Below are 72,089 nucleotides of genomic sequence, written 5' to 3' on the forward strand. Positions count from 1 at the left end.
TCAGATAGGCGCACCAGTTGAAATTTCTTATCTCATCAACATCGTCAATGTAATGCAATATCTTTGGCTTAAGCATACCATCACTTGGAGTCTCAATTAGTGCATTCTCGAGCAAAAACATAAATAGTTTCTTGAACTCAGGTCCTCCATCGACATCTTGCACCATCAAACTCCCTATCTCCCCGGCCGTTAACAAATATCGACTTTTGCCCAAGCGTCTAGCGACGTCATCATTGTACACGAAGTTTGACTGGAGTTTGGTTGTGCGTTCAATGAATGTTTCATCTTTTGGGAATCCAAAAGTCAAATGGACGTTGTCATCGGTTAGGTGCAGCCCCTTATCCTTATCATCAGAGAACGCAATAGTGCAGTGAGGTCTGTCGAACACGGAGAGCACCCAGTGGGCCAACTTACCAGGAATTTGCGGTATGTTGTAGTTGAGGATTGCTCCAAAGCCTAACTCGTTCACGGCTTCAATCTGTCGCGGATTAAGCCATCTGTATATTGTTAACAAACTCATTTGGACATCTCCTAAAATAAAGATTGTCATCCTTCTTGTTTCTAGCTTTTTGGGACACAGTAACAGTCTCAGCCTCTGCCCCGGTAACCTGTGCCATTATCAGCCCTGACGAGTCTGGAATGCCGTCCACAACGTCCTCATCCCGAAGATTTCTTGAATTTTTTTGTACCTATTCACAAACGTTGTCTTTTTCAATGGAAAAAATAATTGATAAATAATGTATACAAACAACCCCTCTATGTAGCTTTTCAATCATATAAATGCACATAAACTACGTTCACTACTCACTGATTTATACAGAGTCATGTATATTTAGCAAACAATAATGTCGTAACCTATGATGTACCAAATTACACAGATAATGTATCAAACCAACACCCATATCAGCAGACGCTATTCATGTAGAAATCTGTATGCTAAATGTATTATAAATGCATTAGCAATGTACCATAACTCTAACAGCAATGTGCCATAACTCTAACAGCAATGTACCATCAATGTACTCATATCAAAGAATGATGTTTTAACAGAGGATGTACCAATTTCTCCAACATGGTGGATCACAACATTCATTACAGTAGAAGCCTATAATGTACAGTAGAAGCCTATAATGTATCAACAATGTACAGTATTGATGTGTAAAATCTGTCTTTTTACAATGCACCACCAGATCATAATAATGTGTTAAATAACTGATGAACAAAACTATAGCAATGATGTAGCATAGAATTTGCAACAATGTACACAAAGTTGTTAACAATGTTCAGGCTTCACAAAAAAAAAAAAAATAAAGCCATTTACTTGTCGCTTGGCTAGCAGGCCTCCTCGAGGTAGTGCGTCTGTTCACCATTTTGTATGACATTCTTCCGGTGTCGTATGTCATCAAAAATTCGTTCATGATTAATCAACTTTACCGAACTCAATATACAAGCAAGCATTGATTCCCAAAAAATCGAGCAAGCATTGATGTATTGACAAAAAGCTTGATTCCAAAAAAAACGAGCATGAAATGTGTCATGAGTGGACAAATACAAGTTAAAATAGTACCCCCTCCGTCCCGGCTAAGATGACACATTGCTTAGCTGGCACGGGGTTTTAGGAGTTATTGGTTAAAGTGTTTAATTGGAGAGAGAGAAAGTGGGTGTAAGTAGTAAAGTATAAAGATAAAGAAAGATGAATATTTTAATAGGAGTGAGAAAAAGTGGTTGAGTGTATTAATTGGAGAGAGAAAGTTACCAAAAAGGAAATGTATCATCTTAGTTGGGACAAACTAAAAAGGAAAACGTGTCATCTTGAGCTGGACGAAGGGAGTACTAAACTGATATTAAATCATATCTTAAAATATGTAAACAAGGAATTACATAGAAAACGTACTCCATAATATGAATAATAGTCATGTGTATTTGTATTCAATTAAAATCACATTTAAACATAAATAATATAATTACCGAAAATCCCCACCTACAATCGGCGATTGAAGGATTTGGAAGAAATTCTCCAATCGCCAGCAAAACCAACAGATCGGCGAGGAAATCAACAGTTCGGTGGTCTCAAAGCCGGAGACGTACTAAAACATTTCCCAATCAACTAAAATACAACTACTGAAGACCACAAATTTGGGGAAAAAATCGATCGATTATATACGGAAGGTAAAATCCAGATTACAAATTTGATGATTCATTTGTTATTTAATGTTTATAAATTGAACTTTTCTCTACAGCTTTTATGAATAGAATTCCTACAAATTTGCATGTCTAAAATCTGGCCGAGATACATAACAAAAATTGAAACTAGTTCACCATTTCTGCCTGTTATGGATCGACAAATTTCCTACAAAATTTGTATATCTATCGTATGACCTGAACTCGTAACAAATTTGGGGAACTAATTCGCAATTTCTGCCTTTCTTATAGGAGTTTTTTGTTAATCTTGAATTCATCAAAACAAAGCAATGAATATGTTTTTAAATGGACATTGTTTTGTACGTGTCCTCTGTTTTACAGATAAAATAGAAGAAAGAGCAGTCCCCCAAAAGCAATCAAAGCTTAAAATGACAGCAAATAGAGATTATAAGGTTTACTTTAACTCACCTGCTTGATGACTTAGAGTTTTATATGCTACAGAATTTTTATGGTAGTACATTTCTTTAATTTCTTCTTTTCATTAATTTGAGTAATTATGGCTGCAAAAAAAATGGTTAACATTAGAATCATATCACAAATAAGACATAATAAGTTGCCATTAGAAATGATTTCATGTATAGATATAAACAGTTCCTAAAAATAGGAAATATAAAAACCTAACTTAATCTTGTTGCATCTACAAAAATGGTTTATTCTTATTCTGTTTTATTTGGATTCTGATTTCTGATGGATTATGAGGAGATAGAGAACAATCACATGTTCCTCTTGAATGGAAAATATTTTGGTGTTCTAATGCATCTGTTTTCTGTTTAATTTGGTTTATAATGGTTTCATGAGAAAACTGTATAGTATTATACCTGTTCTTCTTGAATGAAAAACATGTTGGTATTGGAATTCATCTTTTTATGTTACAGTATTGATCCATTGATTGAAAAACATGTTGGTATTGAAATGGGCGTATATAAATGTGTTTAACTTCAGTAGTATATAAATACTTTATGAGCGTATAATACTATACAGGTATACAGGTATAATACTATACAGGTATAATACGTGGGATTAGTCGCTCATAATACGCCCATTTTAATTATGCTGCCACTGGAATTCATCTTTATGTTAAAATTTGTTACAACACAGTAGAGTTGACATAATTAATACATCAATATGATGAAAAATTATAATAAACTTTGCTTATTAAGTTTATATCATTAAGAGTTTAACATAAAGTTTGTGTTTGATTAGAATAGAAATAGATCAATTATATGTTAGCAAAAATAAAAGCAGATGTTAAGATACACAAATTCATAAAAGAAGCTCATCCTATCAATTTGACTAAACAGAAACAAATAAATTAAGAACAGAGACTCAGAGAGTGAATTTGTAAGAGAATTGATATAAAAAAAAAATTGGGAGGAGATTGGGTATGCAGAAAATAAATTAGGGAAGAAGAAAGAAAATGAACTACACTATTACTTTGTTAATTATATAATAATAAGTACACTAAGGAATATTGTATAAGATTAGGCCCATTTAACTTTATAAGTTTGCACTTAAACTAAGGCCTATTTCGTGTCAGCATTATTAACTTATTTATTATACCTGGGCTATTTTTAGGGGACTTATAATTGAGTCAAAAGAAAAAAATTCTAACCCTAAAAACATACTCCCTCCGTCCGCCATTAGGAGTCCCATTTATGGGCGGCACGGGTATTAAGAAATGATAAGAAAAATGGGTGGGGAAAAAAGTTAGTGGAATAAGGGTCCAATTGTATACTCCCTCCGTCCCAATAAATATGAAACGTTTGCTTTTCGGCACAGGATTTTATGTAGTGTTGTTTTGTGATTTAAAGAAGAGAGAGTAAAGTAAGAGAGAGGGAAAAGTAGAGATAAAGTTATTTCTATTTTAAAAAACGTTTCATTTTTAATGGGACAACCCAAAAAGGAAAACGTTTCATTTCTAGTGGGACAGAGGGAGTATATATTAGTTTTAAATGAAACGTGAGTGGAATAAGTTAGTGGAAGGTAGGACCATATAACCATTTATGGTAAAAGTGAACTGAGACTCCTATTCGCGGACGGACTAAAATGGAAAAACACGACTCCTATTCACCGGACGGAGGGAATAACAGCTGCCTCTCTCACTCCACTTTGCAGAAAAAGAAAAAAGAACCCTAGAGAACATTATAACCGTCTCTCTCACTCCACTCTGCAAAAAAAAGAAGAAAGAGGAAGAACCCTAGAGAACATAAACAGCCGCCTCCAGCTCCTCTCATTACCTAAAGAGCACAAATGACATGGCAGGCATGGGAGGCTACAACCTACTCTACTGCATCAGCAAAATATCAACATATCAATATGTCAATATATGAAGGTACGAAATTCTTTTATCTATGCTCTAATGGGTGCACATTAATCCTAAACCTTGTAAGATTTCTATCATCTATGTCTATATTTTTCATAAAATATTTCAAAGAAACTTTTTTAATTAGTGAAAAGCTGAAACTTTTATCAAATACAACTACAAATTAGTACCCTCCCACTTTCTACCATTTTCTTTACGAAAAAAAATCGTGAGTATGTTTTCAAATTTATGTACTTAAAATTCTTTATAATTTAATGAGTTAGATTTCAACTGCTTACTGTCGTCCCCTTTCCCCATTTTCTTTAGGAAAATGTTTTTTTTTTTTTAATCAAATTTAAATACTTTAATTTTCTAGATTTAGAACTTCTCATTAAAATTACTGCACCATATTTGGTGCAGTGAAAAAACATTTTCACTGCACCAATTTTGTATCTGAATTACATTACATGCAACAAATTGCAATGGAAAGTGAATAATGGATCAGTAACAATATTAATTTATAAATGAATTACATTACATGCAACAAATTGCAATGGAAAGTGAATAATGGATCAGTAACAATATTAATTTATAAATGCTTTGCAGGAAAGAATGTGACATTTAATAGGCTTTCACTCTTTCCCCATTTTCCTTTAAAAAAACGGATTTCAAAAATATTTTTAAGTTTATATACATGAAAAGTTTTAAATATGCATTTTAACATAACATTGATTTGTTTTCCGGGACAAATTCCAATGGAGATTGAATAGAAGATCAGGCACAACATTGAAAGAATGGAAGAAATAAATATATTGTAGAGTCCTATTATTCACAAATCCAGTCTTAAATAGGGCTGGGGAAAAATACCGAAATACCGGTCTTATCGTACTGAAAAATTACCGAAAATACCGAATTTTGGGTATACTGTGACTTTCGGTACGGTATGATACCTTACCGAAAGATTCCGGTAAGGTAACGGTATGAATTTTTAATACCGCGGTATACCGTTGCATACCGAAATTCGGTATATACCGTAAATTAAGGTATATACCGTAAACTAAGGTATATACCACAAAAATATAAACACAATTATGTATAAAAAATATTTTATATATTTTTAAATTATAAAATCTATTGTGAAATATAAATATAATTATGAATAAATTATATTTTAAAAACTCTAATTTTCTATTTTAATTGATGTTGAAAGTCAGGTATACCGCAAAAGTAAGGTATACCGAACTTCGGTATGGTATCGGTATGGAAATTCGTCATACCGAAGTTCGGTATACCGAAAACTTTGGTAAGGTAAAGGTATGACTTTTTTGCATACCGTATTTACGGTAAGGTATACGATGTGGTGGTTTCGGTAAGGTATACCGTACCTACCCACCCCTAGTCTTAAAGACCGAACTAGAGACCAAATTAGGGCCATTAGATCTAGATTTTAATGGATGAGATTAAACCATGCCTCATGAATTTCGCTACTTCATTATGTAAGCAATATACTTCAAATCAGGGGTATTTCGGTCAAATCACATCTAGGGTTGCTTCTCCTCATTCACGCCGCGCCTCTTCTTTCTTATCTCTCTCGCTCTCTTCTTCTCCAAATCGAAGAATACTTCTCCAAATCGACAAAATTTTTCTACAAATCGAAGAATTTTTCTACAAATCGACACATTTTCTTCCACAAAGCTACTTCTTCTCCAAATCTCCAAATCTCCACCCGATTCATCTCACTCCAATCGATTCATCATCAACTGAAATCGATTCAGCATCTTCATCTCAGTAATCGATTCAACATCTCCAGCTGATTCAACTATAGTCGATTCACCCACGCCGCCCCGTTTGAGAATATATAATATCACTTGCGTGTTGCTGCTTTTGGAATATTGACATGTTGTAGATTGATGCTAAGTGGAATTAGGATTCTACAATTTGTTCGATCTATATTTGCTATTAGTTTGGTTCTTGATTTTGTTTTTTTTCAGATTTTTTTTGGTTAATGTTTGCATCTAGGTAATTTATGGCTGTGCTTTTTTTATTTCCACTATGACCTGTTTATGTGTCTCTAGTTCTGGTTAATGTGGTTATGTGTCTCTACATATGTGGTTAATGTTATTACTTCTAGTTAATGTGTCTCTACTATGACCTGGTAGTTTGGTTTCTGATTTTTATTCAATTAGTTCATGAAGCATGGCAACGTAAGGTCAACATAGGCGTTAAATATACTCGCAGGCTGGCAAATCACAACCAGTAGAGAAGTCAAATCACGAGGAAAGTTCATCTGATGTTCAACCACAAGGAAAGTTCATTTGATGTTCAGCCGGAAGTAAGCACTACAAGCCAAATCCCTACGCCAGAAGATAAAAATGAAGTTATGATCAAATTACAATGAAGTAGTAAATTTATAGAATGAAGTTAACTGTGTTATATGAATTTTCTTTACTGTGTGTTGTATGCATATTTTTGTGAAGAAATAGCATTGAATGAATTAACTAACTTATTCGATGAAGTAATAACCTCATGAAATGAAACAATTGAAAACTGAAATGTTTTGCATGCATATTATGCTGAAAAACAACTTTGAATGAACTAAATAACTTATGAAGTAATGATCTCAAGAAATGAAGTAATATAAACTGACTTATTATTTTGTATGCATATTTTGGAAGAAATAATATTGAATGAACTAAATAACCTAACTGATGAAGCAATAACCTTAAGTAATGAAGTAATATAAACTGACATGTTTTATATGTATAAGTCTCTGAAGAAATATACCTATAATGAAGTAAATAACCTTATTGATGTAGTTATACACTCTTCTAATGATGTAATATGAAATGTGTTTCAAATGTTGAATTGTTGTTTCGCGTTTCATGTATATAGATGAACGGAAAAATCCTCTAACTTACAGTCGGTCGAGAAAGAAAAAACCGAGGACTACTTAAAGAAGAAATAATGTATTTGGGAGTTTAAGTTTAGGAGTAGATGTTTTTATGGCTGCACTGCACATATTTTAGAATTTGAGACTACATATAGTTACACGGCTTTTAATTTTGTTCTAGTTCACAAACACTTCATCTCTAAAAAATTTATTTCATTTTGCTCGTTCATTACATTGAGTTAATATGAAAAAAACGGAACTATTGATAAATGATTGCACAAGAGAAAATGTATCACAATAATTTTATTAATATGTTATATATTTTGTTTAGTATGAGATTGAATGGTTAACAAATAATAAAACAAAATACAAAAAATGAGATATCAGTTCACACACACAGTAATAAACTATTGGAATGAAGTAATAAAATATCGAGTACATTATTAAAACTCTCCACACAGTCTATTCCATTCAAATTTGCAATAAATTAAGCAAATTCATATTCAAGTTCAAAGTGTAATGAAGTAATAAACAACTGGAATGAAGTAAATAACTATTGGAATGAAGTGCGAAACTGACTAGAATGATGTAATAAAGTACGAGTAAATAAATTTCTCACATAAAATTCACTAAATCAAAACACTACCAAAACTAATGTCAACGTTTTTCATCTTCTCATGTATCTTGTTGCAATTCCTTGAATCATGCCGACCAACCTTGTCGCATTTGGCGTATTTACGACCACACTTGGACATATCCTTTATTTCTTTCTCATGGAGGAAACTTTCCATCTACCGCAAACTTTGGAGTTGACGACATCAGGAGGATGAACTTCTATTTCACTAAAAACTAACGGTTGAAAGTGGAAAATTATAACAAACAAAAATCATCATTCAACCAGTATTTAAGTTCATTTAGCAATGTTATTACTTCAATATTCACATAGATAATTAAGTTCATCATAAGTACACTTGTGGGTTCATTCATATACTACATTTCTCACATTATCCAGATCTTCAAGTATATGTCCAATCTTAGATTTTGTCATTCCACATGTTATGATTCAATCAATGTTGTTTCTAAAAGAAACATGAACATTCTCTTCAACCATGGCACTCCTTCACCATCTGCTAGCATAAGCACTTCAACAATTTTATCGTTAACATTTCCTGGTTTCACGCCACCATGTTGTGCTATCTCTCTCATGAAAGGTGCATTACTTTTCCACTTATCTCTGTTGTAAAATATGCCACCTCTTGGAAATCCGTACACTAGCTCCACATCCTCTTCATTGAAACTAATTTTCTTCCCATTATACAGTTTCAACTTAGACTTTTTTCATCAAAACTTTTTAACACTGATAACGTCAATGTGCTGGGATGAAATGCAGAACACTCTCAAAACCCAACTCATTCACGGCATTTATTTATCTGTGCCTCATTCAGTTTGCTTAGGGCATCAACAAAAAACTGCGGCTTTCTTTTCACTAGAAGCCTTTGAGATAAATTTCCACACCCTGAGTCTGTTCTTTATTCTTATTGTGCATCTCTTCATCTTTGCTATTTATTCGTATTTACTTTTCTTTTGTTTTTTCAATTTTTTTATTTGATCTACACTGCTAATCTCAATATCGCTCCTAGTTTGCTTTGATATTTTTCTTTTCTCTGGTTTAAAATCAAACATAATAAATCAATATCAATTATACACAATATCATGTCAATAACAAGTATACCATGTTGACAGCAAGTGCATGTATATTCTTATGTCAATAGATAAAGTACATAATAAATCAATGTCAATAACAAGTATACACCCTGTGTGACAGCAAGTGCATAAATATTCTTAAAATTATGTCAATAAATAAAGTACATAATAAATCAATGTCAATATAAATAAAGTACATAATAATTCAATGTCAATAACAAGTATATCCCATATATAGCAAGCACAATTATCTGGTTAGTATTATGTCAATTTGACTATGTCAACATCGATTCTAATAAGTATACACTATGTCAATAACAAGTATATCATGTTTAAAGCAAGCACAATTATCTTATTACTATTATATCAGTAGTTAAAGTTTATAATGTCAACAACAATGATGTATATCCAAGTTGATTGTGATCCATTAACCCAAGATTTATACCTTTGATGATGTTTGATCTTCAATTGCAACACAAAAACACAAAAACAATAAAGGATAGGGTGGAACTAGCCTTCAAAAACTAGATCCAAAAAGATTTGATGGAGAGACAAGAAATGAAGAAAGTGAATTTGATATTAGCTAAATCCATTGATGGAGAAAACACACTAATCAATCTTCAACATACTAGATTTAACTAATGGCTCCACTACTCAAAGAAATTCACAAGCCCTTTGATGCATATCTATACTTGATCATACTTGAACTTGCAATTGATGGAAATTACATACTTGAACTAGCAATTGAGGAACAAGCAACCTAGAAAACTAGGAATTAGATAAAACCCCCAAAGGGGAAACTCTCTCAAGAGAGAACAAAGCTCACAAGCTACAAATTCAACAAAAACCCCTTGGAAAATGAGGAAAATACTATTTATAGCTTGGGTGACCCGACGAGGCAGAATGGGGTCCGAAAATGACACCCAGCCGGGTGATTTATCACCTTGGTAATCCACTCCGCCGAGTGGAACTTTTCCACAATGCGCGGCTTTCGTAAAACAGCCATAACTCCCTCCATCGGACTCCGATTGAGGCATGTGAGATACCTATGCGAAGCTCTTTCGAAGGCGAAGACATTGGTAGTAGTTTAAGAGCTTTTGGACGTCATTTCGATAGGACGAATACTGATTGAATCCAGCTACAGTTGCACGGCTTCCATGATCTTATCATCCTCCCCTTCTTGGAAAGGATTTGTCCTCAAGTCCGAGTCTTCTCTCTTCCTTGCTTCATTGGGTCTTTGGCATATCTTCTCCTTCATCTTTGGACCCCAACCAATCTATGCCTCACGTCGAAGTGAAGACTATTGCCGCCTAGCAACCGTGGGCATATCAAACAATCAAGCATACACTATGTCAACAGTATACAATATTATCTCAATGACAAACATATACCGTTTATAGAAAACACAAGTATTAACTATGTCAGTAGCAATTGTATGAAATGTCAATAACTTTTAAAATTTAAACAAATCCTTAAGTGGAAGAAGATGCTTGTTCTCTTCCGTTTTTTCCAGCAGCATTGTTCATTTCCATCTCTCCCGATTAGGAGATGAATCACGGCGAATAGAAGAGAAGATGTAGAATTGAATAAGAAACTTGGGAGAAAAACGTTCGAGAATTTTACAGAGGTTTTTGAATATAAATTAAACATTTTAGAATTGAAATGACAAAAATACCTCCTTGTTGACATAAACTACACGTTGTTGACATTTCGAAAATCTGGTGGATGTGTGGCTGAAAATGGATCTTAGTTCTCAATTAGGTCCAAAAATCTCAACCTAACATGACCACATATTATATAGGTACGCAAATACTAACTAATTTATTAATTAGTATATTAATTATTCATTTCGATTAGATATTATTAGGATTTGGAAACGAAATGTGACATATAATAGTGGTTGAATGGTACAATCATGTAAAATTAAAAAATTTACCGGTGTTCAGTTTAAAGATTCACAGATTGCTAATCATGCTGATGCCATTTGCATTTTTAATGCCAATTTGGGCCCATTTGAACATAAAGAAAAATTTATTACCTATATCTATGATTTCAATTGGCATCGATCTTCTTCGATCTTCCCAGCCTCATTATGAGGTTCTCATCTTTCTGCCCAATTATCTTCTGAAAATTGTCGTGGAATCGGAGTTTCTAAATTTGGAAATTCTTTCATTTTTAACGATGTGTGACATATTTTCCATTAACAATACTTCATTTCCTTTTTCTTTTTATCTCTCTCTTTACAAATTATGCATTAATTAACATGTACCCAATCAAGAGTGCATACTCTTATCGGACGAGGGAATATGTCATATGATAGAATTCTAAATAGAATTTATTTTTCATATAATACATATATTTAATACCCCTCCATCCCAAGGTAGTTAGGACATTTTTTCTCTGGGAACATGATTTAAGAAATTGATTTGTTTAAGGTTAAAGTGAAAAACGTAAAGTAAGAGAGGGAATAAAGTAAGAGCATCCGCAACGCTGCCTCGTTGCGGTCTCGGTCTCATCTCGACGAGACGAGACGGCATCGAGACAGCGTTGCAGCTCCCGTCTCGTATCGACGAGACGAGATGTCTCGACGCCCGACGCGTCCCGGCGAGGCCAGCCTCGAGCTGGCCAGACACGCGCCCGGCGCCACATGGCGCGCGCGGGCGGCTGGCGTGACGCCCACTCGCCGACCCGCGAGTGGGCGTCGGATTTATGACATCATAATTCGATTTTTTTAAAAAAAAATCAGATTTTTCGAAAAAAAAAATTAAAAAAAAACGGAAATATGACCGTTGAACGGTCATATTTTTAAATTTTTTTTTTTTTATATTCTATATATGCTCTTCTCCATTCTCCATTTTACACACAAACACACATCTATTCTCTCATCTCTCTTTCTTTCCTCTCCAATCACTTCTATAAAATCATTCCTTTATTTTTTTCTTCTCCCAAATTTAATCAATTATGGATCCATTTGAGCAAATGCGTCGAATAATGGAAGAATCGCTAGAAGAAGATCGACGTAGGGAGGAGGAAGCCGCCGCACCTCCTAGGCGACGCCGGACATACATCCACCGTAACCGGGAGGAAGCCGCCGCAAGGTTGGAACGTGATTACTTCAGTCCGAACCCGGTGTAGGGAGATATCTACTTCCGTCGCCGTTTCCGTATGTCACGCCTGCTATTTTTGCATATCGCGAGTACATTGGCGGCACGGGAAGAGTTCTTCAGAGAAGGGTTCGACGCTGTTGGCCGTCCTAGCCACACGACGCTCCAGAAATGTACTGCGGCGATCCGTCAACTTGCTACTGGACAAACGGCGGATGCGTTCGACGAATACCTTCACGTCGGAGAATCCACTGGGCGACTTTGTTTGTTGAACTTCAGCAAAGGCGTCCAGGCAGCCTTCACCGCCGAATTTCTGAAGAAGCCAACCACCGCAGATTGTCAGATTCTGCTCCGTCTTCACGAACAAGTGCACGGATTCCCCGGGATGCTCGGGAGTGTCGATTGCATGCATTTGCAATGGAAGAATTGCCCTGTGGCGTTGAGGGGGTCATACACGAGCGGCCACAAAGGCACCCACCCCACCGTTATACTCGAGGCCGTCGCCGACTACCGGCTATGTATTTGGCATGCGTATTTCGGGGTCCCCGGCTCGAACAACGACATCAACGTGCTCAACAACTCCGACCTCTTCGCCGAAGTTCTGAATGGTAAAGCGCCAGCCATCAACTTCGTCGCTAAGAATCGCCAGTATAAAATGGGGTACTATCTTGCCGACGGCATCTATCCGAAGTGGCCAACCTTCGTGAAGACGTTCAACAGGCCTACGGACGAAAAGCAGTCTCTTTTTGCGCAGAAGCAAGAGTCTACTCGCAAGGATGTGGAGAGAGCGTTCGGGGTTCTCCAAGCTCGATGAAACATTATCAAAGCCCCGGCTCGGCAGTGGTTTATGGAGAATATGGTCGACATCATGTATACGTGCATAATCTTGCACAACATGATTGTCGCCGACGAAGGACCTGAGGCGGGAAATTGGTTCGATCCTGAAACCCCGGGAAGCTCAACCGCAAGTAGTCCGCCTCGAACGGGAGTGCATCCGTCTTTGCAAGAGCGGTTGTCTATTCGGGCAAGGACACGTGATTCTACCGCCCATGCCCAACTCCAGGAGGATCTAATGGAGCACATTTGGGCAAAATTTGGCAACCGTTAGATGATCGTCACTAGAGAACTCCTTCTTCTGCTTCTTTGCCTCCATTTTTTTTATTTGAGTTTAAGTATGCAATTTGTAATTTCTAATTATGTCTTTTTTATTTTTTTAGTTATTTAAATTGTAATTTTATTTTATTTATAATGAAGTGTGTTTTTTATTAATTGAATTTGTTGGAATTAAAAATAAAAAATGAAATTGAATGAATAGTTAAGAGATGGTTAAGAGATGGAGGGATGCATGTGCTGTCTCTTAGTTAAGAGATGAGCTGAAAAGTACAGTGGGGTCCATGAATAGTGAAGAGATGAGACGGTTAAGAGACGGATAAGAGATAGCGTTGCGGATGGCCTAAGAGACATGAAGAAAGATTAAGTAAAAGAGAGAAAGTTTTTACCAAAAAAAGAAATGACTCAATTACTTTAGGACAATAAAAAAATGAATATGACTCAACTACCCTAGACTGAGGGAGTATAAGATACATTTTTTTTTCCAACAAATTAGCTATCAATTAATGATTCTATTAATTGAAATGGAATGAGACAGTAAAATCAATTAGCCATAATATATCGTATACACATTCCCTAAATCGACAAATTATAATCAATCATCAATTATTAGACTAGAACATTTCAAGTCTATTGCTAGTAAGAAAAATGAGTATATTTATATAAGAAAAATGAGTATATTTATATTCCTTGTTCTATGAAAAATAGTTCTATTTTAGTATTGTGAGATATCCATAAAAAATAGTTTCATTTCTAGAAAAAATGCTTCTCTCTAGTACCTTTTTCATTTTTTCTCATCTCTTATACTTTACTCAGTTTTTCTCTTCATCTTTGTTACTTTATCAATTTTTCATTATAATCCATACCGTCCATAAATAAGACTATTTTTGGTGGACGAAGGGAGTAAAAAAAATGCATCATTGAAGTCAAATTAATAGAAATACTCCATCAATTTGCAAAATACCAAGATTCAAACTTAATTTTTTTCATTTTTAACACGTGTACCCCACACTCCATCAAATCAATATTCTCATATTCTAGCAATCCATAGAGGTAGCGCAGTTGGTTCTGAAGAGGCAGAGTTATAAAAATGGGTATTGATCGATTCATGTTACTGTCGTGTAGTTGCAACATCTTTCGGATACAAGTGTGAGACCCTTGGAGTTGGGGTTTCAATCATTTGCAAGAATACTCTCCTATTCTAGTACTATAAAATTTCTCTACTCCCCAGTTCCTATAGAAATAGGTTGAATTTCCTTTTCTGTCCGTCTCATAGAAATAATTGTTAGAGTTTGCATACTAGAAATCACCTTTCGAGTGATTGAATACTGTTAAAACTCTTATTTTATTTTCCAAAGGAATAAACAGATTATTTTTGTCATAATGTTGTTATGTTTTACATTTAATGGATATTTATTACATGTTTAAATGTATAAGTAACTTAACAAAGTCTAAGTCTTTGTTTTAGTAGACCGGTTGTGGGCGTCGTTCACTTTAAGGTAACACTGTCAGTTTTGAACAAAGAAAAAGAGGAGTTTCACAACCTAGATAAGCCTAGACTACCTATCGTGAAAGGTTGCAATGTCAGTCCGATTATTTCTAAGCCTTACTGAAATAAGATGACGTTGGTGTTGGGGTTTGGTGCCCCTTGCACAGCGGAAGACTTGTACAAAACAAATAAATCAGATACGGATCTATTTGACCGATTATGCGATTAATCAATTCACATGTTAAACAGATAATTGCATGCTAGAACGCAAATAATTCATGCTCTAAGAAAGTAAATCCTAAAACATGAATTCTACGGTTTAGGGTTACCGATTTGATTCTCCAAAGAATCGTCGATTGCTCGCGCCTTCTCCACGTGATGATCTTCAATACTAGACCACGGATCTTCTCTCTGGTTCCCGAACTGTATCTCGATATCAGGGTGGGCTGATCCTATCAAAACACTAGGACTCGAATAAAGAAGACAGAAGAAATCCTTTTGGGAAAAGGAGTGGAATTCGAAAATTCCTACAGCTGATGGGGCTGATATTTTCGAAAATTTCAGTAATGAAAATTGTGATGATTCTGTCTCCTTTATTCTCCTATTTATATTAAGTTCCTTTTGGGCCCAGACAGGGATCTATGGAAGGTTTTGGATATGGGCTCGCCCAATTAGCTTTTTACTAATTAAATTGAACCCACAATTTAATACAAGCTTATATTGGAATATTACGAGCAGCCACTACAGAAGTAATATTGAACTCTCCCCATCCAAATCCGAAATTACAAGTAATCCGGGTTTCCACTTTTATTATTTATTTCCCGCGCTTAAGATATAAATGTCCATTAATTAATTAATGTCTGCTATGGACTTAATTAATTAACATCTTATTAATTCCAAGAGTGGACTTAGCAAGAAACATTTATTTATTATTCATAGAGTAATAAAACTCCAACTGGCCAGTTTTCCGAATAATAAAACCTTGTTCGAGCTCCTCTTGAGGACATTATCAAACGAGACTCACCTCGTGCACGTTTCAACATAATAGCAATCCTAGCACCGCTAGATATTAATCACCACTACCCAATATATCAGGATTATTGGGTTGCGAAAAACCCGCACCATTTGATAAGTCAAAGTAGTGCATAATCAATACCGTATGCTCAATGCTAACATATGTAGATTAAGAAATAATATTTTATCAAGACCTAGTCTTTCAGTAGATAGCATAAAGACACGTCTTGCTGTTAGATCCGTTCAGTGCTATACCACACCAATGTCAAATTATTTCAGTAAGGCTTAGAAATATGCGGACTGACATTGCAACCTTTCACGATAGGTAGCCAAAGCCTATCTAGGTTGTGAAATTCTTCTTTTTCTTTTGCAAAGCATTGCATAGATCTGACCGTGTTACCTTAAAGTGGACGACGCCCACAACCGGTCTACTAAGCAAAAGACTTAGACTTTGTTTACTTCTTATGCATTTAAATGTTTGTAAAACATCTTATAAATGCACAAGCAAACACAATGTAATAATAATAGTGATTCTATTCGTGCGAGACTGCTCGAATAATACTGAATCAGGTTAAAAGTGGATTATAGAGTTTTACGTATACAAGCAAGATTCTATTCGAGCGAAACTTGCTCGAAACATGCTTTTCAGTATACCAAACCTAACAATCTCCCACTTATACTCAAAACATGCTTTCGAGTATACCCACTGCCAAAAACTCTCCCACTTATACACAAAGCAGGTATTGATACTAGATATATCGAACTACCATTCATTTCACTAAGTGAAAGAAAAATCTGCTTGGTAGTTCTCTGATTATATCTTTGTCACCATAATGTCTTTGCTGCGTACTTGATCTTTAATTAATATCATCCCCATATGTGATTGCTTAGCTTAATAAACTCGTGTGTCCTTTGAGTTAGCCTTCACTGGAGTAATTAAATATAATACTCATAGGCATACTCAAACTTACGATTAAAGCTATTAGGAAGATATTCCTAAGGTAAACACATAATCAAAGGATAACTTACTCGATCACTGATTAGTAATAAAACTAAGACAGTGTAACCTCAAGGACATTACATGAATGACTGGTAAACTAGAATATAGTTACTAGTCTTTCTCAAGCACTAGGGTATATTCATTACCTCAATCAAAATCCTTTGCCATGGTTATTATGATATATACTTGCTATGCAAAAGCACAACTAATATCAAACTTAGTACACACTATAGCATACATGAGACAACTATCTCCGAAACTAGTCTCATAATTCTTGATCTCACTAAGCGTCAAATGACACTTGACTAGAGACAAGACAATTCCATCTTGAGAGGTATAAACCTTTTCATGGAATTTCTAATGCTTAAATGTTCCAAGCAATGTGTAGATATAGGATTCCTAAGAGAATCTCAACATTCTTTCTAGCAATCTTAAAAGGACTTAGATGCTAAGAATGTAATTAGTTTCTCTTAAATCATTTATCTTTAACTGGGTAGACAACCAGTTTCCTACGCTAGATGCCAGTCTTAGTTGTTTGCAACTTTTGTAGATTTCATCATCGTAGAGTACCAATAATTCCATATGTAATGCACTTTCAACTTCCTTGTGCTTACAGCACTGTTAAGGACACAAGTCAAATTCCAAATATTTGACAATTTTTGATAAAATGCATATACTATGATTTAGATGCTTGCCTAAGACCACGAAGGTCTATATGAGCTTCCAATCATGCGTTTCTTGCCCTTAATTACATATCTATTAGAATGTTCTAGTAGATGATTTCCTCAAGACTTCTATTTATAGAAGGCTGTCTTGACAATCATAATACATATATTCTAATTTATGTAAGTTCTAATAGACAATAGGATCGAATAAATCCTGGCACAACGATAGCGAGAAGATAATTCTCTTTGGGCATAACCCATTGTCATTGTCTAGCCATTTAAGATCCATATTTACACTTGCAAATATACTAGCTCCCACTGACTGACACAGCCTATAGGTAGTTTTGCAAGTCTTGTAAAACATGTTGTCTATCTTAGATTGTAGTTTGAAATCTATCACCTTTTCAAAGATGAATATCCAAATGAACCAATACTACATTGTAGTTAAAGGGATTATGTTCAAGTTGATCTAAGACTGAGTCTTACGACACTCTTAGACCCATGAACTTGTTGTGTTCCAGTGGAACGCTCCCACTACGATATGGTTCTTACAATCTTAGGTACTGAAGTTGATTTTATTAGTGCAAAAGTTTCTAATGGTATGACTTCTTGGTAATGTGGAAAATCCGATATCTCTCTCTTTATTTTGAGAGTTATCACGCTGTTAGGCTTGTAGTTCATCTCTTGATCTTCATACAAGAATTATATCTTTGAAGATTACAGAACTTATAACCTTACATCATTTGGGACAAACCTTAAAACATGCCTCAGTACTCAACTCCAATTTCTTGGACACTTTTCCAACACGTGTTGGAACAACATTCCACCTTGAGATGTGCTAGACTAGAGACGCTCTAGTCCACAACTCGTGTTTTGTAGAAGGTACTGATGTTGGTAGTTTCTTTAATGTTTATCCCATCAATGATAAGATTTTAATGAGTACAACTCATCACTTAATCAAACTTGTCTTAGAAAGACTTTGATTCCTTCTTACATAACTATCCCATTCATTAGATGAATGCTTGGATTCGTTAATGGAGATTAGACTCCCACTACTGATCATAACCCTTTGCTCGTCTCCTTATGGTGTAAACCATTAAGACTTGCTAGTCTTTCTATGTTGCACTTCTATAAGTATTCTGAATCTCTTGAAAAATCAAATGATTCTAACTCAAAGTGCATTAAACAGACTTTCTCAACTGTCAAGCTATTTAACGAAATGTTAAAATCTTGATAGTCTAGATCAGTTCGAACAATTTCTAAGTATTTTCTTGGCCTTAAGACTAAGAGCAATAAATACTTTATCATTCAATGATTAAGAAGTTGATGTGTTGTTGAATACTCAACCTTGTCGCAATTATATTATTTTAATACTATGATGCCTTAAGCATCAACCATAAAACAATAGTTGAGCATTAATAGCTCCCACTGCAACAAAAACCTAACTGGATCAAGATCTCTTATTTAGAAGTTGCATTGTCATGTAAGTCATTGTCCTTCTATAAAATAGGTCAATCCAACTCACAAAGCATCTTTTCTCGCTTTAAACAAACTTCGATGACAATCCAGGCTCTCTCATTTCCATATCTAGTCTTTTGTTCAAATGAACTAGGACTTAAGAAAAATGCAGCCTTTATGAATTCGCCATCTATCATGTTACTTTCCTCTAATAGTAACACAACGACTATTATTCTGAAGATTTTCTACTTTTCAGTTAAACCTTCTTATAGTCATTTCTTGTCACTTTAGGCGATGACTTGTGTCAGAAACTATTTGAGTGATCAAAAGATCCTCAAAACATTCTGTCACTCTAGGATATTCCAATCGAATCATCTTAACAGATTCTATTGATATCCATCTTTCATCGTCATTAACCAAGACTTGTCGAGCTACTTAAAGGAAAATAGCTTGACCTTATTCCTCAAAGAGCTTGTCAAGTACATGCATAATGCATTCTCGAACATTCTTCGTGGAATTATGACGAGGAAATGGAGGACATGAATCATTGAGTATAAACTCCAAGCTTTCAGCGATGAGAATCTTATCCATTTTTGTTTCCGGTCTACATAATTTAGGCATTCGAGTTTACTTTCTTTAAGGATCGCAGACAAACATTAAATGACATAATGGAGATTTGGCAAATAAACTTATTATCACATACTCATGCTCAATACATAATCACAAATAACCACAAAACAATTATGTATCTTACAACAGCAAAATTAATAAATTGTATCCTCCTCTGGAGGTTAATACGCATTAAAATTTTGACAATTTTCCTGGTCACAACACCGACGCATCAATAGCTTCCTCCTCTGGAGGTTGACACGCCTAATGCTGCCTAAGCACGACCATCAGATTTAGCATTACAGAATTTTATTTCTACAACACACTCCCATAACAATGTTCATGTGTTGATAACAAAATCAAGCTATCTCATAAATTCTGGTTGAACCCTGAAACTCGCAGTTCCTTAGGATTATTGTCCCCACTCTGCAGGTGGCAATAATATTGGGAACCACTTTCTAGTTCATTCTATTTATTATGTGAGAAGTCCGCCCTTATGAACTTGCTGTTTTCGTAGGATTATTGTCCCTACTCTGTAGGTGGCGATAATATTAGAAAATCAGCTTCACAAAATTTGGCAGTCCAACCGATGGAGACCGTATACAACGCACTTGTTGTAATCATCACTTAGATATTTTTATATGGTTTTTGCATAATTATCACATAAGCAGATAAAACAGATAATCCACTTAAAATAGATAAACACCAAATAAACAGATAAATCCATTTAATGCATGGCATTTAAACACAGGATAATTATCGACAATTATTTAATCTAGTCAAGGGAAAATCAATTAAATAATTAAGTTTTATATTGGATCATAATTATCCAATTACTGATACGATTTATCAAGATAGAGTTAACTATCTAAATCCATTTAGGATTATTCTAGATTTTATTTCGATAAAATCAAATCCTACAATTCAAGATAACGTTGATCTAGGATTATCATTATTTAAATCGTACTAGGATATTACTAGATAGAAACAATTCCACCATCATCCATAAGATAAAAATAAAATCCTATCAACCAAGATTTATACAAATCTTAATTCTATTTAGAATAGACATCTAGAATATATCAAACATTTCATAGGATTTCTTAGATAAATAAATTTATCTAAATCCAATTAATTAAGGATTTTCTTATATATCATTAACATCCTAATCTATCTAGGACATACATCCAAATGATAAGGATAACTTGGATTAATACTTACTTTGATCCATCTAAGATTTGTCTTAATAGAATTAAATCTATTCAAATCCATAGGATAAAATAAATTAATATTAATATTAATCCTAATCCATCTAGGATTTAACTTGGAGTAAATCCATATAAATCCATAGAATTAAATAATATTATATTATAGTTATTCAAATCTATCCAAGATTTATCTAGGAACAAATCCATATAAATCTATAAGATAAGAATAAAATATTATATTATCACTATCCAAATCCATCTAGAATTTATCTATGAATAAATTCATATAAACTCATAGGATAAGAATAAAATAATATTATCATTATCTAAATCCAACTAGGATTTATCAAGGGATAAATCCACATTAATCCATAGGATATAGATAAATATTAGATTCTCATTATCCAAATTTAACTAGGATTCATCTAGGATTTAAATCCCTACAAGTCCATAAAATAAGGATAAAATCTATAATTAATCCATGATTTAATACAAAATCAAATCTTATATAATATATAAAATCTACAAAAGATATATTCAAATCTTATTTCCAAATTAATCTTGAAATATTTCCAAAATTGAATCCAAAGATTAGGAAACCCTAAATCAATTTTGGAAAGCGAAGTCACTGGACGAAGCGATGCGACGTCGCGCGGGTAAACCCGCGCGAGCGTCGCGCATAGGGTAAACCCTAATCTAGCTCTCCGTCGGACTCCCACTTCACCGCAGCGTCGTCGTCGCTGCTGCGATGCCAGCTTCGCAGCGGCTGTTGTGGGGCGATCACCGTCGCTGATCACGGCTGATCGCTGCTGCAGTCGACTGCAGCTGTTGCTGACCGCCTTAGAGCACGGCCGCTGCTGCAGTGTTGGAATCGTTGCTCACCGGCGCTGCTCGCTGCTGCTGCGACATCGTCGACTCTACAGCCGCCAGCGCCGCTGCAACGTTTCACCCACTGCCATGCCGCTGCCTCTGACAGCCCGTGCGCTGCTACGTTATCAACTCCGGTACTGGGCTGCCGCTGTGGAAGCTGCTGCATCCGTCCGCTCAGCCCAAGAGAGGCGAACCGACGATCGAATTGACTCACAATTCACGAAAAAAAAATTCGTTCATGCACTTATTCAAAACCATTGGAGTCAAGATAATCATTACCACATAATAATTATGTTATGATTACTAATATTAGGAATTAGATTCCAAAAGTCACGTCTCCAACATTCATGGAACCTTGGGCTTCTTCGTTCAACAGTAAATAAAACACATAAACGAAGAACTCATGCATTCAAGCAATTCACATAACATGAAATTAATCCACATAATCAGAGCCAAAAACCTGGCTCTGATACCAATTGTTGGGGTTTGGTGCCCCTTGCACAGCGGAAGACTTGTACAAAACAAATAAATCAGATACGGATCTATTTGACCGATTATGCGATTAATCAATTCACATGTTAAACAGATAATTGCATGCTAGAACGCAAATAATTCATGCTCTAAGAAAGTAAATCCTAAAACATGAATTCTACGGTTTAGGGTTACCGATTTGATTCTCCAAAGAATCGTCGATTGCTCGCGCCTTCTCCACGTGATGATCTTCAATACTAGACCACGGATCTTCTCTCTGGTTCCCGAACTGTATCTCGATATCAGGGTGGGCTGATCCTATCAAAACACTAGGACTCGAATAAAGAAGACAGAAGAAATCCTTTTGGGAAAAGGAGTGGAATTCGAAAATTCCTACAGCTGATGGGGCTGATATTTTCGAAAATTTCAGTAATGAAAATTGTGATGATTCTGTCTCCTTTATTCTCCTATTTATATTAAGTTCCTTTTGGGCCCAGACAGGGATCTATGGAAGGTTTTGGATATGGGCTCGCCCAATTAGCTTTTTACTAATTAAATTGAACCCACAATTTAATACAAGCTTATATTGGAATATTACGAGCAGCCACTACAGAAGTAATATTGAACTCTCCCCATCCAAATCCGAAATTACAAGTAATCCGGGTTTCCACTTTTATTATTTATTTCCCGCGCTTAAGATATAAATGTCCATTAATTAATTAATGTCTGCTATGGACTTAATTAATTAACATCTTATTAATTCCAAGAGTGGACTTAGCAAGAAACATTTATTTATTATTCATAGAGTAATAAAACTCCAACTGGCCAGTTTTCCGAATAATAAAACCTTGTTCGAGCTCCTCTTGAGGACATTATCAAACGAGACTCACCTCGTGCACGTTTCAACATAATAGCAATCCTAGCACCGCTAGATATTAATCACCACTACCCAATATATCAGGATTATTGGGTTGCGAAAAACCCGCACCATTTGATAAGTCAAAGTAGTGCATAATCAATACCGTATGCTCAATGCTAACATATGTAGATTAAGAAATAATATTTTATCAAGACCTAGTCTTTCAGTAGATAGCATAAAGACACGTCTTGCTGTTAGATCCGTTCAGTGCTATACCACACCAATGTCAAATTATTTCAGTAAGGCTTAGAAATATGCGGACTGACATTGCAACCTTTCACGATAGGTAGCCAAAGCCTATCTAGGTTGTGAAATTCTTCTTTTTCTTTTGCAAAGCATTGCATAGATCTGACCGTGTTACCTTAAAGTGGACGACGCCCACAACCGGTCTACTAAGCAAAAGACTTAGACTTTGTTTACTTCTTATGCATTTAAATGTTTGTAAAACATCTTATAAATGCACAAGCAAACACAATGTAATAATAATAGTGATTCTATTCGTGCGAGACTGCTCGAATAATACTGAATCAGGTTAAAAGTGGATTATAGAGTTTTACGTATACAAGCAAGATTCTATTCGAGCGAAACTTGCTCGAAACATGCTTTTCAGTATACCAAACCTAACAGTTGGTGTGGTATAGCACTGAATTAGATCTAACAACTAGACATGTCTTTATGCTATCTACTGAAAGACGAGGTCTCGTAAATTATTGTTTCTTAATCAATGTATGTTAGCATTGAGCATACGGTATTGATTACGCACTACTTTGACTTACCAAATGGTGCGGGTTTTTTGCAACCCAATAAGCCTGGTATATTGGGTAGTGGTGATTAATATCTAGCGGTGCTAGGATTGCTATTATGTTGAATCGTGCGCGAGGTGAGTCTCGTTTGATAACATCCTCAAGAGGAGCTTGAAATAAGGTTTTATTATTCGGAACCTAGCTCATTGGAGTTTGATTACTATATGAATAATAAATAAGAATTTCTTGCTGAGTCCGCTCTTTAAATAAATAAGATATTAATTAATTAAGTCTATAGCAGACAATAATTAATTAATGGATGTTTCTATATTAAGCGCGGAAAAAAAATATCAAGCAATGGAAACCCAGAGTACTTATAATTTCAGATTTGGATGGAGAGTGCAATATTACTTCTGTAGTGGCTGCTCGTAATATTCCAATTATAAGCTTATATTAAATTGGATTTAATTTAATAAGTAAAAACCTAATTGGAGGAGCTCATATCCAAAACCTTCCATAGATCTCTATCTGAGCCCAATATGCGACTTAATATAAATAGGATAATAAATGAGACAGAAAACACACTTTTTCTAGCAAAAATTTTCGTCCCTCTCTCTCTCTATCTGAGCCCAATATGCGACTTAATATAAATAGGATAATAAATGAGACAGAAAACACACTTTTTCTAGCAAAAATTTTCGTCCCCCTCTCTCTCTAGTAGAGGACGATTTTTCCTCTTCTTCGAGGGATAAGTTTTCCGTCTTCTTTATTTAAGTCCTAGTATACTGGTGAGATCAGCCCACCCTGATATCAGTTTACAGTCCGGGAACCAGACAGAAGATCCGTGGTTTAGTACTGAAGATCTTCAGGTGGAGAAGGCGCTAGCTATCTTCGATTCTTTGTAGAATCATCAAGGTAAAATAGCAAAACCGTAGAAAAGCATGTTTTAGGTTTTAATTAATTTAAAGCATGATTTATTTGAGTTATGAGCATGATACATGTGATAATTGCGCGAACAGAATTTGTCTAAATAATCTGCTAAATAGACCAGGATTATTATGTAATCGATTTATGTGAGCGCTTCCACTGCCAACCCCTTCAATAATCCATATTCATTTATGAATTTTTTTTCTACTTTTTTACTTTATTATTTATGAGCCCCCACTATATATTACACTATTTCAATTACTAGTTTCCATTATCTCTTATTTAATCAATTATGCATTAAAATCTGTGTCATCTCCAAATAACACATTTCTACTAAATAATGTGACCTACCTTACAAAAACTTTTACATGCATTTTCTTTTACAAACTCAAATAATTTACTCCCTCCGTCTCCCAAATATTGTCCCACTTTGACCCGACACGGATTTTAAAAAATGTAATAAAAAGTGAATTGAAAAAGTTAGAGGAATGTGGGTCCTACTTTTATATATTAGTTTTATAATAAAATGTGAGTATGAATGAATTAGTGGAATATGAGATCCACTACAAAAAAATAGTAAAAGGTGAAATGAGACAAATTTTGTGGTATGAATGGAAATGAAAAATGGGACAAACTTTAATAGACAGAGGGAGTATTAAAATTCATGTTAAATTAAAATAATTTTTTATATAGTGGATGGTAAGAGTATTATTAGGAAAAATTGTCATTTAAATCACAAATTTAGCTGATTTCCTGATTAAATCATAACTTATTCATATCTCTCAATTGTTCCATACAACGAAAATTTTAATGAAATTTGTGTAAATCATAATTTTTTGTTAACTTCTTAATAAATCTAACATTGTTCTATATTAGTATTCATTCCATCCATAAAATATAGTCTCAATATGAACGACACGAGTTTTAATAAGAAATTAGTAAATTAAGAGAGAAAGAGAAAAAATAGGTAAAGTAAGAGAGATATAGAAAAAAAGTACTAAAGTAAGGAAGATAGGAGAAAAATATGAGAGAGAAACTTTCCATTTTTTTGAAACTAGTGTTAACATCTGTGCTATGCATAGGACAAAAGATTTTTAAATAATGAAAATATATTAACTTAAAATAAAGAATATAGAGTAAATAAGTATAAAAGTATATTTACAGATAAGAACTAATTAAAATAAGTATTTGTAATATTATAAAAAACAACAAAAAAAATATTTGTTCAATTGTACTCTCAATGAAACATTTCATATTTTAGCAGATGATTGTATACTATTTAAATATTTGATATGAATGTAGTATAAAATAAAAGAAATAACAAAAGAGGAAATGTGTGAATGAAATAGAATAAGACATACAAATAAAGAAAAATTTAATACTACTATTTACAAAAGAATAAAAAAAATCAAAATATTTGAACGAATAAATAATTCACAACGATTAACAAAATCAGCTCAATTATAACCATGTGTACTTAAATTTAAATATAAATATATTTATAAATTATATATGTTGAATATAAATATATTTATAAATTATATATGTTGAATATAAATATATATTTATAAGTAATTTCAACATATTTAATTAAACTAATATGTTATATATGAAATTGTATATTACTATACACAACAACAATTATTGTTATGCAATATTATTCTTTGTTTGATAATGATATTAATTTAGATTCACTTTATATCATTATTTATTGGTGTTTCATAATTACTTGATTTAGCACATTTGAATTCAATATAAACATATTTCAAAATTTTAAGAAGTAAAAAGAATAGAAATATGAGTAAATAAAAAACAATTCAATCTATACAACATTTAAATATAATTACTTAATTCAAAAAAAATAAAGTCCAATATATTAAAATTTCAAATTAAAACTTAGCATGAATATAATAATAGAGTACAACACTTAAATTAAAACTATATTCTATCAATAAAAATATACCCCTACTATAAATTGCTTAATTTTATACCATTATTTGAAATTAAAAAAAAGCCCACTAAATATATTAGACTAAAGTCCAACCATTGTACATTAATACTCCTCAACCATATCTATCTCTCTCTAATCGGCGGCGGAAATCATCTCTCCGGCCAGAGCACAACTCCTTCTTCCTCGCCGGCTCTCCTTCCATACAGCCTCGTCGGTTGTCCCGTCTGTCGTGCCGCCTCACTCGCCTGCTCTACCTCTCGTTTCACGTATCCGCCGGCGTATGATTGCCGCAGAGTCTCCACCGCTCTTAGCCTCGTCGTCAGCCTCTGTCTGTTGTGTTGTGCACTTGATTCACCACCTTCCATCTCTCTCTGTTCGTAGTTGAGCTCGACGGTTCAGCTTCACCCCGTCTGTTTGCCTTCTCTATCTACTCCGCAGCAATCGGTGCCACCACCTCCGGGTACATCTCTCACATACTTTCTTTCACCCAAATAAAACTCTAAAGAATGAACATCACACAGTCTAACTGATACGGTCGGATTTTGCACTATTTTAAGGCCATTATTTGGTCCGTTTTCGATGTCAAAGTCACTCTACACGTCCATTATTTGCATATTTTGTCTATTTTGGTATTTTGACGTGTTTTGTGAGAAATGTGCATAATTGAGCCGAAAAATGGAGCCAAAACGCAAAGTCTGGAAATCTGGAGTCAGACGGTGACCGGCGACCGCCGCGGAGGTGTGCGGCAACCGCCGGCGCCCAGCGGGCAGTCAATGCAGCGGTCCGCCTCGGAAAAATACGCTTGGATGAGAAGTCTCGCCCGGCGATCGCCGGAAGCCATGCGGCGGTCCGCCGCCGGAGAAACAGACTATCTGGACTCCAACGCGGCGACCACCAGCCAAGGTGCGGCGGCCCGCCGGAGAAAAGCGGCGAATCCGAGATGCCCTAGATTTGCTCCAAGATTTACCATATTTTGAAGATCTTTTCCTTCTACATCCTTGACTTTCCCCTATAAATAAGACCTCAAGCTTCATCAAAGAGAGAGCTTCTACTTGCAAAATATTTCATAGAGATCAAGAGCTAGAGTACTTCACTTGTGCAAGGAGTTGGAGAAGGATTTCAAGAACATCAAGAACGACAAGGATTCAACCTACGTGTTTTATTTGCTTTAGTTTTATGTTCAAATTATCTTTCCTTCAATCTATGTGTTTAACTTATTTCATCATGTGTAACTAAACTCATAGGATTCTAGGGATGTGTTAGTAACGGCTTTGGTTATACAATTCCTTTTTCTATTTAATATTCGTTTTGTTTTTAATTTGTTTCTTCTCTAAGTAGCTTTGATGCTGCATGATTGAGTGACACAATCTTGTATGATTTAATATAGCTTGCTTCATAACTGTGAGAGAGTTCAAGCGAGTTAGATTCACTTAGTAGACGCTACAGTTAGCTTCCCTTAAAACGACACTGTTAATTGAGAGTGATGACTTTTCAAGGGTCTTAGGAGCTTTACGGAGTTACGTGTTAGGATTGACAACCCTAATTTTGTAATCAACGTTTGCATCGCATGAGCATAAGCTAGGTGACTCGTCCTATCAAAGTAATAACTGTGCTAGGGTATTGTAGTTTGGAATTTGTATAACTATAACTGTGAACGCACATATCTGGGATTCCCTTATCTCTATCGATTATGTCTATGTTTTATTTGTATTTAGTTGTTATATGCTTTATATTGTTTTCTATTTCCAAAAGTTTTCAAAAACCTTTCGTTATTCCAAATAGTAATTGAGTCTTAGTAGAGGATAGACACTTTGTGTTTGCCTTCCGCGTGTTCGATATCCGGTACTGACCTTTAACTATACTATATATACTCTGTATACTTGTAGGTATTTATAGTGCTAAAAAATAGTGCATCACTAACTCATCTTTCTCTCTCCCGTTCAATTCTCCGGCAATAAGAGCCGTCGTCACCGCCCAACAACCCCAGCCTGCTGCCCTCATCATCCATCGGTGGAGGCTTGGAGCTGTCGCCGACTGCAATCAAAAATCATATAATTAGTCCATTAAAATGAAGATTCAATTAATGGTGTGAGTATATATAACTGATTAATCTTATTTGAGAAGCCACTATTGCCCAATAGGAGCTGCCTTTTTTTCTATCCAATGGTTGTCATTTCTCAATATGACCAAAGGTAAACAAAATAGCTTTATATTGCCCCTCCAAAAAGGGCAAAAATGTCTTTTCAATAAACTGTCACTTTAGATTAGTAAGATAAGATAAGAGTATTTTTTATGGACATCCAAAAATGACAAAAATAAGACCGTTTTTCGTTGACAAAGGGAGTCCATCCGTTCCTTGTTAATTTAGTCGTTTTTCTAGTTTATAAAGTTTCAAGATAATTGCGGCATTTCTATTTTTTGACAAAAAAGAATACTCTCTTTTATTTTATCCTCTTTTATTTTATTCTCTGTCCACTTAATACACTATTTTTAATCTCTATGCCCAAATGAAATGCCTTTATTCTTAATTGGTTATTTCGTGTAAATTTCCAAATTCTAACTTGACTGTACCCTCTGTCCACATAATTGTAAATTTCTCATCCAAATTCTAACTCAACTATAAATTATACTCCCTCCATTTCATAGTAATAGAGTCATTTTACCATTTTGGTACGTTCCATAGTAATAGAGTCATTTCTCTTTTTAGTAAAAGTCAACACATTTTTCCACACCTACTTTACTCTCTCTTACTTTATTCTCTCTTCATCTCTCTACCTTTTTCATTTTTCACTTTAATCTCCCTTTACTTAACTCACCTAACACAATTTTTTAATATCTCTTTACTTAACTCACCTAACACAATTTTTCTTAATCTCCGCGCCGAAAGAAAACGCCTCCATTACTGTGGAATGGAGGGAGTACTATTTTCGTCATAAAACATAGTTTTAGTTGTGAATGACATGAGTTTTAATAAGATATTAGTAAAATAAGAGAGAATGAGAAAAATTAAATAAATTATGAGAAACAAAAAAAATAATAAAAGTATTATCTGAGAAGAAACTTTTTATTTTTAAAAGACAATTTTTTATGAATATTTTAAAATGGGAAAATAGATTATTTTTCGTGGAAAAAAAAGAGAGTATTACAAGCTGACTCCATTTAATGCAATCGCCGTTCTTCCAATTCAAAAATTCCCACAAAGATGAATTAAATATTCGCAAGAACCTATCTTTTTCGCAAAGGTTGTTTCAATCGGATAAATTCCATTATCTGCCAACGCAGCTGTGACTAGAAAATCAACAATTTCATCCTAATTTTGTCATTTAGACTCAGAATTTATTAAAAGAGTCGTTGATCCCACCACTAATCCACCCACCACCGCTGCTTCTCTTTCTCTCCGATCAAACACTTTTCACAGCAATGGCTGCTCAGTTGAGTGAGCAGGTTGTCCAAGTAGAGTATCTTGATGTACTCACCAACACCGGAGAGAAAACCGGCGTATCTAAACCCAGGTATAACCCTTTAGATGAAGAATCAATCGATTATAAATTGCTAATTACAGCTCTGTATGTATTTCGTTGAAATTTTCCAAGAGATTTTCGTGTAGAACAGTTTAAATGGGACGAATTTTGTAGAGAGTGGAGCTCTTGTAGCAATTTGATCTCCAAAAATTGTTATGTATTTGCTTGAAGCTGTGTTTTCCCCCCTTTTTCGATACAATGGCTTTGTCGATATCGTTGAGCTTCGAATTTCATCATTTCAATCTAGTTAATAATGTTGGAAAATTCTGAAAATATCATAGTATCAGTTGTCCATTTTCAGCTTTGGAAAGTTAACGTGGCTTTCTCGATTGCCATGTTGTGCTTTCAGTTCAGTATATTGATACAAAATGGACGGGGCACAATTGCTTCAAAATCGATAGTTCACATCTGTATTTACACAAGGAACTTATATGTACATTTTGCCTTTGTAGGGGTGACGTCCACAGAGATGGGGACTATCATCGAGCTGTACATGTGTGGATATTTGCTGAGAGCACGCAAGAACTTCTTGTCCAACTTCGTGCTGATTGCAAAGATTCCTGGCCTGGCCATTGGGACATCTCTAGTGCAGGTCATATCTCTGCTGGAGATTCATCTCTTGTCACAGCGAGGTATTCATCATTTAATTGTATATATTATAGCTAGACATACTAATGCATAGGTCTTTAGCTCTATAATCATTTTTGGAGAACTGCAAGTTGTGATAATTATTCATAATAATATATTGGATCATTTTAATCAAGATGTGTTGGTTTTCTTATTTAGATTGGTTATACCTGAACAAAATTTTATGTGCTTGTAGGAGGGAGCTTCAAGAAGAGCTTGGTATTACACTTCCAAAGGATGCGTTCGAAAAACTATATATTTTGCTTGAAGAATGGTTAGTCTTAGAAATAGCAAATCTAGTTTTCAGTTGGACTCTTTGCATATTTTCCATGATAGTAGTTATTATTCCCCCTGTCTCGATAAATGTGGATCGTTTACTTGAAACAAAAAACACAACCTTCTTTATATACATGTCCAAAAATAATAAGCTGCCGGGAAGGATGAATTGTCTACTAATAAATTTAATGTAAGTGCGATTTTTACTTTTCGAAGCTTACTCCTCTTTACTTCATTGTATCTGCTAGAGCATGAACTTATTCCGCTGCTTTTATGGTGCATGAAATCATCACCCTGAACGCGACTGAAAATGTCTTATAGAGTGAGAGGCAAGTTGGTCAAGAGTCTTACAATTTCTTTACATAGGTGTCCACGGAACAACCCACATATAAAGTTTTGTAATCACCGATAGATTTTCTCAGAGTTCCTCGTATAGAGTTGGTCAGTGTAGGAATTCTTTTAGTCTGATGCCACAGTGTATGATTATGCTCTGCATCTTCTTTCAGGGTCACAAATGAGGGGAAATTCATTAACAATGAATACTGTGATGTCTATCTTGTGACAACAATAGACCCAATTCCACTAGAGGCCTTTACTCTTCAGGTGTGAATGCTTATCTTTATTCGTACAAGATTTGCACTTGTGCATTAATAAAAAAAAATAAAAAATCCAGTAAAATTTTGGGTTAATCATGTTTTTGTGTCCTCAACTTTCAGAAAATTTGTTTGACTTATTTCCCGTTTGACATAATCCGACGATAGAACGATGAGTAAGCTCACCGGATTCTTAAATGGATTAAAGCTTAATTAAGGTGAATTATTTGTTTTGGCTTAATCATGTTTGGCGTCCCAACTTTTACTATTTCCCTACATAAGACCCTCAACTTTGAAAAAAGTTTGATTTATGTCCAGTAAGTCAGGGACCCAGAAATAAATTTTGATATAATTTTATTGATATTCATTTTAAGCGGGAAAGCATCCTAGTTACATTGTCATTCTACTTTTTGTCCTTCCGCAATAAGTTGTTCTGTGAAACCCTGCTAAAGAAATGCTTGCAGATATCTTATTGACATGGTTATTGTTGAAGGAATCTGAGGTTTCAGCAGTTAAATATCTACATTATGAGGAGTATAAGAGCTTGCTTGCGAAGAAAGATCCTCAATATGTGCCTTATGATGTCAATGGTCAATATTGTCAGTTCTTTGAAATACTGTCAAAAAGGTATGCCGTGAGGTGTCTCTGATATTTCATATTTGTTGCATTTCTTTTGATAGACTTCATTTTTTATTGAGTAGAGTACCTTTGTTTTTCTTAGCCTGATTTGTGGTGTATAGTCCTTATCTAATAGTAATACTCCATCCGTCCAATAGAAATTGGCCATATTTCCTTTTTCGTCCGTCCCATACCAATAGTCACATATCCATTTATGGCAACCTTTTTCTCCTTCTTTTTTACTTTTTCATTTATGGGCCCACCACCCACTACACAATTTCAACTACTTTTTCTCCTTATCTCTTACTTTTTACCAATTTCACATTAAAACCCGTGCCATCCCCAAATGGCCAATTTCTATGGGACGGAGGGAGTAATAATTTTCACTAATGTGCTTAACTTTTATGTCTGTAGGTACAAACAAAATGCTGAAACACGTGCTACGATTCTACAAAAGCAGCTGAACCGTTATGCCCCTATTTCCCTTGGTGCAGAGGTTAACTTCAAATAATTTGTTTCTTCCTTATTATGATTTTTTTTTTGAAGAATTGACATTTTGAGTGTGAATGAGCAGCAAATAGTCACTGTGGTGTCATCTCTTGCATGTTGTCAACTTCTTTGGAAAAATCTTTAGGACAGGCCACCAAAACAATTACTCCCTCCGTCCACGAATAAAAGTCCCGTTTTTCCATTTTAGTCCGTCCGCGAATAGGAGTTCCGGTTCACTTTTACTATAAATGGTAATAGGGTCCCACCTTCACCTAACTCATTCCACTCACATTTCATTTAAAACTAATATATACAAGTGGGACCACTATTCCACTAACTTTTTTCCGCCCACTTTTCTTAACATTTCTTAAAACCCGTGCCGCCAAGAAATGGCACTCCTAATGGCGGATGGAGGGAGTATTTTTGTTGCAATCTGACATTCTAATATATGAGCTGCACTTTTCATTAGATACTAATTACGCTAAATTAATCATAGGGGAATGAGGGGTTGCCTGCTAATTAAGATCCATGCGTCTTTCATCTCATGTCATTATTTATTTATATAGTTTTAGTTTTGGGAGGGGATAGCAGTGAGAAGGAACCCGGGACCTCTTCCTTTTGAAAGGGATTAGCAGTGATTTCCATAAAGAAAATGTTGTTATTCTAATTCATCATTTTCCAACTGTGCTTAACAGTATTCAGGGCTCAGCAGTGCAGACAAGGAAGTTCTGGCATTAGTTGTAAAAGCAGCTAGAATAATGGATGACATTTCCTTCATTCAGGTAGTACTCCTTACTGGTTTATGCCAGTCGCCAGACAAATTTAATAACTCATTTTCTCCTTGCTGATTCAATTAAAATGGTTAATACGAAGGTTAGCTATATATAAACGGATTATTTATTTGAACTTCTATTCTTGAGGTTTAACTTGTACTTCGATGGGCTTTATTTCCTTTTAATTTGAACCGTTTACTTTTATTCTACAATCAATTTCGCTTAACTGACAAAGGAAACCTGTTTTTGTTCCAAATTTCTGTTAGTCAGCTTCATTGATAATAACACAGATTTTATTTTGTGTTCTATTATTTACACTTCTTCACAATAACAGGTCTGGTACAGCAATCCATCTTTGAGAGACTGGCTACAGCAGCATGCTCAAGAGTCTCGGTTGAACAACTTAAAACAGATGTATTTTGCTGTCAACAAGAGTCCATGGTACACTTGCTTCTTGTTACTGGACTTTATTTTCTCTGTTGGTAAACCAGACACCTTACAACTAATATATAAATTTCCCAGATACTATGAATTGTCGAAACTTCTCATTAGATGCATTTTTGAAGGCTAAAAATCTTTAGGACAGATTCTGAATCTTATGACTGATAGCTTCTTCTTCACTTGTATGCTTTTCAGTGATATGTAGCTCCTCTGAGTTTTGCTATGTCTTATTTTCTTGTAAGGTCATGTCTCGATGAAAATGAGGCATTTTTGACGAGTGCAGACTCAGCAGTGAAGCTGCTTCTTGAAGCTACAAAGCCAATGGCTGGGTGGAAGGGAATTGAATATAGGACAGCATTCCCCATTGTTAAACCACCGGGTGCAAGCTTTTACCCTCCAGATATGGACAAAATGGTATATACGCCAGTCCTCATAGTGCACTACTTGCGTAGGTTGTCATTCTACCGCTTTTTGGGGCATTTGAGGTAAATTGAAGTATTTATTATAGGAATTCGAGTTGTGGAAAAAGAGTCTCCCCGAAGATAAACAGAAGGAAGCGATGGGCTTTTTCAATGTAATCAAAAGGCAAAGTGAGAGAATATTGGATGAGTCTCTTTCAGTGGCCACCCATGATACTCATGATTTGTATATTGTGCCTTACTCTCAAGAGTACAATGCTTTACTTACTAAGGCTTCTGATCTATTGCACAAAGCGGGGGACCTGACCAGCTGTTCGAGGTAAAGTTTCTACTTATCCCTGAAATTCATGTATCCGAAAAAAAACAGCTTAAAACAAGAACATATTTTCAATAAGTGAATCTACTGGTGCAGTTTGAAGAATCTATTGCATAGCAAGGCTGATGCGTTCCTATCAAATGAGTACTATGATTCAGATATTGCCTGGATGGAATTGGTTAGTTAACACATTGGAGTATTTGATTTTTCATAGTTAAGGGTTCTCATTTAAATCTTTCCCACATATCTCTCTATATATACACATAGCCATAGAGGAAATGTGGTTCAAATAAGAAACCTTGTTTATTGTGAGAATGGAGAACTATTTGCAGCCCTTCGATCGCGGAGATACAAGGTGAATGCATCTTTCCGTTGAATGAATCCAGCACCAGGGTTTGAATTCCATGAGGGGCAAAATTTGATTATTTTTTTTTGGTTCAGTTAGTTTATTTTACGTTTAGTGCATACTCTGATGTTTTAGTGCATGTAAGCATAAGATTTCTTTGTTATTATCTTCTAAAGGATTCAAAGCTGGACATTACTATTGGTCCATACGAGACATATGAAGACGCACTTTTTGGATACAAGGTATTTACATCGGCCATTTGTTTATGATTAAATGGACTAGGTATTTATGGCTTGAGGAACAAGATTTGTTTAGAAACTATTTTTGCTACGTTTTTCATTAGTGTATATTTCTTTGTGATTTGATCCTTAGGCCACTTTTGAGGCATTCATTGGCATTAGGGATGATGAGGCTACAAGTCAACTTAAATTATTTGGCGACCATTTACAGGTGCACTACTGAGTTATGTTTACTGTTTATCAGGGTTTAGGGTTTAGCTTATTCCAAACAATATGTTTTGATCCACAATTAACATTTTTGTCAAAATTTAACATGCAACCACATTTTGATCATATTAGTGCGTTAATTATCATTCTAATTAATTATTTAAACCTAATTAATTATTCTAAAAATTTTAAGTATTGTTTTATTTTTTAAATTTGAATGGTTATTAACTCATTAATATGATTAATTAGAATGATAACTTACTCACTTATCTAGTCAAAATGCAGTTGTCCATTAATATGGAACTATTAATAATATGGACCAAAACATACTGTTTGAAACCAGAAGCTAACACACTACGTGACCATTTTATTTTGGAGCAAATGTAGAGTACCAATTTTGGACGTTAGTTTAATCCTTCTTCTCTAAGAATTAAGAATTGGTTTCTAGGTTTTGGAGAGAAATCTTCCGATGGACGACATTTATAAGTCAGAAGATGTCAGTGCAGCTCCAATTCGAGTGGTGCAGCTTATTTATAATGCTGGGGTATGTTTTGTTGATAAAAAGCAAATATATGTTCAGGTGAAATTGGAAGTGTAGATTTTAAAGTTAGTGTGGAAACCAGAATTTCGTCAAAAGTTGATTATTCAGAGGCTATCAATATCCCTTCCTTTTATTTTGCATTAACTTTACATGCTTCTCTGGCGTGTAAATGGCTTCTTCGTGATATGTTTCAGCACTGAACTTTGGATAAGCTACCTTTTGCAGGACGTGAAGGGCCCACAAACTGTCGCGTTTAATCTTCCAAATGATGAACGGATAGTAAATGAGAGAGGATCCTCTATGGTCATGCTAAAGAATGTTTCAGAAGCAAAGTACATTTTCCATGAATGTTGCCTCTAAAATTGAAAATACTTGAGCATTAGTTCTTGATAATGTCCAGGAAAAGTTGGAAATTGAATTTATCATCCTCCTTTTTATTGAGGTTTATTATATCCATGCCCGTTTCTTGATCAGGTTTAAACTTATTCTTCTGCCTATATCCCATGTATGCATTATGGAGGAACAACGTAAATATGTGGATTTCAACTCTTTCTTCACTCACACGGTTTGTCACGAATGCTGCCATGGTATTGGACCTCATACAATCACACTTCCGAGCGGACAAAAGTCGACTGTGAGATTGGTAATCATCTAAACCTTGATATTTACTGCTTGAAATAATATGTTCAGATAATACTTAGGTAGATATAAGCTAGATGGATAGAAGAGGATGATTTTCCTTGTAGATTTTTCTTCTTTATGGTGACAGTTGAAGAACTTTGTTTATGTTGCAGGAGTTGCAAGATGTTCACTCTGCTATGGAAGAAGCTAAAGCTGACATTGTTGGCCTTTGGGCCCTAAGGTTTCTTGTTAACAAGGTATTAAGCACTGTATTATTTCGTTTCTCCTTGTTTTTCTTTGTTTGTGGTAATAAAAATCGTCGTGGGCCTCTTTGGTCATTCGATGTTGTGACAATGCTGTCGATATCTTTCCAATTATTTGGTACTTGGGTGCATACCATATTAAATTCCTGAGAACCACATATAGTAGTTGTAGCAGCCAAGCAGGCAATATTTTGCCATGTTTAATGTTTCATTTGGCTGTTTAATTCCTTTCAAACCTCCTCAAGTGTAGTTTCTCTGCTGCAGAATTTACTACCAAAGACGCTGCTGAAGTCCATGTATGTTTCTTTTCTTGCTGGTTGCTTCCGCTCTATACGTTTTGGCTTAGAGGAAGCTCATGGGTAAGTATGCTTTCTCGTTTAGTAGTGCATTTTACACCATAGATTCAAACACGCAAATTTTAACCTATATTTTTTTGTCACAAAATAAATTAAAATGTGCAGGAAAGGACAGGCATTGCAGTTTAATTATTTATTTGAGAAGGGCGCCTTCCTTTTGCAGCCTGATGGAACATTTTCTGTTGACTTTGATAAGGTATGATAAGCTTAAGACTGGCATACTTCCTTTCGAGTGAATTGACTCGGGTTTCTTCTTTCACTCAAGGTGGAAGATGCAGTGGAGAGTTTGAGCAGAGAGATCCTCACAATACAAGGAAGAGGCGACAAATGTGCTGCAGAAGCTCTTCTCTCAAAGTATTGTGTGTTGACACAACCATTAAAATCCGTGTTTGAGAAACTGTCGTTGATTGAGGTGTGTTATCTTTTGCACGTGTTCGAACTATGCATTTGATTTTGATATTTGGCATCAAGAATCGGAGAAAATTTAGTGCCTTCCTCGTCCAATTCCTATCCAAGAAAACATCAGTAACACGTTAACAACTATTGTTTGTATAATTGATTATTTGGAGTATGTCTGTGATGAATTTTGTGATTGGTGATTGCAGGTTCCTGTGGATATATTGCCTCATTTCCCTATTGCTGATGAAGTTTTTGGTATAGAACTTTGATGCTGTGAAGAAATTAAGGTCTCTCTTAAGCCTAAAAAAGAAACACAATCAGAGGGCTTGCCTTGCTTTAGTATATCTTGGTTTGGTTTTGGTCGAATAATTGGCACTGAAAATGACTCAGCATTGTTATTGCTGGCAAAAAATAAAGGCTAGATTAAAGATGCCATTTGACAGTAGTCTTAGGCATTGTTGTAATGTTGCACCATTTAAATGAAGGTAATAACATTTTCTTTGAATTGAAGTGTAACCAAAAGATTTTAAGTGAAAATGGCGGATATAGATCCGATAGAATAGGGAAGGTTCTGTAGTATGCTAGAGATATTCATATCGGGTTATGATATATGCAATGCTCGATTTTATTGTAGGCTAAGGAATCAAAACATGGAGGTCATTTTTATTCGTTTTTAGTTTATTTTGAAAATTGCATTTTAAAAATAGACAGATGAACTAAAACAATATAAAAATGACCATTATATTTTTTAAATTTAAATATTTGAAAGTGATGTATCTGCGTTCTACAATATGATGTTCGGTTTTGATGTATTTATAAACAAGACTTGCATAAAATAAGAAAGATACAAGTATCATGTTGGATAAACAAGACTTGCATAAAATGAGAAAGATATAGTACTGTAAATACTTTGTACCTTATCTGCAACACTTTTTCATTTGATGACAAATCTTATTATAAGTTTTATACTCCCACTGTTTATTTACAAGTTCAATTATTTTTCTATTTTGGAAAGTTTTTTTATAATTGAGTTAATTTTTCTTATTCTTACTTTACTCAGATTAAAAAATGATGTGTAATGGTATGTAATAAAGTAGATAAAGTGGTCGGATTTTTAAATTTGAATTCCTGTATTATATAAAAAAAAATTATTCAAATTAAAATTTTAAATAATGTTAATGTGCATTTTTATAGCACATGTACTGTAAAATAAAACCAAATTCTTATTTCCATATTCAGACCTTTTGAAACTGATGTGATAGAGAGAATTCAGTGAATCGAAAATGAATTTTTATATTGAGATGATTAAAATTATAGAGGGTTGTCATAAATGCATAATTAGATCTTAGTGTTGAACGGTATCATTTTAAGATTATTTTAGTTAATTCTTTGTAGAATGAACTAAAATGAACTAAAAATGAACTCCGTATTATCTAACAATGTTCTAAAATGAACTAAAACGAATGAAAAATGAGGAGTTCGATGGTTCGATCGTGGCACTACAACAATTGGAATTCAAATCGTTCACAGAATCCTATATATACATTCACAATGATTAAATGCTTCAGCTACTAAAATTAGAGAAAGCTGTTGGACATTATTTATCATCATATATTCAAGAATACATAATTGAATATAAATAAAGCAAGATCTATATAAATAAACCAAGATCTTCGAATAACATGTATTTCACGCAAACCATAAACATAATAGGATCGAGATATATCTTGGCGATCCATAGCGGAAGCGATTGAGGAAGGAGGAGACAACCTTTTCCGGTTTAGTGGCGCAGCTCCAACTCCAAGGATTTGTTTCTCTCTCTTTCCCTCGTTTATGTGTTCTCTGTAATGTGTGTGATTTGATGGGATCCCACATTTGTATTTATAGGCAGAGAGAGGACAAACCCTAATTATCAAACCCTAAAAGCCCTTTCCATCAAAGAGGCCAAGTAATAATATGGACGATTCTTTTACATTAATATTGTAATATATTGATAATAATTATAGGAATATAATTCCTAAATCAATCGTATTACTAATTGGTTATAATATTAATTGTAATCATTGCTATAGAAAAGGAAATGTACTGTATATATTAGTGATCAACTAATAATTTAGAGAGCATATTATAGCTAATTGACCGTCCCTTTTCATTCCAATTAATACGATAATTAATTGATAGTAAATTAATTAGGGAAAATGTGTCTTATACCAAATATATGTATTATACTAAAAATCCAATTCTATTTAGGATTCTATCACATGTCACATATGTGAGACATAAAACTTACATTCTCCCACTTGGCGAACACGTGGGACACAAAGTTTTTGATTCTTCCATTTGTCACACGTGACAGAGCCACAGTAAAATAAATATAATAAACATAAGGCGCCCATAATATTGGACTTTATAAATACTTTCATCATTGGCAAACATAAGTATTATATTAGAGAGACTACTAATGCGGGTCATGGTGGGCGTATATCATTCAATCGATATAGTTCCTTCCATGTATCACATCACCAATATCTACTCTAATATAATCTATAAGTGACACCGCGTCCGTAATTTTCTTATTTCAAGACCTCCTGCATTAATACTAAAAACGTACTTATGCATATCAAATAATAAGTATATGTAGGAAAAGTAGAAACAACTTTATTGAATTCAAAATATCTATAACTTTAGTATCTAAACCAACATGGAAACATAAAGATTAGACGTTTCCATACCTAAGACCCATTATGTTAACTTATTCTATAAATGTCTTAGGCGGTAACGCCTTAGTCAATGGATCATCAACCATAAGCCGTGTGGTTATATATTATATAGATATTCTTTGTTCCCAAACTTCATCTTTCATGACAAGAAACTTTAATTCCATGTGTTTAGCTCCTTGAATACTTGTCATACTTACAGAATGATACGATTGCACTATCATTACAATACAATTTCAACGGCTTGGATATTGAGGAGACAATACCAAGGCCTGAAATAAAATTTTGCAATCATTAATGCTTCAAAGCAAGCCATAAATTCAGCTTTAATGGTGGATGTTAAATTAGAACTTTGCTTTACACTTTTCCATGATATGGCTTATCCAGCCATAAGAAAAATGTAACCAAAACTTGATTTTCTAAAGTCAACACATCAAACATAATCTGAATCGGAATATCCAATCACTTCTAATTGATCAGATTTCCTAAATGTAAGCATATAATCTTTTGCCCCTTTAAGTATCCCATTATTATCTTTGCAGCTCTCCAATGTTCAATGTCAGGGTTACTTTGGTAACAACCTAGCATTTCGAGCGCATAGCTAATGTCTGGTAGTACAGACTTGAGCATACATCAAACTTCCCACAATAGATGCATAAGGAATATTTTCCATCTCTTTAGGTTCTAATTCAATTTTTTGGACATTGATTCAAACTGAATTTGTCACCTTTATGAATTGGAACAACACTTGGAGAACATGCACTCATGCCATATCTCTCTAAAAGATTCGATCTATGTAGCTTTTATGAGACAATCCAAAGTCCATGTGATTGATCACTAGATATTTCTATCCATATGTTATAGGATATCTCACACATATCTTTTATGTTGGAATTTTTAGAGAGATAATTTTAGTGTCATGTAGTAATCCAATGTCACTACTAGCAAGCAATATATCATCAACATACAGAACCAATAATATGAACTTGCTCCCACTAACCTTGAGGTATATACACCGATCAACAGTGTTTTCTTTAAACCAAAAGCAGTAATAGTGTCATGGAATTTAAAATACCATTGTCGAGAAGCCTATTTCAGTCCATAAATTGATTTCATAAGTTTGCAGACTAAATTTTCATTCCATTTCTTAATGAAGTCTTCAAGTTGTTTCATGTAGACTTCTTCTTACAAATCGATATTTAGAAAAACAGTTTTTCACATCCATTTGATGTAGTTCCAAGTCGAAATGGGCTACAAGTGCCAAAATGATTCTAAGTGAGTCCTCTTTTATACATTAGAGAAAGTCTCTTTATAATCAATGCTATTTTTCTGAGTATAACCTTTGACAACAAGTCTGACTTTAAATCGTTTGACTAAACCATTTATGTCGAATTTGGTCTTGATGACCCATTTACACCCAATACACTTTTTTCTATTAGGTTATTCGACAAGGTCCCAGACTTTATTATAATCCATAAATTTTAACTCTTCTATCATGCATCAATCCATTTATTAGAATTATTACACTTAATGGCTAGTGAATATGAAACTGGATCATTACATATTCATATATCACATTCGGATTCTTGGAGATATGCCACATAGTCATCAGAGATGGCACTTCTGTAGATGCTTCTTCCACACCCATGTTCAATGACTTTGGCATCATCATTAAGTGGTTGGTCATTCAAATATTGTTAGGCTGTTCAACAATATTTAGTACACTTAATTCTTGAGGAAATTAGGGAAGAATGTTATACCCTTATATCATTAATGACCGCATTACGAGTGTTAGAACTCCCACTAATCTCACCATTCTCAAAGAATCATATATTTTCAGTTTCCACAATTCTCATGCTATCATTAGGACAATAAAACCTATACCCTTTGGATTTTTCTGGTACCCCACAAAGTAACCACTAACTGTCTAAAATCCAATTTATTTTCTTGCGAAGAGTATTCTCTAGTTTCCGCCGGACAACCCCTAACATGAAGGTGCTGCAAACTGGGTTTTCTACCTGTCCAAAGTTCATAAGAGAGCCTTTGGTACAACCTTACTAGAAACCCAGTTTAATACATAAATAGCGGTTCTAAGAGCATAAATTCACAACGTTATGGGTAAGGTAGAATTAAAATTCTTCTAACCATTTCCATGAGAATTCGGTTTCGTCTGTCAGCAACATCATTCTGCTGAGGCGTACTTGGCATAGTATATTAAGCATAAATGCCATGCTTTTCTAAGTGTTTGGCAAAAGGTCCATGTAATTGACTTATTTTAGTGGTACGACCATAAAATTCACCACCTCTAGATCGAATAATTTTCACCTTTCTATTTAATTGCCTTTCAACCTCAGTCATAAAATGTTCAACTGTGCCTGAGATTTTTCTTGCAATAAATAAATCCATAACGCGAAAAAATAGTCAATAAAGGTGATAAAATATTTTTCTCCACCAAAAGTCGAGACATCAAAAGGTCCGCAAATATCTGTATGTATAATTTTAAGGAGCTCATTGCTTCTTGTGGCATTTTTAGTACTGTGTTTGGTTTGTTTTCATTTAATACAATCCACACAAACGGTAATGCTTGTAAAGTCTAAATTCGAATGAATATGATCCTTTATAAGCCTCTTAATTCTTTCACTAGAAATATGATCCAGTTCCTTTATGCCATAAGAATAATAAATTCGAATGAATATTATCCTTTAGACGCTCCTTCGGTTGTAATATGAGCATGAGATGCACCCATTCCATACTTCTTCATATTATGCTCCTCCTAGACCAATACGTTTCCCAATTCTTTAAGAGTCCACTAATCTTTTATAGTGAATCAATTTGGAATGGTCTGAGGATATAAGGAAGTTAGGATGAATTGAACAATGAAACCCTTATCCACCTATAATCCTAACTTTTCCAGCTTAGAAGAGATGTTATTTATTTCCATCACATGCTCGTACATAGTCTGAGAACCATCATATTGCATGCTCATGAGATCCTTCATAAGTTTTCCTGCAATAGACTTATATGCAGTTGTGAAGCGATCCTCAACATTATGCAAACATTCTTTTGCAATATCAGTCGTTAAGAGACTTTATCTACAACGAATATTCTAATGAACTATAAACTTAGTCCTGTTAGATTTTTCCCAAGCATTATGGGCAATCAGCCATCTACTTTGATCATAAGATCATTGGCTTATCATTCAAAAATGTTAGGTCCAAGTCCATTACTCCAAGAGTGAACTTAAGTTTCTCTTTCCATTCAGAGAAGTTAGATCCATTAAGTTGGGGAACGTTTGAGGTAAACATACTAGTAGAAAAAAAATATGTTTTTACATTATAGGAGCAATTAAGAGATGAATGCTCACATATAAAAGCTTTGAATAATAACACGAACATTTATTTGAAAACCCATATCGTGAGGCAATTATGAAAACTCCTTTGGGTAGTCTTCATACAATAATAAAAATCATGCTTTTAATATCCATATCTTAGTTCAATAATTAAGTAATAATAAATTGGCGTTACCTTTGGGTAATCGACACCAATTTATATTATTAACTCCATTAGTATTCATTATGTCGCAAAGACTATTTCCTTTGGGAATCTAGACCTTTTATGACAAACAAACTATTTAGATAATGAATAACCACAACAAGCATGATGATTAATTGCATAAATGGATTTTCATATCAACTTGATTATAAACTCTTCTTATTTTACCTCACTTTGGTGATTGCAAAATAAACATAATATAATCAACAATGTATTGTTTAAGCTGATTTTCATTTAATTTGATTATAAACTTTTATTATTTTACCTCACTTTGGTGATTGCAAAATAAACATAATATAATAAAAAACTTTTAGTGATTAATTGCTCAAACAAATTTTCATACGAATTTGAGTATAAACTCTCCTTATTTTGCCTCACTTTGGTGATGACAAAATAAACATAATACTCTCTCCGTCCCAAGATAAGTGACCTACTTCTTTTGGGCACGGGATTTAAGGAATGGTAATTAAATAAGTTATAATGGAGAGAGTAAAGTATGAGAGAGGGAAAAATAGAGGAGAGGAGAGAGAATAAAGTAGGTGGAGAATAAAGTAAGAGAGATGACTTTTTGCTAAAAATGGAAATAGGTCACTTATAGTGGGACACCCCAAAAAGGAATACAAGTCACTTATCTTGGGACGGAGGGAGTATAATCAATGTATGTATTGAAACATGAATTGAATTATGTAATCATTTATTCCACTGTCTCGGTAGATTCATAATCATGAAATATTTAATTGAAATCTCAATTCACCAATACATATATTCAAACTCAATTTACACAGTTTATACACAATCAAAATACCCATATTCAAACTCAATTTACACAGTTTATACATAATCAAAATACCCAAATCAATTCCATATACATAAATAGAATCAATTATGGAAACAATATATTTCAAATTTATGGCATCATTAAATTTGACATAAAACCTAGTGTATAACAATATGTCGAATTCATGAGGAGAATTTGAGTGAATTAAAAAACATACACACGCTTAATGTAAAAATTCATAACCAAGTTATGTGAATCAAATTAAATATTCATACAGAAACAATTTTCTATAAAGAATAGCCGAATCGAATCATAAAACTTCAACTAGTAATATGCATATATTGAATTCACAAATACGTAATACACAATTTACTAAATTTGAAGTCATAAGCATCCGCAATGGTCGGCTAGCGACCGGCTAGCCGATTCGTCGCGCTAGCCGAACCATTGCAATCGGCAAACACGAAATCGGCGAGCGGATCGGCGTGGGCTGGCCGATCGCTCGTCGCTGGCCGAAGCGCCCGATCGGCCAGCGCCGATTTTTGAGTTTTTTTTTTTTAAAAAAACATATATAAACGCGATTTTCGTTTCATTTTCATTTGCACCACTTGTTTTAACGAGTTTTCTCTCTCTCTAACTTTATGTACAAGGGCATCATCGAGCGATGAGTAACGCGGGTGGTAGCGGTAGTGGTAGTGGTGTGGATCCTGAGGAGTACGAACGGAGGATGAACGAGGCTATGGAGGCCTACATGAACCGCGGGATGGAGCGGTACATGCGTATGGTGGAACAGCAGGCGATACCTCGCCCTCCACGAGTTGTCCACCACCGAGCAGTGATTGATCGGGATCACGTAGCTGCACATCAGCGGTTGTACGAGGACTACTTTGCAGAGTACCCGCGGTTTCCCGCCAACATGTTCCGGCGGCGTTTTAGAATGCGCAGGGACTGTTTATGCGCATCGTTGGGGCATTGGAGCGTCAATATCTGTGTTTCCGCTTCAGGCACGATGCGGCTGACAGACCCGGCCACACCCCTATCCAAAAGTGCACGGCGGCAATCAGGCAGTTGGCCTACGGAGGTGCGGCAGACATGTGGGATGAGTACCTCCACATCGGTGAGTCGTCAGCCCTGAATTGTCTGAAGGAGTTCTGTGGGGGCGTGATCAGCATTTTCGGTGAGCAGTACCTTCGAAGCCCTACTCCCGAAGATTGTCAGAATTTGATGCAGATGCACGGGGAGAAGCATGGGTTCCCCGGGATGTTAGGCAGCATAGACTGTATGCATTGGGAGTGGAAGAACTGTCCGACTGCCTGGAAGGGGGCCTACACGACCGGCTACAAGTCAAAGAACCCCACGATAATCCTCGAGGCCGTAGCTGATTACCGGCTGTGGATCTGGCATGCGTATTTTGGGGTAGCCGGGTCGAACAACGACCTCAACGTCCTGAACTCGTCTCCCCTCTTCAACGAGAAGTGCCAGGGCATCGGTCCAGCCGTCTCTTTTGTGGCCAACGACAATCGGCATGATATGGGCTACTACTTGGCGGATGGGATATACCCTCGGTGGTCGGTCTTTGTGAAGACGATCCGACAAACAAGTGATGAAAAGAAGTTCTACTTTGCGCAACGACGGGAGTCGGCGCGCAAGGACGTGGAGCGCGCATTTGGTGTGCTCCAGTCTCGATGGGCGGCAATTAAGGGCCCAACGCGTTTGTGGGATGTCGGATGCGTTTCCGAGATAATGTACGCCTGCATTATCCTGCACAACATGATCGTCGAAGACGAAGGCGTACAACTGACTAGTTGGGTTAGTGACGATGAAGCCGGTCCAAGCCACGGAACGGTCACCCCTAGTGTACGACAGGGGGTACCTCTCGATGAAGCCGGCCGACTCAAGGAATTTGCCAACAGGCGCCAAGTGGATGCTCATATTCAACTCCAAAAGGATATAATTGAAGAGTTGTGGGCACGGAGGATTGCACGGCGATAGTTTTTTTTTTTATCTATGTAACTTTTTTTAATGCAATTAATGAATTTTCCCGTATATGTGACGTAAATTTAATTCCGTATTTTAATCGTAATTTTAATTCCATAAATGTAGTATATTTTGAATTGTTTTTATTGCGGCTGGCCTATGGCTGGCCTAAATCTGACGTGGCAGGTGGTTTTTTTAGTGTTGCTGACGTGGCAGGGGAGAGAATGGCTGGCCTATGGCTGGCCTAAGCACCATTGTGGATGCTATGCTTGAACCTATTTTAACAATAATCGGATCAATCATAGCAATTTATCAAAAATAAATTCAAAAAGTATGGTTTTCAATAATACGAAAATACATGAGTTCTCAAACATGCTCTGATACCACATGTTAGACATTATTTATCATCATATATTCAAGAATACATAATTGAATATAAATAAAGCAAGATCTTCGAACAACATGTATTTCACGCAAACCATAAACATAATAGGATCGAGATATACCTTGGTGATCCATAGCGGAAGCGATGAAGGAGGAGACGATTTCCTTGAACCTTTTCCGGTGTAGTAGCGCAGCTCCAACTTCAAGGATTTGTTTCTCTCTCTTTCCATCGTTTATGTGTTCTCTGTAATGTGTGTGATTTGATGGGATCCCACACTTATATTTATAGACAGAGAGAGGACAAACCCTAATTATCAAACCCTAAAAGCCCTTTCCATCAGAGAGGCCAAGTAAAAATATGGACGATTCTTTTACATTAATATTGTAATATATTGATCATAATTATAGGAATATAATTCCTAAATCAATCGTATAACTAATTGGTTAAAATATTAATTGTAATCATTGCCATTTATATATATGTGCTCTAATTTGAACAACTACGTATATACGCCCTTTTCCATATTGGAATTACTATAGAAAAGGAAATGTACTGTATATATTAGTGATCAACTAATAATTTAGAGAGCATATTATAGCTAATTGACCGTCCCTTTTCACTCCAATTAATACGATAATTAATTGATAGTAAATTAATTAGAGAAAATGTCTCTTATACCAAATATATATATTATATTAAAAATCCAATTCTATTTAGAATTATATTACATGTCACATGCGTGAGACATATAACTTACAAAAGTCCCACCTACTAAAATCAGTAAAGATTACGAGTCTGAAATTTCATAGTTGAGTCCTCTTGAATGTTCATAGATGGGGTGCATAGAGTACTCCTCTGAACTAAACTAAAGAACCAGGTGGTTCAGTTCATCATTAGACGGTGCTCCAACGATTTACATCCTTGTGGTACATTGAAGGATGCACAGATAAAGTTTAAAATCTCTTGGCAAACTTGCATGAGATGGTGGAATCCTGAAAAAAATACTTCCTCGGTCCCTGAAAATTTGTCACCTATTTCCTTTTTCATCCTCACTAAAAATTTGTCACCTTTTACTTTTACCATTTTTGCTAGTGGACCCTACATTCCACTAACTCATTCCCACTCAAATTTTATTTTAAAACTAATATATAAAAGTAGGACCCACATACCACTAATTTTTTCAACCCACTTTCTATTACATTTCTTAAAACTCATGTCGGGTTAAATGGTGCCAAATTTTAAGAGACTAAGGGAGTAACAAGAAAGAGGGACAACAATTCCATTAGTAGTAAAAAAGTAATTGGTTCTTAATGTGGTTTTAATGAAGAGCCTACATTACTCTAAAAGTACACTCCCTCCGCCTTATAAAAGATGTCACACTTTTCTTTTTAGTTTGTCCCATAAAAGATGTCACATTTTCTTTTTTTGGAAAAAGTTCTCTCTCACATGAATATTAAAATTATATTTTCTCTCTCCATTTGACACACAAAACAAAACCTCATAAAATCTCATTCCGTCCCACAAGTGTGACATCTTTTGTGGGACGGAGGGAGTACAACCTCATGAGTTTGGTTGCTAGTTTATGGTGTTCTAAAACCCTGAAGATATGTCAAAGAAGGTCTTATAACATCACACATGTCAGCCATAAGGCCCGACTTAATAGTCTCAAGTGACTTAATAGTCTCAAATAAGTTGTTGCTCTTGAGATTCACACTTGAAGCATTATGAACATTAGTCTAAGTAGGATAAATTTTAGAAGTATGCACAACATCAATTACAGCGATGAAAAGTAGTTTTATATCACACAAGGATCACAAAGATTCTACCTAGCCCCAGAAAAGGAAGAATCTCACATGACATGTAAAAACAAGAAGCTTATCTCTAAGATTATGTACATGTGTACAGTGAGTAGACCACTCTCTAGAGAATGGGGGAAGTGTTGGTTGATGGAAAAATCAGAAATTTTCCATTTACCAAACAAGTTGTAGGAAAAAAAAAATAACAAAAACAGACCTACAAGCACATTGGAGATTGAACACATTGAGAGTATCATAAAAGATGTCATCAAGAATTGCTTGATCACAACTGTATGAATCTATGTAATGCATCTAATATATGCACATCAAAGACTTCATTCCAATGCGCCCACATTTTCATGACACACTATAAAATAAGTTGTAATGACTTAAATGCAAATACCATGTTTTTTTTTAAAATTTTTTTTGGAAAGACTTAAATGTGTATGAATGCTATAATGTGTATGATGACTTGCCCATTGGCCATTATGTATGAATGTACAACAAATTTGAACTTTTGTGTTTTTGGAAATGCATTAATGTGTATTATGATTTCTGTGAATATAAATCTGCACAACACAACAAACAATAGACCCATCCACCAACAACAACAAACCCCGTCCTCCTGTAATACTAGCACAATAAAAAATATATCCAAGAGTAAAGTACTATTTTGATCCTAAACATACGGCTGATTTTATGATTTTGGTCCATAATATTCACTTTTTGAAATCGATTCCAAAACATATGGAAACGCCATCGTTTTGGTCCTTTTTTGACGGTTTCGTCAATTAGCGAAAATTTGATCCGATTAGCCGATTTTCGCTAATTTTGAATGTTTTTTTTATTTTTTGGGAATTACATGTAAATGTTAAATAAAATAAATGGACAACAAATTACAAGACAGAGTAGTCCTTCATATTCATTATCTACTTCCATTGGTCCTAAACATTTAACCACACACCTAGTGCAAACTTACAGCCAAAAAATTTTCTAGTGACAAGTTAACAATTGTGTGATTGCTTCTTCGTCGACAATGAGACAATAATCTATGTCAATAAACTGAAATCAAATTGAAGCAATAAATGGACAATAAATTACAAGACAAAATAGTCCTTCATATACAATTTCTACTTCGAATTGGTCCTGGACATTTAACTACACCCAGTGCCGAATTATATCAAAAATAAAATGTTGTCGTAGACACTACATCAACCCTAACACCATCAAGTCCCAAAAACCAGCGAAACTCAGTATTCAATGTTGTCTTCAACTTTTGGAATCGGAGAAGAATGGACTTTCGCGTGAGAACTAAGAAGTACCCAAAAACGCAGACGCCGCTGACGAGCCTTATTTCTTTTGCTTCAAAGAATTTTCAGAACTACCATTAGCCGGAGGACCTTCTTTGGCTTCACTTTCAGGCGGATGTGTGGACTTCCTCTTCCTCGCATATGTGGCTTTCACGTCGACGAGAGCGTTGCTAGAACGGAAGTTTGGGTACAACGACTTCCAACTCATGGTAACCAACAAAATAATCGGTCGGAATCGGGTTGGTTCTTGGTCGGAATCGGAACTAGGGTTTCTTAGGAGAATGACAGGAGAGAAGAGAGAGTTTGACATTTAGTTTTTTCTAAAATGAAAAGTTAAGAGGCATATTAAGTGAATTTAGAAGATTTTTTTATTTAAATTTAAATATAAAAAATTGAGTTATTTAGCAAAATAATTAGCTTAATATCAACCTACTAATAATCTCATATTAAGTCTAATCAGGTCAAATTTGGACGAATTGACAGTTGACCGTGAAGAAATGACGGAAACCGTCAAAAAAGGACCTATTCGACAACGTTTTTGTATGTTTTTTATTTGATTTTCAAAAAATTGGATTAAAATCGTAAATCGGCAATATGTTTGGAATCAAAATAGTACTTCAATCTCTATCTAATCCAATACAATAGATCCAAATCCAGCAAATAACAACAAAATGGACAAACAGATCCAATAACTTTTTGTCTGTCTATTTCTTTTTTAAGTCAAATTGCGGCACTGGAAGACATATGATCAACATTTTAATTGCATATATAATAGTAACAAATTAAAGTTTAGTTTTAGTCAATATATGACGTTTTTATGACTAAATCGAAACTTTAACTCTTCGACATAAACCTCAACTCTATATATTTTTCATGTTTAAAAAATTCCTAAATTAGTATCCAAAATTATTTCAACCGAATTTACCATCCAACATTTAATACTCCCCCCATCCCACAATCAGAGTCACATTTTGCCATTTTGGTCCGTACCACAATAAGAGTCACATTTTATTTTTACTATAAATGCTAAGTAGGTCTCAAATTCCACTAACTCACTTTATCAATTCAATTGTAAAATCAATATAAAAAAATTGCCTCATATTTCACTAACTTTTCTAACCACTATTCTTTATATTTCATAAAACTCGTGCTCACACCAAATGTGACTTCTATTGTGGGACGGAGGGATTAATTCATCTAACTTATGCTTTCTACACTTTCATCAACTTGTGCATGAACCTTCCTATCTTCTTCAGCTTGTCTTTGGCTCATCTTGATGGCGGCTGAGCCGAGAATCAAACTGAGCGCCACCAAGCCGAGTAACGCTGAGCTGACATAGACTCCATCCTTCACCAAATAGCATTCCCCATCAAGCCATCCCTCTCCATACGGCTGGCTTCGGCTCATGCTTGTGGCTCCACCAATCAACACAGCAGCAACCGCAAAGCTCATCCTACAACATTATTAATTAATCAATTAATTGAATAATTAATGGTCAATCAATTAATAGAAATCCCAGAGACATGTCTAGCTGTCCATGTTAGAAGGTTCTTTTTGCATAGGGATTTGATTTTATATTTATTTTGATCAATTGTAGCATAAAATAACAAATTTTTTGCTGGATATTAGGTAAGATCTGTCTGTAATTCTAAAATGAAAAACAAAATTGAAATACAAATAAAATTCTCCAATAGAAAACAAGGTTGAAATAGTGGAATAAGAATATTATTACCAAGAGAAAACCATCAAAATGCATGAAAATGTAAGCCTTTTTTTCACAGTGGGTTTGTTGTGTGATGAATGGAGTTTTCTGCAAATGAAGTAGCTTCCGATGATCTGAGAGAGGGTGAGAGAGATTAAAGCGGCGATGCCGAGCCAGAAAACGGAGCTCTGGGGCAGATGGCAGAGCTTTTCGTTGAATCTGAGATCATTTTTCTTATAAAAAAAGAGAGAAAATAATTAATATGAATGTTTGATAGAAGTGATGAAGCAAGTGGTTAATGTTACAGTGTACCTTGGATTTCTTGAACTCAGCCGTGAAGCACAGGGCGGAGGAGATGAGGGCGGTGGCGGTGGTGGCGGAGAAGAATAGTATGAAGCTATATTGGTTTAGGCTTTTCATATGAAAATGAAACATGTATCACAGATTGCTCGTTTTTGGAGGTGGGATTGATTATAATTTAGTAGTGGGGGATGATTTCATCGAAGTGTAGTGTACATTTTCTTGAAAGGAGAAGAATTATTTTATGGGTTTGAATATTTGACACTTGCATTTGAAAAAATTAGATGGTCAACTCCAATATTTGAAGGGGCGAAAGGGTGTTTGAATGTATGAGATTTTGTTTATCTTATTAAATAACCACTTCTAAAATGGTGAGAGAGATACCTATCTATATATTATAAATAATCACGCGTCATGCTAATAATTATTAAAGTTGTTTCTTTTGTTTCCAAGTATCATATTATGCATTATAATACTTGCAAGTTGCATACATAATGTCGAAAATGTACAAGCGGTGCCACTGACGTGTCAAACCTTTCACTACGTCCAACATGATTGGAACACTATGAAGGAACGCTCTACGCCGTGTATGATCGGTTTTCTCAAATAAGTGTAGCGGAAAAGCTCAATAACCCTATGAAAAAAGTTCTTCGAGCCCAACCAAACATCTGTTTTACCGACATGGAGATAATCGTAATACAATATCACCAGTGGTGTCTTATGCGAGCAACCTAATCCGTCAAGGTGATGATGCTGTGAAAACTTGTAACGAGCAACTAGTGTACTAGAAATGCGCACAAATAACGATCGACACATGAGTAAGCGATGCTAAAATATTTCGTCACTCCAATTGCAGCTTGATACACTCGGATTTTGCATTGTTTTAAGATCATTATTTGGTCCGTTTTGAGTATCAAAGTTGCATTACATGTCCATTATTTGCATATTTTATCTATTTTGGTATTTTGACGCGTTTTGTGAAAAATGTACAAAATAGAGCCTAAAAAGATAAAAAAAAAAAAAGTCAAATTCAAAAGTTTAGAGCAAAAGCGCCAGCCAACGGCCGTCGGAACTCATCAACCGTTGAAGAAGCAGCGGTTTGCCTTGGAATTTGTGCCTGGAAGAAGAACACGACCAACGATCGCTAGATCGTGCACAGCAACCCGCTGAAAGTTGTACCTAGAGATCAAAGGCTAGGGATGTTAATTTAGTCTGAACTTGATGGGTTGGCCATAACCCACTAATTTTATAGGGTTAGGGCTGAAAATCTAGAACCCGATAACAAGTCGGGCTAAACAGGCCAACCCGTTCGGGCTGGCGGATCAGCTTGCTGTGTTACAATAAATTGAAGTTTTTTTATTTTCTAATTTTTTGTGTCGAGTATTTTAACGTCATTCCCGTATGTGTAGGCAAACATTTTTATATTTTTAGTGTTCTTTATTCAATAATGCTATTTACTTATTTTAATTATCTTTGTTGCATTAAATTAATGGATGATATATTTGTCATTATCTGATTTAATTCATTAACTAGCGCCTACATTATTATATGTATACATTAATTTAATTGACTTTTAATAGAAAATTTAAATTTAAATTTAAACTCAGTTTAAATAAGTTAAAGAAACTATTCTCATAGTATCACAATGTTAAAATTAGTGCTAAATTTTAGGAACCACTAACAGATATGTTTAGTGTTTGATTTTATGTAGTTTGTTCTGTTATTCTTTGTTCTAGAATTTAGGAGTCACTCATCGTGTAGAGTGATTTAGTAGTTAATTTTAATTTCTGTTATTATGTTTTGTTAGTAGCAAATCAGGGAAGAGTGGTAGAAAGTTTTTAGGAATTTGTTGAGTAGTTGCCTATATATATGTTTTACTTGGAAATTATCAACACACAATGATTTTTATGCTCTTGGGAAAGCTCATGTCTTCAATACAATGGAAGCCACAAATGGTGGAAAGAATCAGTTCGGGATGGAGAAACTTGTAGGCCATAACAACTACAAGTTCTGGAGGATGTGAATGGAGGCATATCTTCAAGGTCAGGATTTGTGGGAGCTGGTCGCCGGTGCCGAAACGGAGGTCCCCAGCTGAAAATGCCGAATCACGAAGGAAGTGGAAGATCAAGTGCGGTAAGGCACTCTTTGCGCTGAGGACATCTATCAGCAAGGAGTTCATTGATTATGTTCGTGATGTGAGTTCTCCAAAAGAAGTTTGGCAAACACTTGAAAGTGTTTGTACCAAGAAAAATACCGCAAGGCTGCAACTTTTGGAGAATGAGTTAACATTGTTAACTCAAGGAGGTATGTCAGTGTCCGAATACTTTTTACGGTTTAAAAGTTGTTATGCTGAAATATCAAAGATAGACACGAACCAAAAGATCAGCGATGCACGTCTGCATCGCTATCTTATTCGTAGTCTGAAGAAGGATACTTTTTACGGTTTAAAAGTTGTTGTGCTGAAATATCAGAGATAGACACGAACGAAAAGATCAGCGATGAACGTCTGCATCGCTATCTTATTCGTAGTCTAAGGAAGGAGTATGGGCCCTTCGTTACCTCGATCCAAGGGGAGGGACGAGTGAGAGATCCGGAGATAGGTTCGATCTATGCTCACTCTGTGACTGAACCGTTATCTGCCATATCTATCATAGAGGGGCAGAGAGCCGTGTACATGGACCCAGAAGTGCTTAACATCTTACCTACCTTCTTGAGGAATGATGCCGAGAACCCGATTAAATTCCTTCGTGAGTTTGCGGAGTGCAGAAGAGGCCAGAGGGGACAAGCGAGGATGATCTCAAATTGGAAGTCATTCCCCTCTCTCTGAAGAATGAAGCGGATGCATGGTTTAGAGGTTTGGAGCTCAATAGCATCAACACCTGGGCGGAATTCAAAATGGAGTTCCTAAACCACTACATCCCAGCATCAATCACAACTGCACGACGAAGGGAAATCAGCTAGGCCACCCAAGGGTATGGTGAGAGCTTGGGCAAGTATTGGGACAGATACCAAGGCCTTCTGGAAGCTTGTCTGAATCACAACCTGAAAGAAGTGGAGATATACTCCAAATTTAATGATGGAATGGATGCTAAGAGCAAGGACTTGGTGAACTCATCAAGTGGAGGAAGCTTTTATAGGCTGAGGCTAAGCAAGGCCAAGATTGTCCTGGAAAAACTGTTAACTGCAAAAAGGGAGTATGAGGATGTAGAAGGGCCCTCGACAAATAGAAAGTTGAAAAGTACTCCCATAGACAACTAGGACAATCTATTGGAGAGCCGAAATGACAAGCTAGAATAAGTCCTCCAATCAGTGATCCAGTCTAGAAAAAGCTCAACCATTCCTATTCAAACCCACTTTCAAGCCGAACAGGTGAATCACCACCAGAGTACAGGGGAGTTTAGAAACACAAATGGAAGCTGGAACCCTCATGGTCAAGCGGGGGTGTATCAACATGAATACTCATACGGTGGAGAATGGAGCAGGGCAGAGGAACATCAGAGTTTCCAAGCCTATACGAAACCCTATCCAATCTCCATCCAAACATCCACCTAGCCAATGGAATATCCAAGCTATCAACCCTACTCTGAAAATCAAAGTTATGAATTCTACATACCCACATACCAACCTGACTACTCCAACCATCACCCTTCATGCACCTAATTCTACCCAGACCAAGCTTGTCCAGATCAACCTCAATACAACCTCACACGCAGCAGAGTTGTGAACCAACGTCTGAAGAGAACCATCATGCAAACTCTGCTGCAAGGGAGAATGGGGGAGTGACTGCAGTCCAACAAAATGTGCGGAGTTGCACGAAATCAGAAGCTGAAACAATCATGGAAATGATAGAACTGGCAGCGGAAGCGTTACAATGCTCAAATTATCATAATTAAATAATTATTAATCGCACAAATAAATCACATAATAACCAGATCTATTTAGCAGATTATTTAGACAAAATCTATTCGCGTAATTCTCACATGTATCATGCTCATAACTTGAATTAATCATGCTTTAAGAATATTGAAACCTAAAACATGCTTTTCTACGGAGCAGGAATAATACCTAATTAATTCTCCAAAGAATTGAAGATGGCTAGCAGCTTCTCCACGTGACTCTTTGAATACTAGACCACAGATCTTCTCTCTGTTTCCCGAACTGTACTCCGATATCAGTGTGGGGTGATCTCACCAGAATATTAGGACTTAAATGAAGAAGACAGAAGAAATCATTTTCCTAATTGGAGAGAATTTCGAACTCCTCTAGTATAGAGGGGGACGAAAATTTTGTGTATTAAAAAATTATCATTTCTGTCTCCTTTATTCTCCTATTTACATTAAGTTCCTTTTGGGCCCAGACAGGGATCTATGAAAGGTTTTGGATATAGGCTCATCCAATTTACTTTTTACTAATTAAATTGAACCCACAATTTAATATAAGCTCTAATTGAAATATTACGAGCAGCCACTAGAGAAGTATATTGAACTCTCCCCATCCAAATCCGATATTATAAGTAATCCGGGTTTCCGTTTTAACTTTCACTTCCCGCGCTTAAGATAAAAATGTCCATTAATTAATTAATTTCTGCTATGGACTTAATTAATTAACCTCTTATTAATTCCAAGAGTGGACTTAGCATGAAACGCTTATTTATTATTCATAGAGTGATCAAACTCCAACTAGCTAGGTTCCGAATAATAAAACCTTGTTTCGCGCTCCTCTTGAGGACATTGTCAAATGAGACTCACCTCGCGCCCGATTCAATATAATAGCAATCCTAGCACCGCTAGATATTAATTGATATGGGCTCATCCAATTTACTTTTAACTAATTCAATTAAACCCACAATTTAATATAATTTTTAATTGGAATATTACGAGCAGCCACTAGATATTAATCACCACTACCCAATATATTAGGATTATTGGGTTACGAAAAACCCGCACCATTTGATAAGTCAAAGTAATGCATAATCAATACCGTATGCTCAATGCTAACCTACATTGATTAAGAAACAAATATTTATCAAGACCTCGCCTTTCAGTAGATAGCCCAAGGACAAGTCTTGCTGTTAGATCCGTTCAGTGCTTTATCACACCAATGTCATCTTATTTCAGTAAGCCTTAGAAATATGCCGACTGACATTGCAACCTTTCACAATGGATAGTCTAATTCCATCTAGGTGGTGAAATTCTTCTTTTTCTTGGAAAAATAATCTGTTTTATTCATTGGAAAATAAAATAAGAGTTTTACAGTATTCAATCACTCGAAACGTGATTTCTAGTATACAAACTCTAACAGGAAATGCAGCACATTTATGAGGAACAGTAGTCCCACATGGATAACATGATCAGACAAGTAGCTCTGTTGGCCGAAATGATCAAAGGAGTGAAAGAGAACAGAGCCAAGTCTATGGAGAATGGGAGTGCAAAGGAAGAAGAAGGAGTGAAGAGAGCTGAGAAAAAAGAGCCGGCTGAGGCTGAGGAGGAGTCAGAGGCACTGCCTAAAGAAAAAGGGACTGAGGAGATGGAATCGGATGAGGCTAGAGTACAGGATGAAGAAAAATTGATTACCACACCTCCTGAAGATTATGTATCAAAGGAAATTCTAGAGGAGGCATGCGATGAGTCTTATGAGTATGAAGAGACCATCAAGCGTGAAGAGGCCATCGAGTGTGGTGAGGAAATTGACAATTCACCGCTCTATCTCCAACCAAGTATAGTGCATGCGCTATAAGAAAGGGTGGAAAAATTCAAAACCGTGGTGAAAGAATGTACACCGGCAGAGGAACCACCTCCAGTGATCAACCAATTAGAGGGGTGTAGCTATGAGGAAGAAGAACCAGAGTGGAGGGAGGAATGATCAAGAAGAAAGGCCGCAAGGGCTATATACTGGATGCTGCTACCGCCATGGCCAGAGCCGGAAAGAATGGGCAAGCCTCCTCACTCTGGGGTACGTCCCAAACAGAAAAAGAAAGTTCTAAAGACATACCGACATCATAGGAAAAAGCGGGATTCTATGAAAATAGTTCCCCAGAAAACTCAGTGGATGGCAAGAAGAGAAGTCGAGTAAGAATTCCCAAGTGATGATCATTCTGAGGGAAGTCTACTGAAACCCAAACTGATCAGGCTAGAAAGGAACCTGGATCGACTCGATCTGTTCAAACGTGCACAAGGCAATGGGAGTAAGAGACTACAAAATTTCAGGGAGTATCTTGTCTCACAATCCTCTCTTTGTTATCCATAAAAAAAAAATAGCAACTCTAAAAAATAAAAATTAGAAATATAGATATAACAAAAATAACAAGGTTTCGCTGAAAAAAAATGAGAAGAGAGAAATACTATATTTTGTTTTTAACTAAGAAAGGTAAAAAGAGAAGGGAAGAGTAAAAGTTTTGAAATTCAAATTTGGCGGAGAAGGTGAACGGTCACTGACGTCATTGAAGTCGTTCACTCTCCTTCTTTCACCTTCATTTAACTAATCGTTCTCTCTCTCGTTTCATTTTTCAGAAGAAACCCTAACTTTCTCTATTTTCCCAAAACTCCCAAATACTTTTCTCTCAGGTCAAGCAAAACAAATTTCACTACCAATGGACAAATCATCCGCAAGCTATTCTTAGAAACAATCCCTCGGGTGACGAACACGCTCAACTCGAACGACAACAGTCTCTATCATGACGCAACCACCCACTCAGTCGATGATATCACCAAGTTCAAGTACCTCCCAGCCGACGGAGACGTCCGTAAGCAGTAGGTACCTCAAAATCATTGGGGACATGGTGGGAAAGTTCGTCCCAGGAAATCAGATGAGTGAGGTTTTTGCTCAATTGGCAGAAAAGTTTAAAGAAGAAGAAGGTGGAGAGGCCACAATTCCTAGCGAAAACCAAATCAGCAGAATACCCATGGAGGAGCCAGAGGTACAACCTCCTAATACATCGCCCTCATCACAGAGTCGGATTCTCCTGTGTGATACAGCAGGAACAGCATTTGAGACATAGATCATATGTCGAAGGAGAATTTGAAGGAACTCAAGAACCATTGGAAGAAAAGTCAGGTGGGAAGATGCGAGAGGTGGTAGACGTGGATGAACTGGAATCGGGCGATGAGAAAAGCACACTGAGCGAGAGAGCAAGGAGAAGGGATCTCCGTGGGCAACGGGGATTGGACAGAGAAGAATTAAGAAGCATGCGGAAAGAGGCGGCAGTATTGGCCCCTGCGAAAAGAGAAATTGCCGAGAGAAGAAGAAAGGGGAAGAGTATGGCAACTCCGGGCGAGAACATGAAGTCGAACCCAACATAATTGGGTGTAGAGATCAGGGAGGCTGAGACCCATTCCGCTCAACCGACTCAGGAGGAGGATCAATATGTCGGAGCATTTGAATGGGTGAATGTCGACGTCGATCAAAAGCTGCTAGATGATATGATACTCTTTGATAACCCCAAGCTCCAAAGAAGCTGCGATGGCAGAGTTTCCGAGTCTAAGCCAGCGAAATGGGGTAAGAAAATTCATCTTCGCTCCCTGCGGGAGTTGGGAGTCAAGAAGCAATTCTTATACTATTTCAGAGGTATGGGGTTCGGCTGGGCACTGGGACACGCACCCTGCGGGGTACCAATACATCTTGTGAATGGATTTTTCTCTTCTTTCCGTTTTTCTGGACAAGGAGTCTATCTACTTTAGGTTTTTTAACCAAGAAATGGCCATGAGTCTCAAGGAGTGGTCGTTGAGGTTAGGGTTGTTGAGTACTAAAATGAACGAGAGAGTGGACTGGTCTCAGAGGGAGATTGGCCAGCTAAGTAGTACGAAAGAGTTCAACGCTGAAGAAGCATAGAATATGATAGGGAAAGACGGTGCAAAACCGTTTAAAACAAGCGAGTCGAAATGGGAAAAGATAGCAGATCCAGTTCTGCAGATGGCACATATTTTTCTGGCCAATAGCCTCTTGGGCCACAAAAACATCACAACACCACAACCGAGCTTTATTTTTTGTGGTGTATGGTCAAGAAGGTTAAGGTGCATATCGGGTATTGGCTGGCGCATTCATGCCACCTTGTGGGATCGTATCTGCTCTTTAATGTACGGCCAGAGATTTTGATTCCAAGGTCATCGATGCCTTTGTGTGAGGAACCAGAGTGGTTCAACAAGGATTTTTTTATCAGCATTGACCTTGTTGAGAAAATAGAGGAACTGCGGGCCTGAACAATGAAAATGGAAGTGAGACCGAGAAGGTTGCAGAAGTGGAAACTTCCCCAGAAGAGCCATCTCCTGCCCCTGAAAAATCAGGAACTCCTGAACTCCTGCCTTAGTCAAGCGAACAAAACCCCAGGGGTCGGGAAGAGAAATGGCAGAGGATTATTGAATTTATGATAAGTTCAGGGAAGCCAATTCAAAGCAGCAGGAGTTTCTCACTCTCCAAAATGAGAATATGAGGCAAGCACTCTCCTTGGTCGAGAGGATGACGAATTTGGTGGAACAGAATAATCAGATCACGCTCCGACTCTTATCTGCAGCCTCCGCATCTAAAGGCGATCAGCCTCAAGACAGCAACCCAGAAACAACCCCAGTAAAGACACAGAAGAGGGGAGCGACTACCAGCCAGCCACCATCCGACATGCCAAATTCTTCTACCGCTAAGTGCATCAAGAGGACCAAACAGTCTGGCTCTCAAGGGAGCCAAGACAAGGACTGAACAGGCTAAACCAAGTAAACCTTACTTTTGGGTTCAATTTAGCTTTCCACAAATTTAAACATGGTCCTTCCTATCTGTAATTATATGCCGACTGAAACTTTACCGCATGTCTATACTGATTATATGTTATCTGTTTCCTATGCTTAGTATGTGCTTTGTTGAGCATGTATTTCCTTTAAGTGTGTTATCTTCTCCCACTTAGCACAATGTCTGGTCTAAGTGTGAGAAGTTTGTTTGTTTTTCTGCTTAGTCTTTTTGAATCATGTTTCTTTTAAGCTTGTTTGTTTTCTCCCACTTAGCATAATGCTTGGTCTACGTGTGAGAAGTTTGTTTTGTTTTAGACACCGACCACAATGGTTGGTGTCCTTTAGGTTCTTGTTTTTCTTCAAGTTTGCTTAGCTAAATGTGCTGCAGTTCTTTCTTCTCTCCCACGCGAAGGTAAATTCTCCTCAATCTCTTGAATAATAAACCTTTGCATAATCATATTAATCTTGTAGTCAATCCCGTCGTATTGCAGTTCTGAAACGAGAGAGCTGTGATTTCATTCCCTCCCGTTGCTAACAAGTTTTTCTTCTTCCCAAAGGTATACCATTTATTCTCTAAATCCTTTGCATAATCACGTTAGATCACGGATCGCAGCCAGAGCATATTGTTTGAATATTTCTGCAACTTTTTGATTGACACTCTCCTCCCAAAGCTTCGATCTTTAATGAGTTAGAAACTGTCTTTTGCTTATCTTCGATCCAATTCTTGGAAATACTTTTGCCTGTCCAAAAATGTTTGAATCGAACAATTAAAATTTTTGAAATAAAAAGTTTGGATTGGGAAAAGGGGAGAGGAAAACTTACCGTTGGAGTAGCGGTGCCGCAACGGAGGAGCTGACCGCCGGGATCGGTGGCGGACAGTGGCGGTGACGGATAGGCCGTGACTGCAGCAGCGACGAAGGCTGCTGCGGCATCATTTTTTTTTGGAACGAGAGTTTGATGGAGAGCCTGTTGTTGAGTGTTTGGTTGTCTTCGAGTTCTTTTTCTTTTAGTCTGTTTGCTCTTTTTGTGTTCTGTGGCTTTTTTTTTTGTAAATAAAGAACTGGTTTAAGAAAATAGGCAAGTTTCCCTTAGTGAGAGCGATTGAAGAGATGATGCATGTTGATTTGTGAGATTTCCTTCTTTGAATAAACCAACTCTGCTTGGAAGATGTAAGGACGATAGAAATAGCTCCTATCTAACCATCTGTGAAGCCCTCTAAAATGTGAGTTATAAGCCAGGGTAGAACACTTTCTACTAAAGGAAAAAATAGAGAGGCCCCCATTGATGCTTAGGGGAAGTAACAGAGACTAGTAAGGACTAAAGGCAATAGGAATAACCAGTTGGGCCAATTTCTTTCGAACTACATGAACCTGCCTCACTGTAAAGGCACCCCCTAGTTGCGTTCTTGAGCCTTATAAAGGATCATCCCTTCTTTTGAATCCCTAAGCCTCCATGTCACGTAAACAAGGGATAGGCTAGGGCAGTGCACCAATAGAGATAGAGTTAGAAGTGCAAAACAAGGGAGTATGAAAAGAGTTAGAAAGAAAACGGGCATGAAACCTTGTAACCTGACCTAGAAAAAGATGTTACAAAATAAAAAGAAAAAAATCAGAAAGAAAGATTGTTAGAAAAGGGGCAGGAATTGTTATAACCTGACCCACAAAAAGAAATAGAAACAAAAAGGGCAAGAAGTGTTGTAACCTGACCCTAAGAAAAAGTGTTAGGAAATAAGGCCAAAGTGGCTAAGGGTAGTTTGAAAATGTTCAATGTGTACATAGGGAGGTTGTTCTAGTTCTGTCTCTAAGTTCACATGTCCTTCATTATTGTACCAGTCAGCATGAGCTTAGAACCCTAGGATTCTCACCTACATACACTATAACCCTTGGCCACATTACAACCTAAATAAACGACCTTAAGGAATTAGCTTCTGTCAATAGAACTCTAGCATCAATTGTATGGCAAAAATGATGAGAGAAATGGTCCTAATAATTCTGGTGAGGATTGAGTGACCGAGTGAATCCAACAGTTAGGGTGATAGGAGCTATCTTGACAAACGGACAAACATGTTTAGGTAGAAGAGGGGAGGGAAAGGAATCTGAGACTGTGGACGATTGGATTGACCTTAAGCTTGTGGGGAAGACTGCCAATCAACATAAACCAATTCTATCTTTCTTCTCTGTGTTTTTCTTTCTTTCTTTTCTATGTGTTAATGAGTTTAGTCGTTTCTTTCTTTTCCTTCTTTTCTAGATTTTAGTTTTGTTCTTGGTTTTTGCTGTTTTCCAATAAGAACCATGCATTGAATCGTGCCTCTTTTCTTTTTCTTTTCTTTCATACATGAGGACAAGTATGGGTTAAGTGTGAGCAGTTTGATGAGGCTCGTTTCATGCATGTCTTTTATAGCAAAACTGCACTGAAATCAGCTAAGTAACGACCCTTTTTGAGCCAAGTGTGTGTAAATTTCACCGGAAAGCAAAGATCACATCATTCCAGAGGGCGGAAGCAAAAGTTAGGAAAATGAGGAGAAAAGAGGCGGCATTTGAGCTGATCAAATCATTATTCAACCGGAGCCAGCCAACCTCTACACTGGAGAGAAGATTATGAACTCCACTCTAGAGTGTGAAGGGCAAAAACGTCATTTCAAGGGGGTGGTGCCCTAGGGATCAGTGCCCTACGCCTCCCTATATAAAGGAGCCTTACACACCAAGAGAGGGGAGTTCCCCCATTTTTAATTCTTGCTTAGTAGTTTAGGGGGGGTTCTCTATAGAATAGGTAGGATTTCTAGCTCTCTTCTAGGGCTGAAATCAAAGCTCTCTTCGTTTCCACACTTTTCAATCTCCTGCACACACTTGGTTCCATCTAGATAGCTGGTAGTTAGCTGCTCTCCGTTTCAGTTTCTCTCGCACATTTCCCATTTTCAGTGTGTAATTCCACTCCTAGAATGGGTGATGAAACAATTTCCTGTTTTCATAGCTTAGTGTCTCTTTTATGTCTATGTAATTGACTCTTTCTTGTTTTGTTCTTGCTTAATCTAATTTTATGTTTCGTTTTCTTAGATTTGTGTTTTTTTTCCATTTTAATGTTTTAGATCTGTTTCGCTTTCGTATTTTGTGTTGAGTCTTAGCTTAGATTTGATGTTTTCTGTTTAAGTCTTCGTTTTCCGTTTAGATCTAGGTGTTTTCTTTTCGTTCATGCATGTAAGTGTCGTAGTTCTTGTTTTTACGTTTTCGTAGCTTAGATCTTAAGAGTAATTTTATGTTTTATGTGTTTTCTTTTGTTTCGTCTTCTTTAGCTTTTCAAATCTGTTGCTGCTCTGTTTTCTTTACGCTGATTTGTTGAGGAAGATGTTCTGTCAAAGTTGTTTTACTTTTCGTACCATTTTGCAGGGCCCTGACAACCTCGTTTATTCTGTTTCTCTTTTTATAGTAATGTTTTCTGAGTTGATCAGTTAGGTAGTTTAGTTGTTCATTCAGTCTTTTCTTTTCCAACCCGTAGTTAAACATAACCTACCCACAAAGTAAAGCGTGGCAGCAGCCAAGCCCCAAGCCGTATCACACAAACATATAACAACGCCTCATCTCTGTGGGATCGAACCTTACCTCCCTATACTAATTAGTTAGTATTAGTGGGTAAAGGTTTTTGTTCGATCGTCCTCCTGTCAGCCCTTTACTACTCTCCACACGAGTCTGAGCCACTCAGCTTGATCAGCCTGAGCTTTTACCGGATCCACTAACCCGCATTTTGCAGGTATACAGGCAGAAATAGGCTAGCCTGATCAGGTCGATTGCCCAACTTGAGCAGTTTACGACGACACACACCAGCTTTAAAGAGAGAGAAGAGACACGGGCGAAAAGGAAGGCCGAACAATGTGATTTGTCAAGGTTGTCAATATGGTAGATCACACAGACTCCCTTTAAAAAAGTCTTTGAATCGTAGATCCACATTGTTCGAGTTAGTTCACACAGATTTGATGGGACCGACTAGAACACCGAGCTGCAGCAGCCACCTCTATGTTATGGTGTTGGTGGATGATTACTCAAGGTTCACTTGGGTGAAATTTTTGAAAGAAAAGAGTGAGGCTTTGTCCAAGTTTATGGAGTTCAGGGATGTTGTTGAAAAGGAGTTTGGGAATAAGATAAAGTGCCCCCGCAGTGACAATGGTGGAGAATATATGTCAGATGTTTTCTTCAAATATTGCAAAGACAATGGAATTCAACGACAAATGACTTGTCGAGACACTCCGTAGCAGAATGGAGTAGTGGAAAGAAAGCTAGATCATCTCACCTCAGTTTGTCTTTCATGGCTGCATGACAAGAATCTTCCACGGGAACTTTGGGCTGAAGCTGTTCAATGTGCCTGTCATGTGACGAACAGGCTGCCTCCTTGTCCATGTACTCAAAAATCACCTTTTGAGATTTTATATGGTAAAGTTCCAGATGTTAGTTACTTTCGGGTCTTTGGTTCTATTTGCTTCTTACATGTTCCTAAGTCTAATAGAACTAAGCTTGACCCGAAAGCGAATAATTGTATATTTGTCAGATATGACTGTTATAGAAAGGGCTAGAGGTGCATGGATCCGAAGACGATGAAGCATACTACATCGAGAGATGTGGTATTTGATGAAGTATCATCTCTTTATGCTGCTCGAGAATTCGTAGCTCTTGATGGGGATCAAGTTAGTTTGGAGCCGCTATTTCCTGACATAGATGAACAAGCCTCTAGCCGTGAATAAGCTGAAAATGGTGCTCCAGCTTCTGAACAGATTGCTGCTGATACTTCTCCGGTCTCTGGACAGATTGGAAGTGCAGAAAGTAGTGATCAGCAGCAAGTTTCTGGAAGGCCGAGAAGAGAGATACTACAACCAGATTACCTCAAACATTATGAGGTAGATATAAATCATTGTTCGGTTGTATCATGTTTCTTTACAAGAGAAATGAATGTAGAAGATCCAATCAGCTATGAAGATGCAAAGGGTTGTCCAAATTAGGGAAAGGCTATGCAAAAAGAGATCGAAGCCTTAGACAAAAATGAGACGTGGGAGCTGGTGTCTAGGCCTGAAAACTGTCAAACCATCTCTTGCAAATGGGTGTTCCGGCTTAAAAGGAAGACAGATGGAACCACTGACAAGTTTAAAGCTCGTTTAGTTGCTCGTGGGTTTTCTCAAAGCTATGGAATCGACTATGAAGAAACTTTCAGCCCAGTAGCAAAAAAGGTGACAGTACGATCTATATTCTCAATTGTTGTGTTCAAAGGTTGGAAGTTATGGCAACTTGATGTAAAGAATGCATTTCTTTATGGTGAGTTGGATCGTCCGGTGTTTATGGAACAACCCGAGGGCTTCGTCTCAACAAAGTTTCCAGCCTTTGTGTGTCGTTTAAAGAAGGCGCTATATGGCTTGAAGCAGGCACCTCGATCTTGGTATTGTAAAGTTTCTCAATACCTTCTCTTTTGGTGGTTTAAAGTATCTACCTCGGATTCCAGCTTGTTTGTTAAAATAGAACCACATGTGCATCTTCTAGTATTATTGTATGTTGATGATATGATAATAATGGGAGAAAATGATTCAGAAATCCTTGATTTGATGGCTAATCTATCTGTTCGTTTTGAGATGAAAAATCTGGGAGAGATTGGATGTTTTCTTGGCTTAGAAGTGGAGAGAGCAGATTAAGGATATTTTGTCTCTCAAAGAGGCTATGCAAGGAGTCTCTTGGAGCGCTTCAACATGGGGGAGTCGAAAGAAATGGCTACACCTATGGAATCATTGTGAGGCCGAGAAGAGAGATACTACAACCAGATTACCTCAAACATTATGAGGTAGATATAAATCATTGTTCGGTTGTATCATGTTTCTTTACAAGAGAAATGAATGTAGAAGATCCAATCAGCTATGAAGATGCAAAGGGTTGTCCAAATTAGGGAAAGGCTATGCAAAAAGAGATCAAAGCCTTAGACAAAAATGAGACGTGGGAGCTGGTGTCTAGGCCTGAAAACTGTCAAACCATCTCTTGCAAATGGGTGTTCCGGCTTAAAAGGAAGACAGATGGAACCACTGACAAGTTTAAAGCTCGTTTAGTTGCTCGTGGGTTTTCTCAAAGCTATGGAATCGACTATGAAGAAACTTTCAGCCCAGTAGCAAAAAAGGTGACAGTACGATCTATATTCTCAATTGTTGTGTTCAAAGGTTGGAAGTTATGGCAACTTGATGTAAAGAATGCATTTCTTTATGGTGAGTTGGATCGTCCGGTGTTTATGGAACAACCCGAGGGCTTCGTCTCAACAAAGTTTCCAGCCTTTGTGTGTCGTTTAAAGAAGGCGCTATATGGCTTGAAGCAGGCACCTCGATCTTGGTATTGTAAAGTTTCTCAATACCTTCTCTTTTGGTGGTTTAAAGTATCTACCTCGGATTCCAGCTTGTTTGTTAAAATAGAACCACATGTGCATCTTCTAGTATTATTGTATGTTGATGATATGATAATAATGGGAGAAAATGATTCAGAAATCCTTGATTTGATGGCTAATCTATCTGTTCGTTTTGAGATGAAAAATCTGGGAGAGATTGGATGTTTTCTTGGCTTAGAAGTGGAGAGAGCAGATTAAGGATATTTTGTCTCTCAAAGAGGCTATGCAAGGAGTCTCTTGGAGCGCTTCAACATGGGGGAGTCGAAAGAAATGGCTACACCTATGGAATCATTGTGAGGCCGAGAAGAGAGATACTACAACCAGATTACCTCAAACATTATGAGGTAGATATAAATCATTGTTCGGTTGTATCATGTTTCTTTACAAGAGAAATGAATGTAGAAGATCCAATCAGCTATGAAGATGCAAAGGGTTGTCCAAATTAGGGAAAGGCTATGCAAAAAGAGATCAAAGCCTTAGACAAAAATGAGACGTGGGAGCTGGTGTCTAGGCCTGAAAACTGTCAAACCATCTCTTGCAAATGGGTGTTCCGGCTTAAAAGGAAGACAGATGGAACCACTGACAAGTTTAAAGCTCGTTTAGTTGCTCGTGGGTTTTCTCAAAGCTATGGAATCGACTATGAAGAAACTTTCAGCCCAGTAGCAAAAAAGGTGACAGTACGATCTATATTCTCAATTGTTGTGTTCAAAGGTTGGAAGTTATGGCAACTTGATGTAAAGAATGCATTTCTTTATGGTGAGTTGGATCGTCCGGTGTTTATGGAACAACCCGAGGGCTTCGTCTCAACAAAGTTTCCAGCCTTTGTGTGTCGTTTAAAGAAGGCGCTATATGGCTTGAAGCAGGCACCTCGATCTTGGTATTGTAAAGTTTCTCAATACCTTCTCTTTTGGTGGTTTAAAGTATCTACCTCGGATTCCAGCTTGTTTGTTAAAATAGAACCACATATGCATCTTCTAGTATTATTGTATGTTGATGATATGATAATAATGGGAGAAAATGATTCAGAAATCCTTGATTTGATGGCTAATCTATTTGTTCGTTTTGAGATGAAAAATCTGGGAGAGATTGGATGTTTTCTTGGCTTAGAAGTGGAGAGAGCAGATTAAGGATATTTTGTCTCTCAAAGAGGCTATGCAAGGAGTCTCTTGGAGCGCTTCAACATGGGGGAGTCGAAAGAAATGGCTACACCTATGGAATCAAATCTCAAGTTGAAGAAAGATGATGGGAAGCAACTGGAAGCTGCTAAGAAGTTTCGACAGCTTGTTGGGAGTTTGATTTATTTGACTATCACAAAGCCCGAGATGTCATACTCTGTTGGTGTGGTTGCTCAATTTATGCAAAATCCGAGGAGTTGTCATCTAGATGCTGCAAAGAGGATCTTGCGTTATGTGAAAGGAACTCTAAGCTACGGAATTCTATACAAGAATTGTAATAACTTCTTGTTGAGTGGATTTGTTGATGCAGATTGGGCCGGAGATCCAAATGATCATCGGTCAACTATGGGATACTGTTTTAGTACTGGTTCAACGGTCATTTCGTGGTGTTCAAAGAAACAAAATAATGTGGCCTTGTCAAGTAGTGAAGCAAAATATGTTGCAGCAACCATGCTGCACAAGAATGTGATTGGGTGAAGAGAGTGATCGGAGCTATGCTACAGAACGTCGACTATCCTGTGAAGATCAGGTGCGACAATAAAATTCCTATAAAGCTCGCTTCAAATCCAGTTTTTCATGCTCGTACGAAGCACATTGAAGTTCGACATCACTTTATTCGTGAGAAGGTTCTGAATCAAGAAGTCCAGCTAGAGGGAGTTTGCACCAATGATCAAGTGGCTGATATTTTCACTAACGCCTTGGCGAAGTCTAAATTCGAGCTTTTCCGTGCTACCTTAGGTTTTGTTAATCGGGAGTTTGCACTAAGGGGGAGTGTTAAAATTAGTGCTAAACTTTAGGAACCACTAACAGATATGTTTAGTGGTTGATTTTATTTAGTTTGTTCTGTTATTCTCTGTTCTAGAATTTAGGAGTCACTCATCGTGTAGAGTGATTTAGTAGTCAATTTTAATTTCTGTTATTTTGTTTTATTAGTGGCAGATCAGGGAAGAGTGGTAAAGAGTTTTTAGGAATTTGTTGAGTAGTTGCCTATATATATATATATATGCTGTATTTGGAAGTTACCAATACACACTAATTTCTGTCATCCCATATATTATGCCTCCCCCAACCCCAAATATGCATTTTAAATAGTAGCTTAAAAATTGTTTAGTGATTATTTATATATAGGCATTTTCATTTTTAATTCTTAGTTTATACTAAATATAAAATGAAATTGTAATCCTAACTATTGGTATTAATAATAGTAAAGAACGATAGATTCTTGGTGATTAAAAATAATTTATAAATAAATATTCATTTTAGATTTTACTTGTGATCTATATAATTTTTTTTGTATATATAGTTTATTATAAATAGAGAATGGTGAAGTTTAAAAAGATAGAGATAATAATTTATATTAATTCGATGGGCTAGCCCGAAACCCGAATGATTAGGGTTAGTGTTGGAAATTTATGACCTGGTAAAATCTCAACTCAATTAGCCCCCACCCAATTAATCTATTCGGGCTGGCCCGATTGACATCCCTATCAAAGGCTTTGCAGCGGTTCGTTGGAACTCAGTATGTGACTCGCTGAAATTGGGCGGCGCATGAATTAACCTATTTTCTCTCCAAGACATATCTTGTTAGGATAGAACCTACTCCCTCCGTCCGTCAATAGGAGTCTCATTTCTTGGCGACACGGGTTTAAGGAAATTGTAAGAAAAGTGAATGGAAAAAAGTTAGTGGAATAAGAGTTTCACTTATATATATTAGTTTTAAACGAAATGTGAGATGAATGAGTTAGCGGAATGTGGGACCCTATTACAATTTATGGTAAAAGTGAACCGGGACTCCTATTCACGGACGGACTAAAATGGAAAAACTGGACTCTTATTCGTGGACGGAGGGAGTACAACTAAATCAAATAAACCACTTTTACTGCATTTTATTATAAAGATAAATAACTTCACACTTATATAGTACTCCAGTTTAAGAGTCACATTTTGCCATAAAAGAGTCACATTTTGAATCTTCCATATTTGGACATAAAATTTTACATCATTATTCATCAAAATTACACCCAAATGTCATTATCTACATAAAAATTAACCAAAAAGAAAATGAAAAACCAAAAAGTCAAATTTATCTCACTTTCCACCAACTCACTTCATTTATTACACACTACACCATCTCACTTCATTTATTACACACTTCACCATCTCATTTCAATTTCTTAAAACCCGTGCCATAACTAATTCTAACTCGTAAACTGGGACGGAGGGAGTATACGACAATTGATTATTTTGAAGGGTTGGCAAGAGCTTCAAGAACCGACTGCGCCGTACAATAAGCTATGGCCATAACCGTGACCATAGGATTCACCCCTAGCGCCGTCGGAAACACGCTCGAATCCGCCACAAACAGCCCCTCCACCTCCCACGTCTCCCCCGTGGGCCCCACCGCCCCCACCCCCGGCTCCACCCCCATCCTACAGCTCCCCATCTGATGCGCCGAGCACATCGGCGCCGACTCATTCCCCGGCCTCCTCCCGCTCTCCTCCTTAACAAACCTCTCAAACTCCTCCTCGCTCGCCTCCTTCACCTTCAACACCCTCCCCCTCCGGCTATGCGTCCCGATCTCTTCCGCCCCCGCCCCCGCCAGGATCCTCAAAACCCTCTCCATCCCTTTCCTCATATTCTCCTCATCGAATTTGCCAATCCTGTAGCTGATCTCGCTCTCCGATTTCACCTCGCCGCAGCTTTTATCCCTCGCGAGCGCAAATAAATGAGCGGTTTTGGAGAATTTGACCATTCTGCCCTTCATGTCCGCTCCGGACGACCACGGCATGAGGGCGGAGAACATCCCCGGGTGCAGCGCCGGCGTCTGTATGACAGCGCTGTAGCCGGAGGATGCATCCAATTTTGACATCACAGTCATGATTCCGCCCTCGTAGCTCTGTTTCTCCGAGTCCGGGAAGTGGCCCCACCCCATCATCACCGGGTGCACGTGCAGATTCCGGCCGATGTTAGGGTTTTTCAAGCCGCTCCTCCGCAGCAGCGGCGGCGTGCTGATCGCTCCGCACGCGGCAACCGTCACTCTCGCTTCAATTACTCCAATTTCCTCTCTGCCATCACCGGTTTTGAATCGGAACGCTACTCCGGCAGCCGCGGCGCGTTTTTTCCCGCCGTTTTTAACCGTTATCACCTTCATCGCCTCGCAATCGGTGAGGATCGCGCCGTATTTCGATTCGGCGAGATCAACCAGCCACGTCTCGGCGGCGCCTCGTTTCCGGCCGTCTCTGCAGCCGAGGCAGCACCAGCCGCAGTAGTGATCCGCCGCCGCGTTCCTCGGAATGTCCTCCGTCGGATAGCCTAAATTCACGCAGCCTCTTCTCAAAACTTCGTTCTGCATACCTTCTTCCTCGATTTCCGATTGAACATTCATCCTCTCACACACAGCATCTAGAGCTCGATCGTAGATTTTGCTCTCAAAAAGCGCCAATTTGTGATTTTCGCTCCATTCCTTCCGCACGTGCGGCGGCGTGCGAATCGAGGCCGACCAATTGATCGTCGATCCGCCGCCGACAGTAGATCCGGCGAGAAATAACACATCCATGTCTTCCGACGCGAGAATTCCTTGCTGCAGGTACATTTTATCCATGGCGTCGCC

At 36.6% G+C, this 72,089-nt stretch overlaps 3 protein-coding genes and 1 long non-coding RNA gene across 5 annotated transcripts in view; 2 read left to right on the forward strand and 2 right to left on the reverse strand.

Moving 5' to 3' along the window:
- The first annotated feature begins 1,956 nt into the window (after positions 1–1,956).
- LOC125185118 (uncharacterized) lies at positions 1,957–7,010 on the forward strand. 2 transcript variants are annotated; one of them, XR_007170053.2, is made up of 4 exons: positions 1,957–2,169; positions 2,524–2,594; positions 4,318–4,534; positions 6,691–7,010. It is a non-coding gene; the product is annotated as an uncharacterized LOC125185118 (long non-coding RNA). The 2 variants fall into 2 exon arrangements; XR_007170054.2 differs by lacking the exon at positions 2,524–2,594.
- A 22,813-nt stretch (positions 7,011–29,823) lies between these two features.
- NUDT3 (nudix hydrolase homolog 3) lies at positions 29,824–38,186 on the forward strand. The gene is made up of 21 exons (XM_048125347.2): positions 29,824–30,148; positions 30,610–30,789; positions 30,981–31,058; positions 31,567–31,663; positions 32,147–32,280; positions 32,686–32,767; positions 33,456–33,542; positions 33,868–33,974; positions 34,217–34,388; positions 34,483–34,712; positions 34,806–34,887; positions 35,232–35,297; positions 35,428–35,505; positions 35,950–36,045; positions 36,268–36,374; positions 36,517–36,685; positions 36,837–36,920; positions 37,191–37,285; positions 37,388–37,478; positions 37,548–37,694; positions 37,888–38,186. Exons 1-21 carry the CDS (start codon positions 30,057–30,059, stop codon positions 37,948–37,950), a joined length of 2,337 nt encoding a protein of 778 aa, XP_047981304.1. The 5' UTR covers positions 29,824–30,056; the 3' UTR covers positions 37,951–38,186.
- Positions 38,187–51,222: 13,036 nt separating this feature from the next.
- LOC125185598 (protein MODIFYING WALL LIGNIN-1-like) lies at positions 51,223–52,508 on the reverse strand. The gene is made up of 3 exons (XM_048082160.2): positions 52,210–52,508; positions 51,928–52,130; positions 51,223–51,648 (listed from the first exon to the last, which is right to left on the reverse strand). Exons 1-3 carry the CDS (start codon positions 52,330–52,332, stop codon positions 51,393–51,395), a joined length of 582 nt encoding a protein of 193 aa, XP_047938117.1. The 5' UTR covers positions 52,333–52,508; the 3' UTR covers positions 51,223–51,392.
- A 17,913-nt stretch (positions 52,509–70,421) lies between these two features.
- The window catches only part of LOC125219333 (long-chain-alcohol oxidase FAO4A-like), a 6,482-nt gene continuing 4,814 nt past the window's right edge, over positions 70,422–72,089 (reverse strand). The window contains exon 3 of the mRNA XM_048121281.2: positions 70,422–72,089. This exon is cut by the window's right edge and continues 384 nt beyond it. Within this exon, the coding sequence (XP_047977238.1) occupies positions 70,719–72,089 (1,371 nt within the window). The 3' untranslated portion in view covers positions 70,422–70,718.

This window comes from Salvia hispanica, chromosome 1 (genome assembly GCF_029641045.1).
Source record: "Salvia hispanica isolate PSC_SH4W2 chromosome 1, Shi_PSC_v1, whole genome shotgun sequence".
NCBI lineage: Eukaryota > Viridiplantae > Streptophyta > Magnoliopsida > Lamiales > Lamiaceae > Salvia > Salvia hispanica.

What these genes read in the sequence shown, in the direction of transcription:
- NUDT3 (XM_048125347.2), top strand. Translation starts at nt 30,057, where the DNA reads ATGGCTGCTCAGTTGAGTGAGCAGGTTGTCCAAGTAGAGTATCTTGAT. An exon ending in AAGAATGTTTCAGAAGCAAA is followed by an intron (nt 36,375 to 36,516) that starts GTACATTTTCCA and finishes TTTCTTGATCAG; the next exon opens with GTTTAAACTTATTCTTCTGC. An exon ending in TTTCTGTTGACTTTGATAAG is followed by an intron (nt 37,479 to 37,547) that starts GTATGATAAGCT and finishes CTTTCACTCAAG; the next exon opens with GTGGAAGATGCAGTGGAGAG.
- LOC125185598 (XM_048082160.2), bottom strand. Translation starts at nt 52,332, where the DNA reads ATGTTTCATTTTCATATGAAAAGCCTAAACCAATATAGCTTCATACTA. An exon ending in CTGAGTTCAAGAAATCCAAG is followed by an intron (nt 52,131 to 52,209) that starts GTACACTGTAAC and finishes TTTTTTTATAAG; the next exon opens with AAAAATGATCTCAGATTCAA. An exon ending in ATTTTGATGGTTTTCTCTTG is followed by an intron (nt 51,649 to 51,927) that starts GTAATAATATTC and finishes ATAATGTTGTAG; the next exon opens with GATGAGCTTTGCGGTTGCTG.